This window comes from Eriocheir sinensis, unplaced genomic scaffold (assembly GCF_024679095.1).
Source record: "Eriocheir sinensis breed Jianghai 21 unplaced genomic scaffold, ASM2467909v1 Scaffold697, whole genome shotgun sequence".
Lineage (NCBI taxonomy): Eukaryota > Metazoa > Arthropoda > Malacostraca > Decapoda > Varunidae > Eriocheir > Eriocheir sinensis.
The window spans coordinates 155,001-212,500 of record NW_026112050.1 but is presented as its reverse complement, the minus strand read 5'-3'; the positions used below and the strand labels follow the sequence as shown (position 1 = coordinate 212,500).

Sequence of the window (57,500 nt, the reverse complement as noted above, 5' to 3'; positions counted from 1 at the left end):
GTGCCGCACCCTGATCTGTGCTGCCGTACTAACACCCAGCCCGGATAAACTCTCCCGTCTTTGTCTGTCAACACCTATCTTTCCTTTCTTTTGGCCGACATACAACCTGTGCCTATGGGGGGTGGCCGCTCTAACCCTTCAAACTATCGCCCTATGTGTGTACTCTGTAAGTTTTTAACAATCCACAGCAGGAAAATTAATCTTGTCCCTGAACATCGGAACAGATTCCGTAAGCAGCGTTCTACTGATGATTTTCTTAACTTTTTTTAATCACAGCGAGGCGCCGTCACCGCGGTGCCAAGGAAGTGCCGCGGCCAGGGCAAGGCATCCTTTACTTACGTCACAGCTTTTCAATACAACACATTAACAATATTTATACTTCTCCCCGACATAATGTATTCCCAGTCACCTGCCGCAAAGGAAACTTTACATTGGGAAAATCTGAACGATATTTCTTCCTCTCATCTTGGTCTTGGGCGACGCAACCAATATAAAACTTTACATTTATATGGGGTCCCAGCGCCGGGCAGCCATGTGGATGTAAGTTGAGGTCAGGAGTGCGGAGGAGGGAAGGTGGAGGAAGGGGGGGGATGAGCGAAAGTGGAGTGGAGAAGTGGAGAATAGTTTTAGCCTTACGGGTGATGGCGAAGAGCTGGATGGGCGAGGTGGCGGCGGCGAGGTGTGGCGGCCTGAAAGATCAAAGAGAGTCACAGTTAGTAGGAGCAGAAGAGGAGGGGAGGGGCAGCGGTGGGGGTGTGGGCGGCTAAGGAGAGGGGAGAAGGGGTAGCGGAGAAGGGGGAGGGGAGATGAAGGGAGGGGTAGCGGAAAGGGGGAGGGGAGGTGAAGGGAGGGGTAGCGGAGAGGGGGAGGGGGCGCGGCCGGTTCAATATCAACGTGGTTATATTTTTTCATCGGTTGTTTTGGAGTCGAGGTTTTGGTGCGAGTTGAGATGCATTAAAATACTGACTGGCGAGGCGGCGGCGGGAGGGATGGACAGACAGACGGACGGACGAGCCAACCAAGACTGACAGACGGACGGACGAGCCAACCAAGACTGACAGACGGACGGACGAGCCAACCAAGACTGACAGACGGACGGACGAGCCAACCAAGACTAACAGACGGACGGACGAGCCAACCAAGACTGACAGACGGACGGACGAGCCAACCAAGACTGACAGAAGGACGGACGAGCCAACCAAGACTGACAGACGGACGGACGAGCCAACCAAGACTGACAGACGGACGGACGAGCCAACCAAGACTGACAGACGGACGGACGAGCCAACCAAGACTGACAGACGGACGGACGAGCCAACCAAGACTGACAGACGGACGGTTGGACAGCAAGACAGACAGAAAGTTATACGGCATGAACACACACACACACACACACACACACACTAAATGAACCTTGTGGGGCCAAGAAAAATATATAATCACTCAGTGATAAGAAACAAGATGGCGAGCGAGTCTGCTAATTTGCCTAATGAGTGACGAGGGAGAGGAGAGCATCTGTCTGCCCGTCTGTCTGTCTGTCTGTCTGTCTGTCCTGTTTACTGTATGTCCACCTGTTTGGCTGCTGAGCTGTAATCTGTTTACATCTGTCCATTTTTTTGTTTGACTGTGTATCTACCGCATTTACATATTCACTAGTTTATCTACCTGATCTGCCGCCTGACTGATGGTCCCCATGTCTGCCTAATATCCACTTATCTCTGTTTTTCTATCTATTCGTTATAAATATATTATATATATATATATATATATATATATATATATATATATATATATATATATATATATATATATATATATCTTCATACATACATAACTGGCGCCACTATAAAAAAAAAAATGGCCTGCGCCACGACGGGCCTGGGCCGACCATCTGGCCCCTGAAGACAGCCTACCGGCGTGATGGGCGGGGATGTAAATAAAAAGTGTGTGTGTGTGTGTGTGTGTGTGTGTGTGTGTGTGTGTGTGTGTGTGTGTGTGTGTGTGTGTGTGTGTGTGTGTGTGTGTGTGTGTGTGTGTGTGTGTGTATATATATCTATATATATATATATATATATATATATATATATATATATATATATATATATATATATATATATATATATATATACGGTGAGGGGGGGGTGAGTGGTCATCGTGCGGGCGTGTTGTCCTGGAGGGTCAGGGCTCAGGTTCCGTCCGCCGCCACACCGCTGACAGCAGCCAGCCACCACCGAGCGGCCGAACACACCATACACAGCCCACCTGCTACGCTCTTGACTACCTAACAGCCCGGACTCTAGCGATGCTCTCACAAGAGGACCAAGTGGAGCTCCAGGGTCAGTATGAGCCAAGCAAGAAGGTCGCCTTTGTAAATTACCTACCGGCGCCACTAATTGGCTGGGGTCGACATATATACATCGCCCCCCAAAACAGTTCCCCTATGTCCTGCTTCCTTAGGGTATCTGGTCAGCGCGGAGCCGAAAGAAAAGTTCAAGGAATTATCAGTGCATACCTCAGCGGGGTGTGGCACGCAGCCACCTCTCCTGCCACATTTACCCCAAGACCGGACCAGGCGCCGCTCGGCCTGTCACCGAGGCGAGACAAGCCTGGACACCACCTTGACGATACCCGAGTTGCTCAGCGTGCCCGCCTTGCCACCCGCAGCAGTGACACTCGTGTCCTCCATGGGGCAAGACCTGCTGCTCGAGCGTCGGCCACACACTGGGTCCCAAACAGGAGATAATTTCATCTCAGTGGACTCATCAAATCATCCTATGCTTCCATGGAGCCCACTCGTCACCGGCCTACGAGGGGCGGCTATGGGCAGTGAGTGCACTCTTAAATCAACATTATATTCCCATTGGGCAACTCCTTTCTGGCGCAGTGGTTAACAATTCTGGCCACAAACCCGGGGGCTAAGGTTCGCACCCCGGCCAGGGTGGGTGGCACACAGGCCGCTTAGATACTCCTCCTCCCTCTCGGTAAAGGGATACGCTTGGCGAAGCCTTGGAGAGGTAATCTGCGGGAGTCAGGACGCCACGGCGGCCACGCGTCCGGCGGCGAGGATCAAGAGCCAGCGCGGCTTAGGAGGCCAGGCAGCGGCGGGGATGAGGCGCCGCGGCCGTGCCAGGCAATTAGTGCCGCACCAGGCCTGGCTTTGGCGGTGGGAATGAACAGCTGAGAAACACACGATCACGCCTCACTGAGTGTACGACTGTGATTATAAAAAAAAGGATAATGTTCATTAAGCCTGGAACAGTAATCGTGATCAGGAAGCAAGAACTCATTATTTCTATCTCAAACCGATGAACATATGTGTGTAAGTATGTGTGTATGAATGTATGTATGTATGAGCATTTATAAGTATGTATGTATACATGTATGTATGTGAACATGTACACATGTATGTATATGTGTGTGTATGTAGGCTTCAATGACAAAGATACATACACATGAGATTGACTGGCGCGAAAAAGTCCTTCCCAGCGCGGCGCGGCCTGTGGCTGGCCAGTCACGGCGCCGAGAGCTGAGGGAAGGGCAAGGCCGACGCCCACGGCCAATGACGTGCGGCGCTCCGGGGCGGAGGCGCAATCAGCGGAGAGGAAGGCTGCCTATATAAGGGGCGGCGGGGGGCGAGAAGGCCATAGTGAACCCATCCCTGCAAGAGAACAGACATCATGGCAAACTGGCTGGCTGTCACCCTGGTCGTCTCCTGCCTGCTGGTGGGCAGCGTGACCCCTCAGATCACCTTCTCCAGGTCATGGGTGCCGCAGGGCAAGAGGTCGTCAGACCCCGCCGAGCCCGCTGACCCCTGCAGGGACGCCAAGATGGCCACCCTGACCACCCTGGCCGGCCAGCTTGTGGTAAGCTTGTTAAGTTGTTATCATTTTTCTTACTATTAACAGAATTATCATCATTCATACCTTTATTGTCATTGTGATTTTTTCTCCTTTTCCTCCTTTTACAACCCTCCTCTTCCTTCTCCTCCTCCTCCATATCTTCCCTCTACTTCTTCTTTCACCCACCCTCCTCCTTCCTCTACTCCTCTTCCACCTCCTCCTCCTCCTACGACTACTACTACTACTAATAATAATAATAATAATAATAATACTTCTACTTCTTCTACTACTACTACTACTACTACTACTACTACTACTACTACTACTACTACTACTACTACTACTACTACTACTACTCTTCTTTTTCTCGTGGCCAGGACCTGATCAACGAGGTGGGCGAAGCCGACCACACCGCTCTGCCTGAGGACGCCACCGCGGCCCTCAGACTGAGACACACCCTTCTGCAGAGGTAACGATGCCAACACTACTACCACCACCATCACCACCACTCCTACCACTACTAAAGATACCCTTCTTCAGAGGTACCACTACCACCCTTGACGGGGTTCTTCCTAAAACCGCCTCCTCCGCCTCTGCCTACCAACAACTCTTTCCTTGCTGATGGAAGTGCTCTCAAGCACATACAGCCTGGGCCTATGAATCGTGACCGCTCTAACCCTTCACATTACTATTTTGTTGGTACAACTCTCCACCTCACTTCTGATCACCAGTGCGGGTTCCATATGGGGCGTTCTGCTGGCGATCTTCCTGTCTTCCTAACCGACTCCTGGTCATCCTCTCTTGGCCGTTTCGGTGAAATCTTTGCAACTGCCTAAGACATCTCGAAAGCTTCTAACAGAGTCTGGCACAAATAATTGCTTCGAATCTTTAAGTCGCTTGTGCTCCCGGTCTTACTGTATGGCTGTGAGAAATGGACATTGAATAGTGACTTGGAAGGGGGTGTCGATGCCTTTGGTACCAAGTGCCTTCGCATGATCACGGGGTATCGCTGGAATGACATCGTGTCAAACCAGCGATTACTCCGTGAAACTAAATCGAGGCCTGTTACCAGCATAGTCCATGAACGCCAACTCCGGCTATACGGGCACGTGGCGCGCCTCCCGGACGTCGTTCCTGCTCACAGGATTGTTTCTGTGCGAGACAGCCCTGAGTGGAGGAGGCCAAGGGGACACCCACGTAACTCATGGCTGGGCAAGTCAGCCGATCCGGTCGGGAGGGACTTGGGATGGCCAGGGCAGCTGCGTGGGAGCTTGCTCAGAAGGACCGCCGGGAGTATGAGCGGTGAGTGAGTGGAGCAGGGCGCCCCTGGGCATATGCTCTACATTAGTTAGTTGGGGAGTTGCTGTGTTCTCGGGTCGATGTTGGAAAGCGCTTAGCGTCTCGCCTTTCTATTGTTTCAGGCCTCGGCGGAAGGATCTTAGGGGCCGCTTTCACAATCGTTTTGTTTGTTTTGATCGTTACCAATGGCGGCGATCGCCGCTATAGAATTTCCACTTAAAACTGGCCGACGGGGTAGTGGCGGCTGCGGGGTTAGCCTAGCCCCGCACCTTACCACACACTCTCAACACCTCTCGCTTCCTCTGCAGCCGCCACTACCCCATCGGCCAGTTTCACGTGGAAAACTATAGCGTCGATCGGCGCCATTAGTAACAATCCAAACAAACAAAACGACTGTGAAAGCGGCCCTTAGGTCCCAGTCAACACTGATTACTACCCCCCGTCAGTTCTCAGCCCGAAACAATGAGAGGAAGCTGAATGTTTAATCTCTCACTGAATCAGCTTCCTCGAGGCTAGACGCACTGCACCATCTCCAGCAGGTCTCCTCACCCGCACGGGACCGATGAGCAGGATGGAATCACAGGACTTTGGTGTTATCGATTCCTTCCCCATGACCATATAATTGTCTTCAGTCCCTTAATCTTTCTACTACTGTTCCTATAACAATAGCAACAACAACAACAAAACTACTATTACTGCTACTACTAGTCTACTACTCCTACTCCCACCACTAATTCTACCACTACTCCTTCTCGTGAATATGACCCCCACCTTGAGAAGACACCGAGGCGACTTCCCTTAGACCCGAGAGAGTAACAAGACCCTCGAATGATCGTCATCATCAGCTGCCGCGACTACCATTACTAATGTTTCTACAGAGATAAAATAACTGTCCATTACATCATGACCTCTCCCTCACAGACGCCGCCGCATGGCCTGAACACGAACTCAGGACGCCGCCAAACCTCACCGAGAAGCTCGAGGGTTTGGAAACAAGACAACACGCACCAAAACACGAGTCTACGAGGTACTGCTCGGCGACGGCGGCGGACAACAGTGAGCGGCTCAACGCGGGGTGAGGAGAGGGCGCCAGTGTCCTCCTGAGCCTCGGGTCCGGGCCCCGGGTGGGTGTACTATATGTAGTGCGGAACTTTTATTTTTGTAAACAATGACGTTTGTTTAGCCTCCTTCAATTCACCTTAATGGAAACCTTCTCTTGGATCTGTGTTGAGTCAGAAATAAAATTAACTTTAGCGAGCCAATTGTTATCATTGTTTATTTTATGATTATCATTATCAATATCATTATAATTATTATACAAAAACATGTTAAAAGTACACACACACACACACACACACACACACACACACACACACACACAGATCAGTTCATGCTACTTTTTGTTACTTATTTAAGTATTAAAACAACACCCCAAAAAGAAAGCAGCGTCGGGCGAGCAATTGAAAATAAATTTGTAAACTCATTTGTTATTGTTTCCTTGACACGTGCGTGTGTGTGTGTGTGTGTGTGTGTGTGTGTGTGTGTGTGTAATTCACCACGGCCTGATCACGAGTTGGGCTCGTAATCGCCAGCAGGTACCCTCCCGACATGGGGCAAGTGCTCTTCTAGTCGATCTATGGGTACTGTGTGTGTGTGTGTGTGTTTGTGTGTAATTCAGCACGGCCTGATCACGAACTGTACTCGTCATCGCCAGCAAGTACCCTCCCGACCCGAGCAAGGCTCATTAAAGTGTATCTCTGGGTACTGCCGGGACCTCCATACTTCCCACCCCCTTGCTGAAGGGGGGACAGCAACCACTCCTCTATCAGTGGAAAAACCCTGGGTCTGAGCAGGGCTCGAAGCTCCGCCTGCCAGACAATGAAGCCTGGCAGCGCAGAACTCTACCACTGAGCAATCGGAGCGGTGTGTGTGTGTGTGTGTGTGTGTGTGTGTGTGTGTGTAATTCACCTCTTGGTCTGCTGCGGGTCTCTCTCGAGACAGCCAGCCGTTCCCCTACGGAAGAGCACAGAGCTCGTAGTACCGATCTTTGGGTAGGACTGAGACCACTCACACACAACACACCGCGACAACGAGGTCACAACTCCTTGCCTGACATCGCATACCTACTCACTGCTAGGTGAACAGGGGCTACACGTGAAAGAAGATAACTCCAACTTATCTTCGCCTGGCCGGGAAATTGAACCCCGGTCCTTCTGGTTGAGAGGCAGACGCTCTACCCCTGAGCTACCGGGCCGTGTGTGTGTGTGTGTGTGTGTGTGTGTGTGTGTGTGTGTGTTAAAATCAGAGAAAGCAGCACGGCGAGTAAAGGAATCAACGTGGCCATCTCCCTCCCAACCCACACAAGCAACTCATTCCTTTGCCATAACTTAGTCACCAACGCAAAAATGTGCCACAAGCAGGCAACAGAAAATAAATCCCGTGTCTTGACGCTGCCAAAGGTCGGGTAGGGTGTTAGCCACGTGGTTTATGACAAAAGTATCAATGTTGGCAGTGTACGACCTTCTGGAGGCCGTGTCCATCCCTGCAGGCAAGGTTCACGCCAGGAAGGGACATGTAAGTAACAGAAAGACTTCCTCAGGCACTGCCAGAATGTTTCAACGCACGCTGCTCTGGTGAGTCCCGCCACCAAGGCGCCAACACTCAAAATTAAGAGGAGCCGCACGCTTGCTTAATGTCTGTCAGTACCTTCAGAAAACTCACATCTCCTTCAGGTCGTAAGTAGCCCGCCCCGCCACAGGCTATATGGATTACCTAAAGCCTAAACTCCGACAGTGACCAAACGTTAACTAACGGGGAGCATACGCCAGGGAGCGAGTCGCTTCACTCACTTGCCGCCTCTACCCTCAACGGTTGCTCCGGGGCTAGCCTCCATGCATCTACCCTTTCCATCCCAAGCAGGATCCATCAACTTGCCCCATCCATGAGTTGCGTGGGTGTCCCCTTGGTCTCTTCCACTCAGGGATCTCATGTAGACACAACGACGCTAGTATTCTCCAAGGTGAACTCAACAGATTATACGACTGGGCGGATAAATGGCAGATGGAGTTCAATGTAGGGAAGTGCAGTATTCTGAGTGTAGGTAGGAACAACCCCTCACATAACTATTGCTTAAATGACACTCTCATAAGTAGGTCTGGGTGCGAGAGGGATTTAGGGGTCTTAGTGAGCTCTGATCTCCGTCCAAGGGCACAATGCATTCAAGCTAGAAATCGAGCTAATAGGGTACTGGGATTTATTTCAAGGAGCGTAAGCAACAGAAGCCCCGAAGTCTTCCTCAAACTATATTTAGCATTAGTTAGACCTCATCTTGACTATGCGGTTCAGTTCTGGTCACCCTACTATAGAATGGATATCAAAATGTTAGAATCGGTGCAGAGGAGGATGACTAAGATGATTCAGGGGCTGAGAAACTTGCCATACGAGGAAAGACTCAAACAGTTAAACTTGCATTCTCTAGAAAGGCGAAGGGTGCGTGGAGACATGATCGAGGTTTATAAATGGATGAAGGGCTTTAATAAGGGAGACATTCATAAGGTTTTGTTGGTAAGAGAACCGGGTAGGACACGAAGTAACGGGTTTAAACTGGATAAATTCAGATTCAACAGGGACATAGGCAAAAATTGGTTTACTAACAGGGTGGTGGATGAGTGGAATAGGCTTAGCAGTCATGTGGTGAGTGCCAATACAATTGTCACATTCAAAAATAGACTAGATAAATTCATGGACAGCGATATTAGGTGGGGTTAGATACACGGGAGCTTAGGGTCAAAGGAGCTGCCTCGTACAGGCCTACCGGCCTCTTGCAGACTCCTGCGTTCTTATGTTCTTATGTTAACCGTGTGAGCAGGATCGACGTTCGGGAAGCGTGACACGTACCCATATAGTCGGGGTTGGCGTTCAAGGACCGAGCTGCTAATAGGCCTCCACTCCGTCTCATGAAGTTGTCGCTGGCTCGGCACAGTCATTCCAGCGATACCCCGTGATCCTGTGGAGGCACTTTTTCTTGTTTTACAGCAAGGGAGGAAACTCATGGGAAAAAGTAGAAAAAAAAAAAAAAAACGACGGGGACTAAAGGACTTGATACACACCTCTCCAAGTCACTGTTCTGTGTCCATGTCTCACAGCCTTGTCCGCTCACTTATGTATCGACAACGCCATATACTCGTGTTAAGCGAATCCATAGCACCGTGGGTCAGGCTAATCCGTCGAGTGTCTTCCAGGCGATACACACCATTGTTATGCACTATGCTACAAAGGTATGTGAAACTTTAGGTGACCTCAGCGTCCTCACCACATGCATGACCATGCATGACTGTGTCATCCAGCAAGACTCCAAATGACTGGACTTTAGTTTTGACCCAAGAGGCCTTCAGTCCCAGAAGCTTTGCGTTCTCATGCAGCACTTCGAGAGCCATCATAAGGACCTTCAGCGATTCCGTGAGACGTACAGCATCATCAGCAAAAACAAGATCACTGACCTTGATGTCGCCAACAGATGCTCCGCAACGACTTTGATCAGAAGCTTTACCTGAAACCCAGTCCATGCCAGTGTTGAAAAGTGACGGAGCAAGAACGCACCGCTGCCTCACTCCTGAATTAACAGGGAAGAAGCCGGAAACGCCTCCCCCACACTTCACAGCACTCTCAGTCCCAGAGGAAGGGCCAGTCATCAGGTCAGTAATCCTTACAGGAATCCCACAGATCAGTAGAATGTCCCAGAGTGACTCATGATGCGCTGAGTCAAAAGCCTTCTTGAGATCAACATTGGCTGCGAGCAGCCCATATCGTAACTCACGTCGGCGTTCCACAAGGATGCGATCAGGTCGGTTGCCGAGTTGCTGATCGTTAATGTTGGGTTCACACATTCACGATTTGTGGTCCACGATGGCCCCCCGGAGAGCAGGTAGTAAAATCGTGACCTCTGGCCACGATCTGACTGCCGGATTACCCATGTGGCGGCTGTACAACGGTGTACAAGGGTAGTACGCCGGAGCGAGAACGACGTTCCCGAACTAATCCCGATCCCACCCCGGAGCCCTCCCGATCCACTTACGGCGGCCACGGAAAATGACAATACATCATCACGGTTACAGCCGGTAACCCACGACCCACCCACGACGACCACGATGAAGTTACGGAGTTGCCTAGGTGCCTTCCCGGTGTTTCACGGACATCGGCGCCTAACCGTTGTAGCATCTTGGTATTTCTGCCGATGTATAAAAAGGGGGCGTTGCCTGGAATTGGCACCAGTGTGTGTGCGTGTGTGTATGTGTGTGTGTGTGTGTGTGTGTGTGTGTGTGTGTGTGTGTGTGTGTGTGTGTGTGTGTGTGTGTGTGTGTGTGTAGAGGAACGATTTACTACAAGTTTATTGTGCAGGTAGAATATGGGTTGAATTTGCGGTTGCGGGGTGGGTGTGCGGGGCGGTTATGGATATACTTTTTGTAGGCGTGTTACAGGGCGGGGCTGGCAGGATCTTTGGACCTTAGGTCAGGTAGGGTCAGGTAGGCTACGTGTGAAATGAACTTTGAGGGGATGAAGATTAAGGAAAGGGGATTATATGACCTGATGCTTCGGTATTAATTGAGGGGCAAGGCTACTTAGGTCATTAGTGGCAGCAAACTGATAAAGTCTGTAATTAGCCAGGTGTGTGTGTGTGTGTGTGTGTGTGTGTGTGTGTGTGTGTGTGTGTGTGTGTGTGTGTGTGTGTGTGTGTGTCCATCTCCACCGCCTCATCGAGGAGAGTGGTGGCGGCCTTCTTCCGTCCATATTCCTGGGGCTGAGTAGCTACCTCTTGTGTCTGGGTAGCGGTACCTTCCTCCTGCAGGGGCCTGGGGCTGCTCCGTCGCCATCTCGGCTGCTGCAGGGGCTAATAACTCGAGCTCGTCGACCCGCAACACGTGCACGGAGGCATCAGAGCGCTGGGTCATGGTGATGTGCGCGCTGGAAGGTCACTGGCCCATGCAGCCCGGCAGCGTCCCGACAGTTTTATGAGCTCGGTAGGCGTCCGCAGCACACGTGATCAGACCGTGGCTGAGCGGCGGAACTCCAGGTGCTAGCCCGGACCCTTCCCGATGCCATCCCGGATAGTCACGGCATTTGACAGTTGTCGGGGTGACCCACGATCATTTTGCTCGCACCAAAATGATCGTGAGGCACTGCCGACGTCCAAGGTTTTCCACGGCGGGGTTACGATGCCGCGCCGGAAATCCAAGGTATGTCAAGGTTAGTCACGGATACAATGCCGATTCACCATTTTTGCGCGTCGGGAGGGCACCGTGACCACAAACCGTGAATGTGTGAACCCAGCATAACCCAGATTGCTCAGGTCTCTGAAACTTTAAGAGGTGGGGTCAAAATCATATCAGCAACCTCCACCTCCCTTATGAGATGAGACTAAGACTAACTTGTCGGCTCCCTTGGTGGGCTCGGTATCTACCTGTTTGAAGAAATTATCTCGAAAAATTTAAGAAAATTATCGGATTACAGGTCAACAACTACTCCTTCCCAATCTGTATTCCCGTTGTTGAAATCCTACGCGTTCAGACACTTATTACTCCGGCTTGACCCACCAGTCTCCGGTAGTAACATGCTGTGTCCTGCCTGATTGGGTTAGGTGGTCCATACAGAACTCCTAAGTTAGGTTTTACTTCCCTTCACAGACGTCCACCCAAACTGATTTCGAGTTGACGTCAATTTGAACTGAACTGTTGATGGAAATTTTTTCTCTTCATTTAGCAAAATGTGCAAACCTCCTCCCCTTCCTCCCTTCTGGCCTTATAAAACAGTTGGCAACCAGCTATTTCAAGTTCCGGCAAGAAGCTTTACCTGAATCGTCTATCCTTGTTTTTTTACGTTGTTGCCTATTGCGCCGGTAGGCATCCTCCCGGTGGGGCCTGATGGTCGGCCCAAGGCTTCTTCCAGGTGGGGCCTGATGGTCGGCCCAGCCCGTTCTGGCGCAGGCGAGTGTTTATAGTGGCGCCATCTTGCATTGCCTCATGCTGCCCCCCGGAACTCGTTCTTGATTCGCTTGGACGGCTTCCTCTAGAGTCCGGGTTGATGGGTGGTCTTCAGGACAGCATGTGGGTAGTTTTAAGCCACTCGGCGGTGACTGAAAAATCCGAGTGGTAGCGTGAGGATTCGAACCCGCGTCGTCCATCACGCGGCGAATGTGGGTCCAGTACGCTATCACTTCGGCCACCGCCTACCTGTAATGTCGAATATTTCTACGCATGCCCTTCTCCTCAGTATATCTATCTTATTCCATTAATCCACCCTTTGGTAGCTACACCCTAGTACTGTAACGCAGCTGCCTAGGTGCGGTGTATCGCCACCCACCTCGGCCCTGCCCCCATCTCCTATCGTGAATAGCTCCTTCACGGTAGGAAGTGGCCGCCTAGAAATGTTCATTTTGTGTGTGCATAATTCAACATGGTCTGATCGCGCGGTGGACTCGTGTTCGCCAGTAAGTCCCCTTCCCGAGTGGGCTTTGGAGCTCTAGTAACAGATCTTTGGGGACGCTTGGACACACACACACACACACACACACACACACACACACACACACACACACACACACAGGTGCAATTCACCATGGTCTAATCACGCCAGCCAGCACCTTCCCTAAATGAGCTTTGGAGCTCTGGTGACGGATCTTTGGGAACGGCGGGAACCTTACGCCGTGAAAGTACAGAAGTCTCCTTCCCGCGGCCTGACGCTGGCCGTCACGGCGCCGAGAGCTGAGGGAAGGGCAAGGCCGACGCCCACGGCCAATGACGTGCGGCGCTCCGGGGCGGAGGGGAAGGCTGCCTATATAAGGGGCGGCGGGGGGCGAGAAGGCCATAGTGAACCCATCCCTGCAAGAGAACAGACATCATGGCAAACTGGCTGGCTGTCACCCTGGTCGTCTCCTGCCTGCTGGTGGGCAGCGTGACCCCTCAGATCACCTTCTCCAGGTCATGGGTGCCGCAGGGCAAGAGGTCGTCAGACCCCGCCGAGCCCGCTGACCCCTGCAGGGACGCCATGATGGCCACCTTGACCACCCTGGCCGGCCAGCTTGTGGTAAGCTTGTTGTTCTTGTTACTTTAACATCATTATTGTCATCGTTATTATTGTTATTATTATGGTTATTGTGATTTTTTCTCCTCCTCTTCCAAAACTCCTCCTCCTCCTGTCACTGCTGCTGCCGCCGCTACTCCTCCCCTTGTTCTCGTGGCCAGGACCTGATCAACGAGGTGGCCGCCGCCGACCACACCGCTCTGCCCGAGGACGCCGCCGCGGCCCTCAGGCTGAGGCACACCCTTCTGCAGAGGTAACGCTGCCACCAACATTACACTTTTCTACGTTCGGACTATAGCTCCGGTAGGCTATCTCAGTGGGGCTTGGTGGTCGGCCCCAGCCAGTAATGGCGCTGGCAAATGTTTTATAGTGGCGCCATCTTGCTTGCCTCATGCTGTCCCATTGAGCTCGTTCTTGATTATCTTTAGTTAATCTACAATCCGGGTTGATACGCGGTCTTCATGACAGTATGTGGGTAGTCTTAGGCCACTCGGCGATAACTGAAAATTGCCAGCTTGTAACCAGCGGGCGGGACTCGAACCCATGTCCGCAGGACGCCGCGGTGGCACTGACCACTCAGCCACCGCCTTCTCAGCCTTCTTCTACTGTTGTCACCGTGAGAGCATGACCCCTATAGGTAAGCAGACCCTCAGATAATCCTCATCATTACCAGCTGGGGCGACTTTCCTTACTACTGTTATTACCGAGATAAAAGAACTGTCCACTTCATGTGGTCTCTCCCTCACAGACGCCGCCGCATGGCCTGAACACCAACTCAGGACGCCGCCAAATCTCACCGGAAAGATCGAGAGTTGAAGCCAAAACAGCAACAACAAGGACAAAACACGAGTCTGAGGAACGCAGCGACGGAGGCGACTGAACACTGAACGGCTCAACGGGGCCGAGGGTGTCAGAGGCCTCCCGAACAGCGTGGGTGTGGTACATGTACAGAACGCGACTTTATTTTTGTAAACAAGGAATTTGGTTTGGCCTCCTTCAGTTTACCTCAGTGAATACCCGCTCGTGGGTCTGTGGCGCGTCGGAATAAAATGAACTTTGGAAAGCCATTATTTTTTTTACCTATCTTACGATTATCATTATTTGCATCATTCTCATCACACACACACACACACACACACACACACGCATATGTTGGTACTTTTTGGGGCATCACAACAATCCCAAAGGAGAAGGGCAAAGGTCATAGGAGCGACTAAAAATATATTTATATACATATGTTATTGTGTCTGACACTCGACTGTGTATATATGCTTGTCTGTGTGTGTGGTTTGACCACGCGCTAGACTCGCGATTGCCAGCCACTCCCCTCCCCGAAGGAGCCTTGAGCCCTGGTGGCGGATCTCTGGGCACGACTGAAAGTGAAACTTTACATCACACCCACACACCCGGGAGGCGGGACACAACCCCTGATTGACACCCGGTGCCCAATCACTGCTGGGTGGATGGGTGAATGAATAAAAAATGGAGTCTGCCCATCCGAGAATCAAACCCGGACCTTTTGGTTGAGTTGAGCGCGCTAACCTATACATTGTTTGTGTGGGGGAGGAATGGTGACGAAATTGTAGCCAAACTACTTACTCTGCCACTAACGGGTTGGGGCCGACCATCCGGCACCATCAAGAAAGCTATTGCCAAGCTTATAACAATAGCAGCATAAAAATGTAAGGGCGGGATGGTGACTGGTTGGTTTTGACACTCGTGTAGCCTCCCAAAGCTCACTGACCGCTGACTCTCAGCTGGTTGTCACGTGTCGTTGTCTGACAAGGGTGCATAATTTGTGGTCGACCAGCCTGACCTTATTCTAAGGGACGCAACAAGTAAAGGGGAAAGATGCTGTCAAAATAAATAATTATAATAGGGGGGGTTGATGGAAGGCAGGCCTCTGCCTCTTGATACGTGTTTGGTTTGAAGCAGAGTGGATGCAGGGAGTCAAACAGAATCCATACTGCCATCACGCACTTTACTGAACAGCCAACGGAATGGCTTTGAGGCCACGTCCACCTACTCCACCCAAAAGGCGGAAGTTACTGTCGCTACTCAGTAACCTGACTATAGTAATGGCTGACTGAATGGCACTCATGGGGAAGTCACTACAGGCCACTCCTCTATGCAAGCAGTGTTACATCTCCATCTGTGGTCAGCATACTATGCACTTACAATCTTTTTTTGCTTGACATCCTCACTTACCCCTATGGGGTTGGACAGGTCAGGTCAGTGCTGACCTCATCGTTGTATGGAGCAGGACGTTTATCTGCCTCGGATGCCTTTCCTGCAGGCAACCTCAGGTTTCGGCTGAGAACCAAGGTGGATTGCCTTCTACGGTACAGGCCTCACCCGCCCGGGTTGGATTAAAGTGGCAGGGGGTTGGTGGTCACGCCCACAACACCTCTGGGGCTCCAAAATCCTCAAGAGATTTACCAAGGGTGCCACAAGGAACCACAGGAGGCTGTGTACCAGCAGGAAGGACTTACACACTCAGCTTTCTTAGCAATCCAGCAGCTGCACCTCATAGCAAGAGCAATGCAAGACAAGAATACAGAATAAAAGATAAATCAACTGTCTCATTCCAAACTTTAACTTTTTGGATTCTCGTTAACTGCTTAACACGCCTCTCCAAGTCACAATTCAGTGTCCATGTCTCACAGCCATACAGTAATCTTTGTCCCCCTTAAGTATGTAGTGACATTTAAAGTCAACATATTTCATTGAAACATAAGTATTAGAAGTCTGGTGATGAAACAAGCAAATGCAGGGAGTTGGATAGCATACCTTATTTTGGCTGCAAGTAGTGCACAGCACCCACTACTTAAGTGATAGACATCTCCTAGCATTATGCTATTGCAAAATACACCAAGAAAATGTAGACATAACCTTGTTTTTTTTATTACTAAGAATGAAATGAAAATGTAAGTCATAGTGACATGCAAATCAGACCAGACATCAATGTATCTTCAGTAGTAGCAGTCAGTTGATTAAATGAATGGTTATGGTCAGCATGATACACAGTGAGCATCTGTTGTGGAATGGCTGGGCCTTGCTCGCACACTTACAGGTGTACACCGGAAATTTTGTCATTTATTTTACTGGGAGACATCCATGTCGTTATGAAAGTCAGGTGTTGTGGACTACCTTACCTGGCAGAGCCATCTTCTGAACCTGTTTGCTTGTCTCATCACCTGACTCCCGACAAGTACATAAGAACATAGTAAGGGTAGCCCTGGCAAAACCTAAACTCCAGCCCTCTAACCCATCTAACCCCCCCCACCTAATATTAATATCGAATTCCATTAGTCTATTTTGAATTATTTTGATTGTGTGACAACTCTCACCACATGTTAACTAAGCCTATTCCATCCACCACCCTGTTGTTAGTAAACCAATTTTTGCCTATGTCAATTGAAATTTAATTTATCAGTTTTAAACCCCGTTACTTCGTGTCCCATTTCTCTCTTACCCAACAAACCTATGAATGTCTCCCTTATTAAAGCCCTTCATCCATTTATAAACCTCGATCATGTCCTCTCCACCCTTCGCCTTTCTAGAGAATGCAAGTTTAACTGTTTGAGTCTTTCCTCGTATAGCAAGTTTCTCAACCCCTGAATCATCTTAGTCATCCTCCTCTGCACCGATTCTAACATTTTGATATCCATTCTATAGTAGGGTGACCAGAACTGAACCGCATAGTCAAGATGAGGTCTAACTAATGCTAAATATAGTTTGAGGAACACTTCGGGGCTTCTGTTGCTTACGCTCCTTGAAATAAATCCCAGTACCCTATTAGCTCGATTTCTAGCTATTTGTTTGAAAAACCTAATGCAATTATAGTTTTCAGTAAAGCCTGCTGACTTTGACATCACTGTATACCATGCAATGTTCACAGGAATGCAAGAAATCAGTTTGGAGGGAGGTTGCCTAGTCTAATTTTGATTCTTCCCACCACACCTCTGCTTAGAACAACCCAGTACCGAGTCGCGCACCCCTCAGCCCACAGCTACAAGGACCCAAGGGTGTGCCCACGTACTTTACCTTCCATCACTATTAAATGACATGCTCAGTCCCAGTGAAGCAAAACACACACGCCCCTTCATCAAATTTATTATCAAATCACATTACTGAGTGTGGTGGCAGCAGCAGATGACTGGAAGGCAGACCAGGGCTGGGGAAGAAAGAAAACAATATAAGTATTCTAACACAATAGCTAACTCTCTCAATCAGTATTCACAGGATGCCACATATACTAATATCCAACATCTTCATACTTCACTGCCATCATGACCCATTTTCAGGACTGGAATGAATATATAATGGTGCACCAATAACTGACATGAAAACACTATCCACCAGACTGATTAAGATGAGGAAAAAAAGAGAGAAGGCAAGTAGTGCACCAGAGGGTTGATTCAGATCCCTTCTAAGGACCAAAGGCACACAGTGGCTTTTAACAATCTTGTGGCAATCAGTAGTCTACCTTCTACTCATCCTGCTTCATCCTTTCTCCTTTTCCTGACATTATTATGCCTCACCAATGAGTTAAACTGAAGGGCTTCGTCTGTACATATGCTAATGCTACCCACCTCCATGTGTGTGCCCTATCAAAATCATAGTGTGAGAATAAGTGCTGCAGCAGACGCTAAAATAACCATCAATACTAAGAAAATCCACACCAAAATATGTCTACTGATCAGTTAGATGGTGGACCGTACAATCTAAAACTATCAGTGACAAGGTTAATGTTGAGGATAGTTATGTAGTGGTGGTTGGGTGACCCTTTTATCCACTTCCTATTATTCTTGTCATCCTGGGGACTATGGGCATAATGCCTCGCTGTTGTGAACTGCTGGCCAAAAGAGTCTATTACCAGCACAACTGGGTGATGGTTGTAACCAGAGCCTCTATCATTACTCTTAACTTTTGGTTGTAGGTCCCACTCTAACCAACCAAAGCCAGGGATTAGACAGACTCGTAGCCAACCAATGCCAGGGATTAGACAGACTCGTAGCCGTGAGCTGGGACACAGAACCCCAAAGAGGATAGAATCCTCTAGGTATAATTCCTTTTGACTGGAAAATAGGATTGGTCATCTTTATTTCAAAACCTGTCATTGACTCTCAAGATCTACAACCTCGGGTAGATGAGGATTAATTCATACACCCTTCACTATACCCAGTGAACAGAAGGTCCTTATAACTTTGCATGCACGCCCATCTCAGAACAGTTTTGACCGAAATACACTTTCATCAAGCAATCATGATCATTAAAATATACATGCTAACATAAATGAGGTACAAATATGGGCAACAAACATTTAGGTTACAATTACATTCTTCACTGTGTCTGGATCTTCAGCAAGAATAAAGTAAATTTGGTAATTCAAAAAGTTGATTCATCTTGGTCCCTACTTTGGCGTCAAAGTTTCTCAGGACTATTGCCAAGTGTTGTTACTTCAACATTCCTATAAAACTTTTCTACTTTGTCATGCTGATGCAGACGAATTAATTCAGTGTGTACCCTTTATTCAGCCTGATAATGATCCTGCTACTCTCAATGCTGATGAATTCAACTACATTCCCAGCTAGATTCATGTTACTTAAGAGGGAACTTGTGGTGGAGTTCATATTTTCAAAAGCTGTCCAGTAATTCAAAGCCATTCAAAATCATATATTTAGTATACATGAAGAAAAAGGCAAGAAATCCTAACAAGCTGTGAATAGCAACAACAGAGGTGAGGGGGGCTGTGGGGTTTTGAAGGTGGAAGGAGGAATTAGAAAGAGAATGGATGGAACGGAGGTAGGTGGTGTCTTGGACAGGGGAAGGGAGGGAAGAATGAACCTGAAGAGCTGAAACCTAACCATGGTATAACCAGACTTCCAGCTATGTAAGGACAACAGTCACACCCACCTGTGGTCAGCCTCACACAGTCCGAAGGGGTGTTGGGGAGGATGGGGCACACAGCCTACTTCGACCTTGCCCTCATCTTCCTGCGCTTACGCTTAAGCCTTCGCATACGCTTCTTTCTCCACTGCAAGGTAAAAATATTGTCAGAAAAAACAATATTTACATACATATGTATATCAACCAGTCTAATAAATCAAGGGTGAATATAAATATTCCACATTTTTTTAATTATCCCTTGGGTGGAGGAGGTAGTCAAGATAGCAACCAGCCCTATACTTCCTCTACCTATGGAAAAAAAGGGTTAGAAATTCAACACTTCACTATTTGACAAACTTGCAACCCTGTCAAGAAGCGGGAGTTGCCTGCATCTCCTTCCATTATTTACATGCCTTGTTATTATACTTGGCTAGCTGAGAAGTAAACCTGTAACAGCTTCTGCTGGCCAACTATGGCAGCCTAGGGAAAACACTGCACCATGCCCAGGCTGGGATGGGTTGAATGGGTGAATTTGAGGCAGCTTGTTTCAGGCTAAGTGTTTCATCTGCACAAACAGTTCAGCCAGCCAAGACTGATGTGACTGCACCGTGATCCTCCTCCCTGGCCCATGCTGCCATTCTGTGCTACAAGATGAACTATCCATCAAAGTGTACCAGCCAGCCGTGACGAGAAGCTGCCAGACACATCCCAGAAGCATTGGACACAACGGATACCATTTTCTCATTTTATTTTTCCTAGGGTTGAGGTGATGAGGAACCTTACTCCCCTACTTTTAAGTCATCCTGTAGTAGGTTCCTAGTCATGACATTGCTATGTTTGACAAAAGTGCTCCATTCTATCCCTATTATTCTTTGTCTACTAAGAGATGGGTTCCCAATCATTATTTGTTGTCCAGCCAACTGATTATTAGACATTACCTTTACTTTCCACAATTCATCTTCTGGCCTACTTTTCCTGTTACCTTCCTAATTTCCCCTGAAAGTTTTCTCGAGACTCACTTTGGACGATGCAAGGCGGTTAGAACCAAACTGAGCAGTGCCAAAAAAGATATTTTATATATATATATATATATATATATATATATATATATATATATATATATATATATATATATATATCAGTAACAACTACCATAGTAATTTTCAATTATTTTTTCTAACATGTATCACATGTGAAGAATACAAAATTGCCATTCACGGCAGACTAAAGGATGAAGTAACACAAGACAACTAGAGAAAAGTGGTGTGTGATATCCCAGAAGTGTCACAGTGTCCTACAAAAGCTTTGACTTCTTCCCACCCTGTAACACATGCATAGGCTAGGCCTAAGGGCCGTATTACAAGTCAAACCCAAGAAGTTTCAGGTTCAATGATCAGCAGGTGTTGGTATTACAAGTAGCATATTTCGGTGGGGGTCAGGCAGCATTACTGGAACGCTCGGGAAAGATTCTTAGGGTGCTCCCCCCAGCCCGAAGGCTGCTTCCCAATAATTGAAAACGGTTAACTTTTTCATCCATTTCTTCAGTGACACGCACTAGTGATGTTATTTCCTGAAATTGCTATTAAACTGTCGAGAAAACCCATTACAAATTTACTTGATCGAAGAGAAGCTACGGTAAAGACTATATGTTACCCTCGTGAATTTTAGGGGATCACATGACACTCACAAGACGAAGCAGATCAGGCTTATAACCGCTGTGTATGGTATTATTATCAGTCACGATGCTTTCAAGGCTACTGCCATGCTAAGATGGTGTATCATGGGCTTACTAGCAGAGACTTCGAGACCAATCAAGTACATTTGTGCAGTGGGCCTCTTATTCTATTACAGAAAACAGAGCCTCATTTGAACTGCATGAAAGCATAAACAGGGAGGACTCAGAAAAACACAATGAGTATCATCGCATTCCATCCTGAATTGATCATTTGTATGATGTATGTCTCATGTCATTATCCTTTTCTAATAAAATAATAACATTTTCTAAAGGCACTGCATGCTTTAATGAATGGTAGACTGTGAGCTTCTAGGATTGTGTATATCTGGCTGCTCCAAGGAATGCCAACTTCTGGGCTCCTGACATCTTTTTTTCCCTTCATTAGTAACTACAAAAACAGCAGTCAGTGTAAATGTCATTAAAAGATTTAGTTAATATAATTAATTACATGTTTTGGCTGTGAAAAAGGATTTTGCTGATTTCGATAATGTTATTCATCCATTCATTGCATTGGTTGGTACCCTGGACGGCCCCGAGCCGCTGGCCTGTAATATGAGTGACTTGTAACACAGACATTCGGAACCCGAAATGTCCTCCTGAGACCGAACTGTGGGGACCCAATACTTTCCGGTTTTGACTTGTAATACAGCCCTGAATCTCACAGCATTTTTCTTACATTTTTTCAGTCTAGTCACTCTACCACAAACACCAGAAGGCCCAGACACTATATCAGGGTTAGAGGAAGAGTCAGACATTGTATAACCACCCAGATAATAAAGTCGGGTAATATGTCCCAAGTATTTAAAAGGGAAGGTATAAAATAAAGTGACACTGCATACTTGACTTGAAAATATAAGTATTTAGATATATGGCTGTCATTTGGCTACACAAAACGAGTTAACTCCTGCTTGGATAGCTCTATGCAGTGGTAGAAAAGCAGTGACTCAGGGTGAAGTGGGTCAAGGAATAAAGTTCAATAGGCTAGGATAAACATCCTAATTCTTGCCCTAATGCCGACATGCTTGAACAACGGTATATGAAAGCAGGCAGCATACCTTAGTTCAAGGTTTTGCTAGTGTTGAGGGTTGTCAGTAAAGCCACAGGAGGCTTGTTTTGATGGAAATATGTTTGAGGCTAGAGCCAAGGTTGGCTCCAACCTATGAGCTTAGCCTGGTGACACAGGACCAAGGACAGACGAGTAGTCACTTCAACCAAAACAGATTTCCAACACTATTACGTGTGTTGTACAACGGTATATAAAACAATTTCAGCCATTTTCGTGCTTAGATCGGTTTGGTTCTAAGCGCCTCGCGAGATATGTGATTCTATAGTAGTCAACCTTAGGTTGGGTAGTCTTGAACCATGTGCACCTTCATATTATAATAGAAGGGCATGTATTTTCTCCCTTTAAACAGAATTTAAAGACTTGTACAGTATTCTGAGGTGGCAAACCAAACTACACATTTATTGGTTAAATTTGCTTAGGTTAGTTTCTAACCACGACAATATGAGTGATCTATATGGCATACAAACAGAACCCCTGGAAGTGAAAAAGACATTCTTCAATATCCACACACAGTGCTATGCCCCTTCTTGTAACAACTGATTGTCCAGCATGGGTAAAGATTCGTTTTAGTACCATGCCAGTATTTCATTACCTACCCTATGAAACATCACTAGCTCTTCATATATCTTTTCGACAAATGTTCAACAATCATGGAAACGCTTTCAAAATCCAATTCAAGGACTATTTATTGATGAAAATAGGGGATAATATTCACGAGAGCGTAGCCTCCTCTGGCAGCGGCTGCCACAAAATAGCTGAGGGTTTAGGGTGGGGGAGCATATTTAAACTACTCCAACCGAACTTTACAACATACAAACGCGGGGGGGAGGGGGGCTTGCCCCTCCTGGACCCCCCCCACATGTATATGTGATTTATTTCTGTGAGGAGGTATTTCTCGCAACACCAGCTGCACCGCTGCCGGCAGAGGAGGCTACGCTTTCATGAACATTATCCCCTATTTTCAATAAGTCCTTGAATTGGATTTTGAAAGCGTTTCCATGATTGTTGAACGTTTGTAGAAGATATATAAAGAGCTAGTGACGTTTCATAAAGTAGGTAATGAAATACTGGCACGGTACTAAAACGAATCTTCACCCCAGCATGTACAGGTAGACCTCCAGGCAGTTGTAGCACTGCCTGCCCTACACTCCAGGGAAGGACTCCATAACAGCACTGTGTGCTTCCCACATGGCTGCATTCCAGCCTGGAATCTGCCTCCATCTCTACACTTAACAAATACAGTCTCAAAAGCATGCCAAGGCATCCCATCAATGCCCTCATGGACAGGGTGCATGGGTATTACCCACCACTTGGGTGTGAATCTAGATAAATATCTGCCGCCACCACCACCGTACAATGACCCTTGAAAGGACCTCGTGGCAGCGGCGGGCAGGCCTCCCCTGCCACCACGGGGCACGCCAACACCCCCAAACCGTTGACCTGCCCCCTGCCTCCCCTCATGGCTGAGTGCACCAAGTGAGGGTGTGGGTGTGCTGGCCTCCCCTGCCCCCGCCAGCCACCCTTGAAGAGCTTCGCGGCCTCGTGGCGCGAGCACCCCGCCACCACACACAGGTAATCAGCCAGTCAGTACAGGTGAGCCAGGCAGGAATAAGGTGAACCACCAGGCCTGACCAATGCCGCGGGGACAAGAAACGTGGCAGAACACAAGTAAAGGATTCCAGGTGATGACATAATTCTACGGACGGCGGAGAAAATGGCAACGGTTCGGGGAGCAGGAACACCACGGCAAATAAGGAGACATGGCCGAGGCAAGACAATACATAAAACGAACAGGACCCAAAAAATCCAAGAGACGAGGAAATGGCCGATTAAATAAAGAAATATCCTCAAATCACACTAATAAAATAAAACATAAATTAACTATATAAAAAACCCCCCAAAAAAGAGAGAGACGAGGAAATGGCCGATAAAATAAAGAAAAATCCCCATGAATAATCCCTCAAGTGTTCGTTAAGTCTCCGCCATTACAATTAAAACACTAATAATCCAACATAAACTAACTTCGTATATAAAAAGACCCCAAAATTCAGAGACGAGGAAATGGCCGATAAAATAAAATATAAGAAAAATCCCCATGAATAATCCCTCATGTGCCCGTTAACTCCCCGCCATAATAACCAAAACCCCGACACTAATAAGCCAACATAAATTAACTTAATAAAAAAATATCCACCCGCCATGCATGCCCACCCCAGGCCTTCCAAGTACCTAAGTTTTCCCCTTATAACAGGACTCAGGGCTTACCTTAGCACGCATCCTGCCGCAGAGGTGACCTGAAGGAACAGAGGAAGGATATTAGTGGTGTGTGAAGGGCGGCGGGGGAAGGATGTGCAGGATATTGTAGGATAAACTCGGAGCAGAGAGCGGGGCGGCCTTACCTCAAGAGCTGGAGCGTGGGAAGGAATGGGAAGGGCGACGGTGGGGGAGGGATGGATGGACCTCTACAGCGTTGCCACATTGTCGTATTCCTTACATTGTATTTTACGGTTTCTGGCCCATATCTACCGTAAAGAACACCAATAATTATCGATTTTAACAATGACTATAAATTAATCTAGCTACTGGGGTAGAGGAGATGGCTTTTGGGTCGGAAATATGGAAATATAAGAGGCTGATTACGACAATTTGGCACCGCTAGAGCGAGAGGGACTTCACAGTGGTGCCAAATCGTCGAACTCATTGTATTGTGTTTTTTCGGTTCCTGGCCCTTAATGACTGCCAAAAGTGCCACTAATTTGCGTTTTTAACAGTAGTTTCAGTTAAATATCATTATTTGTGTGGTTAAGAAAGTTCGAGGCCTGCAAATGATAAATGCAATGTTCTAAGTACGACAATCTGGCACAGTTGGACTTCAGAAGGTGAGAGCGACATACATCGTTACTAAATTGTTGTACTGAGAACATTCCATTACTCGGTTACTGCATAAAAACTATCCCCACCCACACAAATGACAGTAATAAATAAAACTTTTTATCTTAAACTTAATTATCATATCAGTTCATTAGGCCATTGAGGCTGTTTTTTACCCATATTCAGTTAGCTGTTATCGCACATCTAACAGCATTAGACTTCACTGAGATACCTGGCGGCAGACGGATAATAATTATTATTATATCCATCGCTTTATTTGTTATATCAATACACATCATGAACAAAACAATCAAGTGGTTTATTTTTTTGCAGAACATGAAGTCCCCTAGGGCATAAAAAAGCCAGCGTTGGTGTAATAGTTTTGCCCAAAATATTTTATAATTCACTCCCTCCCGCCGGAAAGTCATTGTTCACTGGTATTTCTTGAAGATTTTATGATAACTTAACATAAAACAGCATAAAATATAATAAACGATGAAAACATATCTGATTAAGCGTAAATCAAACCTATATTACAGCAAAAAAACAAGGAAAAAGTCAATGTTCTGTAGTATTTCCTAAAGATATCTCTAAACTGTATAATAAAAAACAGCATAAAATCTAGCAAATGGAGGAAATAAAACTAATTAAGCTTGAATTAAACCTGTATTAGGGCACAAAGCTTTATTTTAGGCTGCCCTCCCTTCTCCACGCCGCCTTGAAGAAAACTGTACCATTGAAGGGCAGACTTAGCGGCACACAGTTATTATTTTTCTTGGCTTTTATTTTCTTTCTACCTCGTCAACAGACCGTTGCGACCCTAAGTAAAAGGCGAGATGTTTAATTAAAGCTGCTTATGACCATGACCGCTATTATAAGACACTTTTGCTTCTCATATCAGCTATTTCTGAAGGTCAAGAGTACAGAAGGGTCAAACTACCACCAGGGTCATAAAGCTACTCCTGGAAATGCCCAAAACTTACACGGAAGCCTTGTCAAAGATGTGAAATTGTGGGACGAAGTGTTTTAAAATACGACCACACATATCAGAGTGTACGCGGTGATTGATTGATTGATTGATAGTTTATTGTTAATTGCAGGTATACAACAAAGGAGAAGGAAGTAACATGCCATCCCAACCCCCAGGCAGTACATAGTGTGATTGTACAACTTGTGGTGAATGCATGACATGATAGGGAAACAAGCAATTAGTGTGTGACAGTTTCAAATTCCAAGCCCTGCAGTTTTCACGTCTCGATCGGGGAGGCAATTCAGTCGGTAGCTATCATCAGGCTCTTTGGCTTCTCACACCAGCAATTTCTAAAGGTCAAAGAGGGGGCCAGTCGAGTTCTAATGAGTGTTTCTTCAGGTTCACCGTATAAAGGAGGGGTCAAACTACCACCAGGGCCATAAAACTACTTCTGGAAATGCCCACAACTCCTACGAAAGCCTTGTCAAATTTGGGTTCTTGGGCGGCGAAATGTCTAATGATACGACCCTTTAGTGTCTCGAGAGGCCAAGCGGCGATGAAATAATGCTGCGAGAGCCAATAAAGGTGCTTGTATTAATAAGATATCTTCTGTTAATAGCCCATGGAGTACGTAGGCGTCATGAACTGCTGAGTTTTCGAGCAACACTTGGCGTTTATGCGGACACTCCCAGTCTTGATGGAGGATGAATTCCATCTTACACCCACCAAGTATTCCTCCTTAGTGCAGTTCAACATGCCAGTGATGAATTCGCTCGAATAATGGCAGTACTGATTTGTGAAGTTCAGCTCGGGAAGGACCGGGGAGCACACCAGCTTGTGCCACGCAGGAGTATCTGAGGGAGGCAACACAAGACGTGGATTAGTAGGCGACATGGCAAGCGGAAACTATTAGTAGCATCCTGAACACTTTAATCTAAGTCCATATACCAAGTCAAGTCACTCTGCTTCAAAACTGCGACCGGTATGCTCAGGAGGTGGTTTTGGGGCGGAGCAGCGGGATGACGTCACTTGAAGCTAAAAAAAAAAAATACCCGCTAGTTCAGGGGTGACTAAAGTTGGGGCCGTATGTGCACTCTGGATGTGCATTCTCGCCTCCTTTCACAGCGCGTTCAGGCAAGCCACTGACGAAAAAATATGTCTTTTTATTGTGCTATTGCGTGCCTGTAATCCCATTGCCTACAAACGGCGGTGTGGGGTGTGAGGGAGGGTATGATGAAGCGATTGATATAAATTAGTCCGCCTTTCTTCGCTTTCTCTAAATCCCTGTTTCTACATTCTCTAGTTTGGCTCCAAGCAGTGTCACGCATAAACCACGCCTCGGCCGTGTCTCCTCCCACAAACCTGCGTATGACTTGACTTGGTGTATATAGACTTAGACTTTAATGGCATCACTCGTTCTCACTGACTCACTCACCGGCATCCTCAGCTTTCTTATACTCGAGGCCCACCACAACACTGCCGTTGGGACACGCCTCAACTTGCAGAGAACTTGAGAAAAAGGAAGTGGAGGTGGTGTTGGCGGTGAGGGGGGTGAATTGCTGTAGGGTTTTGGTCATCCCCACCCTCGAACCACTCAAAAACAATGAACTCAACCTGCAGTAACTAAAGGGGATGCAGGTCATGGACTCCTCTAACGGTTGAATTTTCAAGAATTCATTATATTCATCCTGCACGTCAGTAGTGATGGTGCTGAGAGCAGCGGATGTGGGTGTAGGGGTTGTGGTGGATGTTGGAGGTGGTGTAGTGAAGAGGTCGCTCACTGTCTCTGAAAAGACAAGAATTTTAAGAGTGGCGTCAAAAACCTTACGTACACGGACATACCCCTCAACATCTCGGAGGCCAAGCACACCTATTTGTCTAGGCTATCACAGGAGTTTCGGGCATCTCCTCTTGGTGGTCTGACCCTTCTTCTGTACCATGAATAAAAAAATAAAAAAAACTCATTTGAACGCGACTGATCTCCATTTCGGCCTTTGGAGCAACGTTGCCAGATTGTCGTACTCTGCCTCTTATGTTTGCCGATTTTCTACCAAAAAACTGCTTACATCACCCAAAAAACTGCATTCATATATGGTTATCGTTTAAATGGTTGATTATTGGTGCTTCTTGGCAACAGTTATGGGCCAGAAACCGGTAAACACGTGGCTCTGAGTACGAGAATCTGGCAACTGTGCTTTGGAGAGTTGATGTGGGAGGCGAAAGCGTCTGAAAATACCGACCTTACTATCTCCTAAGTCTATATATACCAAGTCAAGTCACTCTGCTGCAAAACTGCGACCGTTATGCGCAGGAGGCGGTTTTGGGGCGGAGCAGCAGGATGACGTCACTTGGAGCCCCCCCCAAAATACCCGCCGGTTCAGGGGTGACTAAAGTTGGGGTCTTGTGTGCACTCTGGATGTGCATTCTCGCCTTCTTTCACAGCGCAGCGCGTTCAGGCAAGCCACTGACGAAAAAATATGTCTTTTTATTGTGCTATTGCGTGACTGTAATTCCAATGACAACAAACGACGGTGTGGGGTGTGAGGGAGGGCATGATGAAGTGATTGATTTAAATTAGTACGCCTTTCCTCGTTTTCTCTAAATCCCTGTTTCTACATTCTCTAGTTTGGCTCCAAGCAGTGTCACCCATAAACCACGCCTCGGCCGTGTCTCCTCCCACAAACCTGCGTATGACGACTTGGTGTATATAGACTTAGACTATTTCATCGTCTTCTCTTATTATCTTCTCGCCTTCAAAGTTTGGTGCAGTGTTGCTTCCCTTACTGACCTTCATAGTAGTGGTCATGCTAAAAATACAACACAAGATGCAACACCTAATCCAGTTCCCCCCTTCTCTTCAACTTCCTCGTGCAATAATCAACCACAGACAAGAATCTTTCATAATCTTCCTTTCTTTCCTTTTCCTTCATTCTATTATTTCTGTCGATCTTCTTTCCTACCTCTCTTTCTCTCTTTTCTTTTTCCTTCCATTCTTCATATCTTCCTTTCATCCTCCCTTTATCATTCCTCTTCCTTCATTCCTTCCTCCCTGCAGTATTCCTTCCTTCTTTCCTTCCATCACTCGTCTCTTCGTTCTTTCTTCCCTAATTCTAGAGTCCCTTGATAGAGTTCCGACAACCTAAGATTTGGACGCCATTATTGGCCCTGTTTTCGCCGCGCTTTTCAAACGCTAGCACACGCTCTCTTTTGTATTTCTGTTTCACAGCCATACAGGTCGTCCAATGAAACAGAGCACACTTGTGTCAGACCTGCACACCTTCCCCTAACAGCCAGCAGGGAGCCAGCAGCCAGCGAGCTCTGGGAAAGTAAATAAAAGACAGTTTGTGTCTACATCAACAGGTATCGCCAACCCACCATTATGACCTTATACTTTACCATAGTTTGGTCACCAGCCGTTGGAATGTGCCGCAAGAAGGTGACAGGAGATTATTATTAGCCTTCCGATCAGCCACTGTCTCAGTACAGGCACTCAGTAACCCACGTAGCCTGTGATCTAGGCGTGCATTTTAAAATCTCATAAACGAGTAATAATAATGGAAACGGTTACCAGAGTGATGATTAGCAAATACAATCTAAACAAATAATGTGTTAACTTTTAGAGTGAGTTGGGTGTGATTCTAGAGTTTTACCAAGACAGGTATGGCTCACCAACAGCTAGCTTCTGTTCACTAAACTCTTGTAACACGTCCAGTCTATTAGACTGTGGCCTTGATGAGTGTGAAATATCCATTGTGGGTCTGTAATAACAGCTAGAGCCCTGTGGGAGAGATCACATCCAATAATTTTTAGCCATAAGGGCCACAGCTTCCCTCATCAGCTTCGATGTCTGGACCTGAGGTGAACGATTGTTTCAGTCCTTGTAGCTGTGCCTCTCTCACAATGAGTTCCATAGACAGTACAAAGGGAGGGCGGTTATGACAGCAAGACACACACAATGGCAGTGTGTGTGTCTTGCTGTCATAACCGATGGTTTCCTCCCAAGACGACTGACTGTCAGGACGCCTCTGTCTTCTCAGCGACCTTGCAGTTAAATTATACACTTTGTATCCCCTCTGTGGCATGTTGCTACAGCCGAAGGCTAGGCAGCAGGCATTGTTACATTAAAAAGCAGCCGAATCCGCTTCCAAAATTGGTAAAATTATGTTTTTATTACCTCAGTTCAAGGTCGGCGCGGTGCTCGAAGGGCCAAAAATGGCGCCCAGCAGCCTTATACACAGGGCCGCCTATGTCGGGACTCTCTATAAAGGGACCCTACCTCATTCCTCTCAGTCTTCTTCTCATTTTCTTTTCTGCCTCCTTTCCTCTCTTTTCTTCATTTCATCCTTCCATTATTCCTCTCTTCCTCTCCATTACATCCTTCCTTCCTTCTTTCTTTACTTACTTGTCACGTAGCACTTGTAGTAGACGTCCTCGGCTATGGCTGCAGTGGTGGGACTTGCTTGCAGGGAACCGAGAGTCACGAGTTCGCACGCCCGTCCCTTGCCGCCGTCCCCCGTCGCTTCGTGCCCCACGCTGAACGCATCGCACGAATCCCCTGCGACAAGAAAAGACCTTAATTCAGACCGTCGGTGAGGTAAAGTGGCGAAGTAAAAGTTTCTGATAAAGAGTAAATGAATCTCCCCACACACCCACACACTCACACATACCGTTAGAGGAGCACATGGCCGCACACATGATGATGGAATGTGTGGGTCGGGTGAGGTAGGGCTCCCCGCAGCGGCCAGGGGCTAGCGCTGTGAACTGCCCCGCGTTGGTCAGCTCGGCTCCTCCCAGCCACCCCCACAGGACACACAGCAGGCATATTAGGCAGAGAACGTTGCGCATGGTTCCCGCTGTGGTCTTTGTCTTTTTATTTGTCCTTGTTCTTCTTTTTCTACTTCTGCCTCTTTTTCGTTTTTGTTATTCTTTCTCTTCTATTTCTACTTGTTCTTGTTCTTGCTCTTGTTCTTGTTCTGCTTCTTCTATTTCCTCTTCTTGTTCTTTTCTCTACTTCTTTTTCTCTTCTTCTTTCGCTTTCTGTCGCTTCGTTGGTCCTTCTTTTCTTGATCCTCTCTTCCGTTTCTTCTCACTCTTCGTGGAGTGCAGCGGCGAAGTGAAGCTCCCTCGATGTGTGCTGTCATATTTCTAGTGTGCTGGAGTCTGTCAGTCGATTTTCTGAGGTCCAACAAATAGCTCCGCCTTTGGGGTGCGTGTCCCCCATCTCCCTGTATTGTGCTGAGTGAAGCACCGAAGCGGCCGTGGGTGTGCCCAGTTCATCCAAAACCGACGACTTCACACACCTCACTCCCACCCTGTTTCCTGACCCCAACATTCATTTTTAAGAAATACTGAGACCACCATCATCTTCCTGAGAAAATTCTGCATCACGTTGACATAAAATTGTAACAATAATGTAAAAATACACATACGAAAATCAGAATTAAATGAAGTAGGGAGTACTCATTTACTCGCACTTATTTCCCTTCAACTCCTTAGTACCCAGCTGCTTTTCGTCGCATCATTTTTATAAGCACAGATCCTAAATCTGCATGCTTTTCTGATTCTGATGGTGAGGGGTACGTCCCGAGGTAAAAATATACATAGGGTCAAAATCGCCTCCGAACATAAGTCGCGCCGTGACGGCGTGCATTCGCCTCGGCCAATATAGTAATTATATTGACACTGGCCTCGGCATTTGTTTACTCAAACTCGCCGCTGTAGGGAGGGATTCCAGTTTACCAGTAATAAACTCCCGTTAACTAGTAATGGCCAGAAATGTGCTTGTAGTCGCGCCTACGATATGTTGTATATATGATGGTGTAGTCGCGCCTACGATGTGTTGTATATAAGATGGTGACTAATGACTGTGATGGTGAGTCGCGCCTACGATGTGTTGTATGGTAACTAATGACAGATAAGATAGTAACTGTAATGGTAGGAAATATATGTGAGGAGTTAGGAAGAAGTGTGGTGGGGCGGGGATGGGCGCCTCAGCTGAGTCCCTGAGTCAGCGCGTAGACGCCGAACTCACCATAATCGTCAGATAATCAAGAACAGTGAATGATGTCATGCCTGACCCAAGGGTCAGATACGGTGCCATAGCAAGGTGCTTCAGGCGAGGACAGACGCTAGGCGAGAAGACGAGAGGCAGGAGCGTGAGGGTCCTACCTGTGGCGAGGAGACGAGAGTCAGGAACGAGCGCAAGGCTCTTACGACGGATTACGAAGCTATTATTAGACCCCTCAATAATTGTGAGTATTATAAGTTTGATGTTGTGTCATAGGATGAGGTGACTTGGTGTATTTGATGTGGCTGCAGTAATTGTATTGTGTTGATTGACACGTGCTGATGAGTTGTATTCTTTTACCTCACTCAGGTTTACACGCATATTAAAAGCGAGTAAAACAAGACGGGTCTTCTGATTTATCCTGCTCAAGCCGCCATAACGCGGCTACAGTGCTACAGTTGTAATGGTATTTTTCCCCATGTAAATAGAGTTAACGGGATGTTTGCGTAGCCATATATATGTACATGGGTTTCTCATGCCATGTGAAGGAAAGAAGGAAAGGAGAGAGAGAGAGAGAGAGAGAGAGAGAGAGAGAGAGAGAGATGGGTATCAAAACAAAGAGGCCCGTTGTTCTCCATGTATACCCTAAAACAGTGATTCCCAAACTTTTATACATTATGCCCTCTCTTGATTTCAAGGAAATCGTCACTCCCTCCATCCCTTGTTCACACACACACACACACACACAAACACACGCAGTCTATAGTATGTCTGTGCTTTAAACTCGTATGACTGACATTGTACAACTGTAGTCACGTGATACCAGCGGACCAATGGCGTGCAGGGGTGGGCGGGGCCAGGGGAGGACGGGCGCTGCTGATTGGCTGGAGGAGGAGGCAGAACATTCAAACGCGTGTAACACCTCGCTTATGTTGGAGGTGCGGGACGCGGTCCATGAGACTTTCTGGTGTTTATCAACGTAGTGCTTGTGCGAGGGACGCGAATGTGTGTTGTGAAGGACCGAGGATAGTGGAGGGTCGTGTGGTGGCCGCGGGGGCACCGAGTAGCGGGGACCCGGGAAAAAAGGAGTGAGGGAGAGGCGGCGGTTGACCACTGACATCACGCAGCAAGAAAGGTGAGCCGCGGCTGCTTATGTGCCCCTGTTGCTGGCCAGGCCCCGCGCCGACCTGTTGATGGATAGAAATAATGATAGACGTGTGGTGTTAACATTGCCTCATGACTAGTTGTTTACATGCTTTGTTTTGCCTCCATATATGTGCTGGTTTAATACAGTTGTGTTCGAATTTTCGGTATATTCCAGTGTTTGCCCATACTCACCCCCTAACTCAAAAGCTGTGATTGCGACGTATTTCGTGTTCCACACCGAAAACCCCGCATTCCCACAGGCCCCCTAGCCTGTGTTGGGTGAGGGGGAGTATGGGCAAACACTAGAATATTATACCCAATCTCTTATTGCTATAGAGAACTTATATACCGAACTACTCTACCATGATAGTACTACTAGGCTAAACTATATGATCAATTGATCGACAACTTTGATGCCGAATTACTATGGAGAAACTATATAGCTCTATATAGCCTAAACTATATTATTGACAGACAACTATCATGCCGAACTACTCTATCGTCAAACTACCACTAGCAGGGCCGTAATTTCTGGGGTGCTTTAGCCCCCCAATGTTTTCTATATCGGCCTCCAAATGCCCCATAAAAGTGCTTATTTAAAAATATATATCCCACATGCGCATGCTTTCTTTGCTTCCACCCCTTCATGAACCCATGATGCCCTCCAGACCCCCCCAAAAAATCTGCCAAAATTACGGGCCTGACTAGGCTAAACTGTATGTTCAGTTACCAGAAAACTTTTTTTTGCCGAATTACTATTATGGAACTACTGCTAGGCTAAAGTATATCATTGCTAGGCTAAAGGTAATCTTCAAACACATATGATGGAGGAGGAGTAGGCCTGGTTTATTTGTTTCTGGCTTAATTTGTCATGTAGTGAGTGCCAATAGGATAGACACTAAAAAAAAAAAGATAAATTCATAGACAGTGATGTTAAGTGGAGCTAACTACCGGTCTCTTGCAGACTCCTTACGTTCTTATGTATGTTTTATTGCATATATTGAGGTAGATTATTATTAGGCTACTTCGCGGGGTAGTAATTGTGAGACAATTGAACAAGGGATTTTCCAATCTCTCTCTCTCTCTCTCTCTCTCTCTCTCTCTCTCTCTCTCTCTCTCTCTCTCTCTCTCTCTTATCAGAAAGAGTTAACGATTGAACATGGTATTTACTATTCTCTCTCTCTCTCTCTCTCTCTCTCTCTCTCTCTCTCTCTCTCTCTCTCTCTCTCTCTACGTCTTTTTGAATCGCTTGTCTGTCATATTGTTTTTCCTGTTTTTCATTAACTACACTAAAAATATATAAAAAAAATAAAAATATTACCCTGTGGTGCCATGCTAATCTAAGTTCTAATCTTGTGTGTGTATATTTATCTACCTATCTGTCTGTTCATATTTTTTTCATCTACTTCCCTGTCTGTTTTCCTTTGTACATAGCCTAATCTATCCCATTAATTAGTTCTCTTGTTCCCTTGTTTATCCTTATCCCATTTCTCAATTGTTACAGTTTCCATATTATTTTTCTCCTTTTCCTTACTCCTTACGACCATAGTAATGTCCATCCTCACTCCTTTTTATTCCATAGTTACCCTCAACTTCTTTCTTCACCCTCCTCTCCTGTAATAGTTGTCTTATTCAGCGTGTCTTCCCATCTCACTTAAAACTTTTCTATCGCCCATCTTAACCTCCACCATTTGCCTAAGTCTTCCTCTCAATACCTTCTATCTCAGCTTCTTTCCTTCTCTCAGTTTCTCACTCTTCCTTCATCATCTCGTTAACGTGGAGCAGTGGTTAGCGTGCCTAGCTCCGAATTCGCGTGCCTGGATTCGATTCCCGGCCCGGACAGTCGGCATGCTCATTCAGCTGTTTATGGTTCCTTCTTCCTTCTTCATAGCATATACACCCAGCTTAGTTAGTCAGTCAGTCAGTCAGTGATTGTCTCAGTCAGTCAGTCAGTCAGCCATCCAGTCAGTTAGTCATGTTTTGAGCTAGTCAGTCAGTCAGTCAGTCACTCGATCAGTTACCAATCAGTATGCCATCCTTTAGGCGAATCAGTTCAGTCAGGCAGCCAGGCATCATTCAGGCAAGCCAAACCATCAGTGTGTGTGTGTGTGTGTGTGTGTGTGTGTGTGTTTACATTTCACAGGACTGAATCATGGTCGTCAATTCTCACATTTCACGCACAACCCGAGAAATTCTTAAAACTTGTGAAAGGAAAGTTTTTGCACATATGATTTTGCTCATGTTTTATTTACTATTCCATTAGATATATTCATCTGTTATGTTTATTGTTCCATCTTTATTTCTGTTATTTAACGTTATTTACTTGTTTTTCATTGTTTTACTTTTCTGAGTTTCACGGCCCGAGATTTTAACACATGGGCCTGTCTCCGCCATTTCCTGTTCGCACACAATTCACCGCGGCGACCATTCCTTCACACACACACACACACACACACACACACACACACACACACCACTCAAGCTTTCACTTCGCACAAACTCAACAAATCGTCACATTCATCAGCCTCACCAAGTCTGGAGAAGGTGACGCACGTATTGGCTGCATTCAATATCCCCCGTTCACCTTTTCCGGCATCCGTGAACACACTTTACCAGTTCGTCTCGGGTCATTTGTCCGTCTATTCGTGTGTCGCAGTGAGGTGAAGCGGAAGTCAAACTGAATAGCCAAATGCCGCCGCGGGAGGGGAGGGTAGCAATGACGACCAGACCAGACGCTTTCGGCTACCACAACAAACATTTTCAAAGGCCCCAAAGCAGATTAGTCAGGTTCTCATGAGTCTTTTTTTCACGATCACGGTGCAGAAGCCTCGTCAAACTATCCCAGGCTCATAGACCTACGCATGCAAACACCCACAACTTGTACGAAAACCTTACCGAATGTGAGTGTTAAGCCCCGGAATGTTGGAGAATATTTTTTTGATCTCACAGCAACTATATCCAAAGATCATATAGGAAACTAGCCGGCTTCTCATGCGCATTTTTTCACGTTCACGGTGCAGAAGCCATATTAAACTATCCTGCACTCATTAAACTACCTCTGAAAATGCCCACAACTTGTGCGAAAACCTTACCGAATGTGGGTGTGGAAGCCCCGAAATGATTGAGAATATGTCTCTTGGTGAGTGGAATAAAGCGCGTAATAATAATAATAATAATAATAATAATAATAATAATAATAATAATAATAATAATAATAATAACAATGCCCATATCCTCAAACATTTCGGGACATACACGCCCACATTCAGTAATGCTTTCGTAGAAGTTGTGGGCATATATATATATATATATATATATATATCTATATATATATATATATATATATATATATATATATATATATATATATATATATATATATATATATATATATATATATATATATATATATATATATATATATATATATATATATATATATATATATATATATATATATATATATATATATATATATATATAACGATATATATATATATATATATATATATATATATATATATATATATATCTATATATATATATATATATTGAGAGAGAGAGAGAGAGAGAGAGAGAGAGAGAGAGAGAGAATTAAATATAATTACATAGATAAACAGACCACACAGGCCCTAAGCCCCAAACTAGGTGGTCTGTCCTAAACCTAAGTGACAGTTGTTATGCGACTACCGTGGCGTTGAAACTGACCTACTATCCGTTTGAGGCGCCATGTCACTCTGTTTTTCGAACATAACATTGTAACAAAGCGTCGGACAAGGATGATATTTTGGAAGACGATGATTGAGACCCCGACCTAATTGGCAAAAATAGGCTTAGGTGCCTAATATGGATAATTACGACACTTGTAAGAGTAACTTTAAGGTAAACTTCACTTAAATATACAGGCACGGGTAGCGAGGCTACGTGCCGTCATGATGTATGCACCGCCTCTCATTCGTGACGTCCATGTCACGTGTAACTATGACGTAGTAGTCATCATCTCAACCGGCAGCTCTCTCTCTCTCTCTCTCTCTCTCTCTCTCTCTCTCTCTCTCACACACACACATGCACACACACACACACACACACACTAGTTCAGCCCTATACATAGGGATGATGCTCATTTGAAATTATTATATATTTGCGAAAAAGTTTTACTCGCAGGAAATTACTTATCCTTTGCATGGAAAATACGGTCTTTGGTACAACATTCTGTAAGTATATAACATAGTACAGTGGCTGAACTATTGTTACTGTGTGTGTGTGTGTGTGTGTGTGTGTGTGTGTGAGAGAGAGAGAGAGAGAGAGAGAGAGAGAGAGAGAGAACTGCCGGTTGAGATGATGACTAATACGTCATAGTCACATGGACGTCACGAATGAGATGCGGTGAGTACATGAAGACGGCACATAGCCTCGCTACCCGTGCCTGTATATTTTAGTGAAGTTTACCTTAAAGTTACTCCTACAAGTGTCGTAATCATCCATATTAGGCACTTAAGCCTATTTTTGCCAATTAGGTCGGGGTCTCAATCATCGTCTTCCAAAATATCATCCTTGTCCGACGATTTGTTAAAATGTTATGCTCGAGAAACAGTGTGACATGGCTCTTGAAACGCATAGTAGCGAACATTTAGATGGAGGAGATAGCGGTCAAGATTATTCTTAAACGATGCAATCGAGTTACACTGCACCACTGATGGTTGTAATCTGTTCCAATCTCGAACGACAGCATTAGTGAAGAAGAATTTTGTGCAATCTGAATGAACTTGTCTACATTTGAGTTTAGCGCCATTATTTCTCGTTCGCGTCGAATCATCCATCACAAACAGCTTGGTCGGATCAACGTTGGTGAAACCGTTTAGTATTTTAAAGCACTCAATCAGTTTTCCTCTTAGGCGGCGTTTTTCAAGAGAAAACAGGTTTAGATGTGACAGCCTTTCCTCGCAGGGTTTGTTTCGTAATGAAGGAATCATCTTGGTTGCTCTACGCTGAACACCTTCTAATTTAGCAATGTCTTTCGCATGGTAGGAAGACCAAAACTGCACGGCATACTACAAATGAGGTCTGACGAAACTATTATACAAAGGTAGTATAACATCTTTATTCTTGAACGAAAAATTTATCTTAATCAAACCCATCATCCTGTTTGCTTTTTTAACGGACTCGTTGCACTGCTGGGAAAACTTGAGGTTAGACGCGACTGTGACGCCAAGATCTTTGACCGAGTGGACGCTTTTAATTTTAACGCCGTACATTTCATAGTCCTTCTTTATATTTCTAGATCGAACCAGCAGAATCTGGCACTTGTTTATATTAAAAGGCATTTCCCATTTTACTGACCATTCTGATATTTTACGCAAATCTTCTTGTAGGCTCCGCCTGTCGCATTCCGTAAGTACCGCATTGCCGATTTTCGTGTCGTCCGCAAATTTACTAATGAAATTATTGAGACCAAGGTCAATCTCGTTGATGTAAATGACGAAGAGAACGGATCCCAAGACAGAGCCTTGGGGGACACCACTAGTGACTGGCATCCACTCAGAGGTCACTCCATTTATTACAACTCTTTGCTTTCTATTGCTTTGCCAGTGCTTGATCCATTCGTGAAGCTTACCCCCGATACCTATTTCCTTGATCTTATGAAGCAACTTGTAGTGTGGAACTTTATCAAAAGCCCTCTGAAAGTCCAAATGAATAATATCAAGTGATTTAGAAACATCATAGACTGCAAAAAGCTCGTTATAGAACGTTAATAGATTCGACAAACAAGATCTGTTGTTACGGAAGCCATGTTGTGAGTCCAGGATTAGCGAATTACACTCTAGGTAGTTAACTACCTTATCTCGAATAATTGTCTCAAATAATTTACCAATAATTGAAGTTAAGCTGATTGGCCTGTAATTGTCCGGTAATTTTCGGTTGCCTTTTTTGAAAATGGGTGTTACGTTAGCCATTTTCCAATCACTAGGAACGATACCATGGTGAAAAGACTTGTTAAACAGCATTGTTAAAGGTCTGAGTATTTCCCTTGATATTTCTTTAAGTAATTTTGGATATAATTTATCGGGTCCTGGACTTTTGTTAGTTTTAAGTGACTGCAGCGCTTTGAGAACCTCATCTGTATACTGATTTCAAAGTCAGGGAGGGAATGACTGGGATTTTCAATAGTGTTAGGAACAGCAGCAGTTTCGGTAGAATTACTATTAAAAACCGAGGCGAAATAAGAATTTAACGTATTCGCTATGCGTTGGCTGCCTGTCACGATATTGCCCGAATTATCAGTTAATGGGCCAATCCCATTTCGAATCTCTTTTTTGTTGTTTACATATCTAAAAAAAAATTTAGGCAGGGGGGCAGGGGGCACACTGCGGGACACGACGCCTCCCTGGAGCGGCGCCCGTGGCACCGCATGCTGGTGTAGGCGCCCCCGGGGTCCCTGCCGTCGCAGTACACGGAGAAATACAGGAAGTCTAGGTTGTCGATAAACGTGCCCAGAGTCATGGTGCTCCTGAGCAGGGCCTTCTTGTCAGAGCTGCAGTGCAGCAGGACGGTCCTGCTGCCGTCTTTCTTCTTGAGCGTGGCCAAGGGCACGCTAAGGCCGCCCTCGGCCTCGCAGACCTCTGCCCCCTCAGTGCATTTCCAGCCGGTGCGGGGGAAAGTAAAGGAGGCGATCTCACGCCGCCTCCTGCGGCAGCCCCCGCCCCTGTAGGACACCTTCAGGGCGTCCAGCCTGCAGATGCCTTCCTGCAGGCTTACCACTACGTTCGCTTTCTGGTGCGATACTTTGTTTCCCATTGTTACTTTCTTTGTGAATGGAACGTATTGGCTATACAGGCAGCGCCATGCGTGGCCACTCGGTGAACTGTCAAGGCAGTACTTTTCATATAATTCAAGTTATGCACTAGAGTGCGTCTGAGGCTGCCTCCAGGGTGCAGGGTCTTGGTGCCGCCACCGCTCCGAGCCTACGACTGCACACACTTTACTCCTACCCGATTTCCTGACACTATTATTTGACATGGAGAAAAACTGAAATCGGGTAGGAGTGGTGTGTGCAGTCATCGGCTTGGAGCGATGGCGGCACCATGCCTCAAACGCACTCTAGTCTATAACTTGAACTCTATGGAAGGGACAGCTTGGAGTTGAGTGGCCACATGTGGCGCTGCCTGTACAGCCAATACGCTCTATTTAAAATTATCATAGCAGAAGGGGGGAAGGTGAGAAAAGAGAAAACAGAGATGAAAAAAGGGTACGGTGTATAAATGGGAGGGTTGAGGAAAGGGAAGTAGACCGCTGGGGGAAGAGGGGAGGGGAGCAGAGATGAGAGTGCACTGTAGAGAGTACAATAACATATAGGAGAGAGGGAGGGAAGGAGAGACAAGAAGGAGGAAGAATGCCTTTTGCTGTGCGAGTTTCTTGACTGCATGAGGAGAATGTAGATTGGAGGGAGGGAAGGAGGGAGAGACATGCTTGGGAGGCAGAGTGAAGGAAGGAAAGAAAAGAGGGAAAGGAGGGGGGAAGAAATGCTTGGGAGAGAGAGAGAGAGAGAGAGAGAGAGAGAGAGAGAGTCGTGTGTGTGCGTGTGAAGGGGTATACAGACCGCACATCATTCGCCAAACACTTGTTGCACACCATTATCTATTCACACCTGCACGATTTCTCTCTCTCTCTCTCTCTCTCTCTCTCTGCTATGATTTCACTGTTTCACTTCATTTGCGTTGTTCTTTTTTTTGTATCCTTTCATCTCCTTGCTCTCTCTCTCTCTCTCTCTCTCTCTCTCTCTCTCTCTCTCTCTCTCTCTCTCTCTCTCTCTCTCTCTGCTATTATTTCACTGTTTCACTTCATTTGCGTTGTTCTTTTTTTTGTATCCTTTCATCTCCTTTCTCTCTCTCTCTCTCTCTCTCTCTCTCTCTCTCTCTCTCTCTCTCTGCTGTTATTTCACTGTTTCACTTCATTTGCGATGTTCTTTTTCTTGTATTCTTTCATATCCTTGTTCTGTAGTATTTATTATCATTAGCTACATATTTTTAAAGGTTATATTCTCGTGCTCACCTGATGTAGACATTATTTATTATTGATTTTCCTTCATTTCCTTGTTTGCCTCCCTCTCTGTTCCTCCACTTCCATAAACTTCTATTCTTTCGTCCTCCTTCTCCCAAAGCCTTCACTTCCGTTTTCTCTTTCTCATCGTCTCAGGTGTTTGAGGGCTACTGAACAGGCTGATTATAGTGTTCGCATTCCTCCCTCTACCTGATTCGCCTCTTACTACTACTACTACTACTAATACTACTAATACTACTAACTACAACTTCAACTACTACTACTGCTACTACTACTAATAGTAATAATAATAATTTTGCTTTCCTTACAGAAGTGACTTGCCACATCCGCCGCTAGAGGGGGTGAGTGTGAATTGACTTTGGGGTAATGTAGTTTATCTCCCTTCTTATTCGTTTATTTTTACTTATTTTCGATCTCTTCAATAATTAGTTTACCTCATTTATCTATCTACCTATTTCCTACCTTCTTATTAGTTTACTTCTCTTAGTTTTCAATCCTCTCAACGGTAATTGTATAGTTTGCGTTCCTTTTGATTTATATATTTCCTTATTTTCGATTTTTTCATTAGTTTTCTTACTCTATATATGTTTATCGACTCATGTTCCATCTCTATATTAATTTACTTTCCTTTGTGTCAATCATCTGAATGGTAATACTACAGTTTGTCTTCCGTCTTATATATTTACTTAGTTTCGATCTTTTCTTCAGTTCACTTTCCTTATATATTTATCTACTTATTTCCTATTTCCCTGATAGTTTATTTACTTACTTTCAATCATCTCAACAGTTTTTTCGACTTTGCTGTTCGTAGGCACCTGAATCTACTTATTCAGGTGCCTGGGGAAGGGAGGCATAGTGTGTGTGTACCTGGGGAAACCTGGGAAGCGTGTGTGTACCTGGGGAAACCTGGGGAAGGGAGGTATGGCGTGTGTGTACCTGGGGAAACCTGGGGAAGGGAGGCATAGCGTGTGTGTACCTGGGGAAACCTGGGGAAGGGAGGTATAGCGTGTGTGTACCTGGGGAAACCTGGGAAGGCATAGCGTGTGTGTACCTGGGGAAACCTGGGGAAGGGAGGTATAACGTGTGTGTACCTGGGGAAACCTGGGGAAGGGAGGTATAACGTGTGTGTACCTGGGGAAACCTGGGGAAGGGAGGTATAGCGTGTGTGTACCTGGGGAAACCTGGGGAAGGGAGGTATGGCGTGTGTGTACCTGGGGAAACCTGGGGAAGGGAGGTATAACGTGTGTGTACCTGGGGAAACCTGGGGAAGGGAGGTATAACGTGTGTGTACCTGGGGAAACCTGGGGGAGGAAGGAAGAGTGGGAAACCTGGGGATAATTTTATTTATGTTAGTACCTGAGTGACCCCTTAACACACACACACACACACACACACACACACACACACACACACATAGGATACAAGAGGAATTGGAGAAATTGGACAAGGAAGACCTAGTGGAACGTGACAGAAGTGTGACATGAGGCAATGGTAAGAAATTGAAAAAGAGCGACTGTAGGAGAGACATCAAAAAATACAGTTTTCCATACAGAAACATAACAACATGGAACGGACTTGACAAGGAGACTGTGTGTGCAAAAACGATTCATGAATTTAAAGCCAAACTGGATAAAGCTGGCGTCACACTGGACACAAATCTGGCGAGCACGAGCTCTTGCTGGCAGCTTTTGTTCGCGAGCAAGTCACTGTTGTCGTCACACTGACGAGGGGCGAGCGACGAGCAACATTGTAAAGAAAGCCTCAACCATGGTGCCCACTACACCTACGCTTCGCATTACGGCTAAATGTGCAGCTGTGACGGCATTACTTGCTGTTATTCAACGAGCTCAGAAGAAGAAAAGACGAGTCTGGGTTCGGTCATGGCTGAAGAGAAGGGAGGGAGACCCATGATGTGTACATCATAACATCATAACATTCTTCAGCGTAGACTTACAGAAATCTGGATGGCTGTGGTCCCATAACTCGGGATGGTCCCTGACTCTTGCTATCAAAGAGTGTACAGTGAAGGAGGACGAGTGAACTTTTGAACGAGGAGAGGTGGCCATGGCGAGTGTTTATATCAGCTGACCTGGGCAGTCTTGGTCTTGGTCTTGGAAATCAAAATAAAATCCAACACTACTCAACATTATAAAATATTACAAACACCGCCAAACATAAAAGGAGTATGTGAATAAGTTTTCTAATATCATGGGTATAGGGATTCAATACACTAGGTAATATATATTATTCACATATCGGTGCACCAAAGAGCTCATTTGACTGCCTGCTTGCGGCTCGCCGAGCTGCTCCCCGTCCAAGCGGCGAGCTAAACGCAGGAGCAAAAGCTCGGGAGCAAGCCATCCCTCCAGCAAAAGCTCGTGCTCGCCAGATTTGGTCCAGTGTGACGCCACCTTAATAAGCGTTATGGAGACGGGACAGCACGAGCCTAGTACGGCTCTTTTCCTGTATATCACAACTAGGTAAATACAACTAGGTAATTACACAAACCTTGAAACACCACGAAGTCCATATGTCTGCACAGCGTTGGCTTCTCTCTCTCTCTCTCCTTTTTTTCATTCTATCTTATCTTTTTTTCCTGTATCTTTCAATTCATCTGTTTCCTTCATATACATTTTTGCATGATTTCATTATTGTATCTACTTATTTATTTTTGTCTTTGTTTATCTATTTTTGTTTTTACACTTAAGAAGACAGTTTAAGAGCAAATCATAATAGAAAAAGAGAACCCGCAAAGCACTGGGCACGCAAGAAGAGGACAGACAGACATTCAAAAGGCATTAGTACATTAGGTCGGGAAGGTGTCTTGATGCCTTGCTCTTGGAAACACTCGAGTCGCTGAAAGGAGGAAGCGCAGACCAAGGGAGGTTGCTCAAGAGTATACCAGTGGAAGGGATGAAAGAATGAAGACGCTGGTTAACTTTTGCATTAGGAAACTGGACATCATAGCGGTGACATGCTGTAAAAATTGTGTGCAGCGGTGCCGGGAATGATGGGAGACGAGACGAAATGGGCGGAGTGGAAAAATTTGGGTGGCTTTTCCAATACCCGACGCCCCTGTCCACCCAGCAGTAAATGGGTACCAGGTATTAATCGAGAGTTGTGTCCCGTCTCCTGGGATCTGTTTCCTTCTCCTATAATTCCTTCCCTTTCTGTCTCTCTCCGGCATATGACCACAGATGTTGCGCCGACTAAACGAAACTTTCCAACTTTCCGAGACGAGACGAGAAGAAGGGGTTAATGTGAGGGGAGACTGCATGACAAGGAAGGAAAGGTGAAGGGAGAGAAGAGGCGTGAGTGTACGAAGATAGATTTGAGAGGAGAGCTACAATATGGGAGGAAGAAAAAAATAAACATAACATGAAATCACGCAAGGCAAAACAAACACAAGGTGACAAGGGAGGTAATGGAGAGGGTGAGGAGGGGCGTGATAGACAGGAGGAAGGAGGGAAGGCAGAACAAGGGAGGTGATGGAAGGGGAGGGGAGGGGCGTGATAGCTAGGAGGAAGGAGGTAGAAAGAACAAGGTCAATCATGAGATCACGCCAGGTCAAACACAACAACAACAACAACAACAGCAAAACAAAAACAGGCGTTGTGAATAAAAGACACTAGACTTCTATATAATAGGACTTTATTTACGGGTACAGACAAGGCTTTAATGACACGTGACAGTAAGAAAATAGACAATTGCTATAACCACTTGCGGACACTACATTGGCCCCGCTCACACTCTGGCCCACGGGGGAAGGGATGGGGGGGGGGATAGGGGAGGGGGGGGGGGACTATAGGAGATTGTAGGGAGGAAAACAGGTGCTGGCGGTTTGGAGGTGGTGGTAAGGGGGACGGGGAGGAGAGGGGAGGGGAAGAAAGTAATGAATGGGGTGGAGGTTTATATTGTGGGGGGGGGAGATGGATAAGCTGGGGTGCTTCTCTTTGGGGTTGTGGATTGGGGTGTTGGGGAAATGCAGGGGAGGAAAGAGGGGAAGTGGATGGGGGGAGACAAACATTGGATCAGATATTGGATAGGGGAGGATGGGGAATGAGAGGGGATTTTTTTCTAGTGTGGGGTGTTGGGGGGGGTAATATTGGGGTGATGGGGGGTGGGTGGCGGGAAATGGGGGAGTGGGAGAGCGTGTGTTGCAGCCTTACTATGACAGTGTTCGCCAATGCCTTCCTCTCTCTCTCTCTCTCTCTCTCCTTTTCTCTTTCTCTTCTCTCTAATAACTAGGATATACTTACTTAATTTTTGATAATGTGTGTGTGAGATGTGTGGTGGTGGTGGTGGTGATGGTGTGGTGGAGGTGTGAGGGAGGGGCGTCAGGAGCGGGCATCAACTCCACACAGGTTAATGAAGGTGTGTGTGTGTGTGTGTGTGTGTGTGTGGCCCGGGGCAGCACCAGAAGGGACTGTGATATCATGTCATGCCGTGGAATGTGTGAACTACTGACTCACTATGACACTGTCTTGCCTCGGCGGGATGACTCATTGACTCACTGACTCACGCACGCACAGCAGTGACTCGCGCCCTTGCTGTGCGTGGACGTGGCTCGGCCTTAGCGCTAAGAGAGTCTGTGGAACACTACCTCGAACAACTGTAAGGTGCGCGGTGTGGCGGGGGGCGGGGTGGGCGGCAGGGTGGTGGGGCGTGGTGGCGGGTGTGGCAGGGTGTGGTTGGTCCTCCCCCTGCCGGGCCAGCCATCAGCCCACAACTCACCCCCTGGCCGCCCCCTCCTACCCCCCGCCCCCGCCTCAAAGTAACGTCTTATTAAAGAACAGACTAATTCGTAAAGCGTCTTCATCGATCAGGGGATGGAAGACACGAACACTCCGGGCAGGCGGCACTCCTCCTCCTCATCCTTGCCTCCCTCTCCCCGCCGGCCACCACCACCACGACCACCATCCTCGACACCGCCGCCAGCAGCAGCCCGCCGCCGCCCGGTGGACCCCGCGCGGCGGCCCGACTGACCGGCTAAAAAAGCGGCAGGGCATCGTAGTGGTGGGCGTGGTGGTGGTGGTGGTGGGGGGGGGCCGCCCCCCGCTGTGCTCCTCACCACTGACTGGTATATGCAACACATTATTATCATTATTATTATTACTATTATTATTATTACTATTATTATCATTATCATTACTGACAAAAGACGAAGAGTAACGGTGTGCCCGACGAGAGGGTGAGTTCAAGATGCCGACGTGATGACAGATGCGTATGTACAGGTGAGGCGCGATGGCGTGAGATGACGTGACGAGACGACGACGACGACGTAACAGCGTTGTGTTGGACAGTGAACAGATCGCGGCCGTCACCGCAACCCAACACAACAGTGTCCTCGACCACTGTCTACAAGAGTTCCTCCGAGGACAGACTTAGCCTACTTACTACTAATACTGTGCAGCGGCGCCCCGGCCGCGCGGGGCGCCGGGCGGGGCCGGCGGTGGCGGCACTGCCCGGCGTGGGTGCCCGGCGGGGGTGCCCGGCGAGGGCGCGGCCCCCCCAGGCGAGCCTCAGCACCCTCGGGAGAGGGCAGTGCGTGTGGTCGCCGCCTGAGGCCGGCAGGAGGACCATCACGTCGGGGGGCCGATGGTTCAGGCGTCCTCGGTGAGGGGGTCCATGGTCATGGTCTTCTTGTAGGGCAGCTCGGGGTTCTCATCCCAGTCCTGGGGCCGCAGGTGGTGGGCCTTCAGGATTGGCCGCGTGGACGCGATCCACTTCTGCAACGCAAACACCACAGACACGTTAATCCCTGCATTGGCTGGGCTGCTGCCACTGCTGTGATCAGTGATCACTTCAACTCAGACACACATTCTCTCTCTCTCTCCCTCTCTCTCTCTCTCTCTCTCTCTCTCTCTCTCTCTCACCCACCTCGCGCATGGTGCCGGGGTACTGGAAGATCTTGTAGATGGTGTAGCCGGGGATCCAGAGCAGCGAGCCGAACACCAGCAGCCAGCCGAGCGCCTGGGCCCACATGGGGTACACGTAGGTGTTGTTGTAGGTGAGCGGCTGGTGGAAGACTAGGGCGAAGATGACCATGGACTGGGGAACACGAGGGAAGGAACACCGTGAGACCAGCGAACGAAACGCATCTTTTTGGATGACAGGAAGATTGGAATGACAGTAAAAAGGTGACAGGTAGAAGAATAAATAGTAGCAGTAGGAGGAGAAGTAGGATGAGGAGAGTAGCAGCAGTAGTAACACCACCATCCTCTGCAGTCATGTGAATCCCACCAACACTTATCAACACACATGGAACACTAGAGTTGGGTACAGTTGGGCAGCGCAACACTTACGAAGGTGAGGAGCGGGGTGATGTAACGCCAACAGTACTTGAAGAAGGGCATGACGGTGTGTCCGAGCATCATGGCAATGTTGTCGTAGAACCTGTCGGCGCCGTAGACCCAGCCGATGACGATGCACTCACAGCAGCAGATCGTGAGCAGGATGATGCCGCTGGCCGAGTAGGAGTCGAAGATTTGGAACACGTACATGCCACCCTGGAACACGCGAAAGGAGAGTTAGATTAGATGTGTTTAGACGTCGTGTTCGTTTTCATCGACATTAATTTGACTGGTGGGGTGGTTAGTTTATTGTTGATTTTGTTTTTTTTAGATTACTACAACTGAATTTGTAATGTGTTGAGTTAGTGCACATCCAACATTTCTATCCCGGAGAGAGTGGAAAATTTTGGGTGTTTTGTCCGATATCCTACGCCCCTGTCCACCCAGCAGTGAATGGGTACCAGGTATTAATCGGGGGTTTTGTCCCGTCTCCTGGGATCTGTTCTCTTCTATAATTCCTTCCCCTTCTGTCTCTCTTCGGCATACGACCACTGATGTTGCGCCGACTAAACGAAACTTTCAACTTTTTTCAACATTTTTAACTAACTGCCCCACTGCTCTCATCTTCACCCCCCCCCCCACCACCACCACCACCACACCACCACCACTCACCTGCATCACCATGGTACATCCGATGGCCAGGTCCACGAGGCACACCACTCCCACAAGCATCTCCCGCCGGCGGCCCACTCGAAGGGTGTCGGGGAAGAGGTCCACCAAGGCCGTCACCACAGACTCCACCTGGGGCACAGACACCACCATTATCATCACCATCATCACTATCATCACCACAAGTAGGCCTATCACTATTCCTGTCACTACTAGCACCATTGTCATCTTAGAATGGTACCTAAACTTCTGTCATTACTGTTGTCAATATCATCATCACTTCACCATCATCATCATCATCATCATCATCATTCTTGTCACTGTCATCACCTTTATCATCTTAGAACTGCCTCTACTTCTATACCTCTCGTCATTACCTCTGTCAGAATCATCACTATCATTGAAAGATGTCACTATTTCACAATCATCATCATCATCATCATCACCATTATCATCATCATTCCTGTCTACCATCACCACTCACAATGAAAACTCACTACTAACATATCCCTGTCTGCCTTTGTCAATATCATCATCAGTTCACCATCATCATCATCACCACCATTCCTGTCACAGCCATCACCAATATCACCATAAAAACTACCACTACGACTTCACCATCTCTTTATCATCACATCATTTGGGGACCACTCACTCACTCTCATCACCATCTTCATCACCATTCCTGTCACCATCATCACCATTCCTGTCACAACCATCACCAATATCACCATAAAAACTACCACTACGACTTCACCATCTCTTTATCATCACATCATTTGGGGACCACTCACTCACTCTCATCACCATCTTCATCACCATTTCCATCACCATCACCACCATCATCACCATTCCTGTCACAACCATCACCAATATCACCATAAAACTACCACTACAACTACACCACCCCTTTATCATCACATCATTTGGGGACCACTCACTCACTCATCACCATCTTCATCACCATTCCTGTCACCATCATCTCCTTACCTGCACAAACTGGGAGTCCAACCCAACCATCAGGATCATGCAGAAGAAGAGGGCAGACCACAGCGGGGCCATGGGCATTGAGGCCATGGCTTTAGGGTAGGCGATGAAGGCGAGACCGGGACCTGTCGTTGAGGGGGAGGGAAAGGTGTGGGTGAGCTTTGTCTGTCTGTCTGTTTGTCTGTCTGTCATATATTCATTCTTTCTCCCATTCATTCATTTTTTTTGTTTTGTTTTTTCTTGATTTGTCTTACTTGTCTCCATTTCTTTCTTTCATTCTGTCTACCTCTTTTGTTTTTTTTCTTTCTTTCTCTTCCTTTCTCTTCATTCCTTTCTGACTTTCATTCATTTTTTTTTTCCGTCTTTGTCTCTTGCTATTTTCTTTTCTTTCTTTCTTTCTGTCTTACTTTCATTCATTCTTCCTTCCTTTCTTTCATTCTGTCCTTGTTTCGTTTTTTCTTTCTCTTTCCTTCTCTTTCTTGTGATGCAGTTCTTTTGCCAATCTCTGTGCTGGTGTTTTTCATCTCTCTCTCTCTCTCTCTCTCTCTCTCTCTCTGCATCTTCTTATCTTCGTTTCTATCTTTTTATCTCCTTTCGTTTCTTTTTTCTCCTATTTCGTCTTTTCTTTATTCGTCCCATTGTTTTTCTTTTCTTTTTTCCTACTAGTTTTCCCATCCTCCTTCCCCCCCACACACTCACACACCCACACCCACACCCACCCACACACACACACACACACACACTTACCAGCCTCCGCCACCTCCTCCATGGGCAGCTCCAGTTGGTAGCTCATGTAGCCAAGGATGCTGAAGATGCCGAAGCCAGCGAAGAGCGACGTGGCGGAGTTACACACACACAGGATGGCGCACTGCTTGAAGAAGTTGTTGTTGAACTTGTTGTAGGAACCGAGGGCGATCATACCACCGAGAGCCACCGCGTACGAGTAGAACACCTGCGTCCCAGCATCGTTCCAAACCTGCAGGGCCAAACAAAATCACCGCTGTAGTGTTGCCTGCCGCGGGGACCAGCTACCTGTGGACCGTATGCATCCACCTGGCATATGCCCAGTGTTTCAGTACTGTATGACATATTTCAGTGTCCCATTTTGAGAGAGAGAGCCGACAAAACAAAGATGGGAAGGCAGGCAGGCGGGCAGGCGGCCATGTGCTTGACCGGCCTACGACGCCTCTGTTCCTTCCTTCCTTCCTTTTCTGCCTTGATGGAGCCAGTGGTCTGTTGTGCTTTGTTTTCGACTGCACCTCTAGTCCTTAACTGCAGACCTCTCAGCCCTCAGACCTCCTAGCCCCGAGACCTTCGCTAGACCCTTTCCCCGTCAGTCTCCTCTATCCCCTAGCTCGCTCAGGTCCCCCAAGCCTGTCAGTCCTGTCTCTCTCAGCCCCACGACCTTTGCCACAAGTCCTTTCTCCCCCACACACACCAACACTCACTCACCACCTTCTCTCACCTCCTTTCTTATCTTTTTTTTTTCTTCTTTCATTCCACACCTTTTGTTCCCTCCTCCATACCCTGACTTGGCCTCTCCTCCTTCCCGTCCCCTTTGCCTCCAGCCTCACCTGTCTCCTGACCTCGCCCTCACCCCCGCTCTTCCTCACGTCCTCGTCCTCGTCGCCCCCTACCCCTCCCCGTCCTCCCCTCAGCCTCCTCCTCTTGTGCTGAGCTTCGTGCTGTCGTGTCTAACAAGCAACAACATCAACATGCAGGGCCTCAGTCAGTGCACGTCATCACATCATCATCATCAGCATCATTATCATTACCATCATCATCAACATAGCCATCATCATCATTATCATCATCATCATAACCATCATCATCAGCATCATCATCATCACTGGATACACCATCACCATCCTCCTCGCTGTCGTGTGTTCAGAATATGCAAACTATCATCATCATCATCAACCACAATATCAACAAAATCATCATCATTATCAGGTGGCCCCCCCGTCGTCGTCAGCGGCGCGGCGCCCCTGCTGCCTCAGCTGCCAGGTAAGGACTAGGTGCGAGGACCAGGTAAGGAGCACCGCGTCACTCAGTGGGCGCAGTGCACGCTGGGCCACCCTGCGGTGTTGGCGTGGGCGTGGGCTGACGCTGATTGCTGAAGCCTGAGTGCTGAGTGCTTGAGCCGCCGCCCACGCCAGGGGACGCACGGTGGTGCACGCACACACCTCACACGCCCTCATGCCGCGGTGTGTATGGCCACTCTCCCCGGCGACCACGTGAGTGTCCACGCCAAGACGCTCGCCTGGTGCCGCTGCCGCCGCCCTCGGCTGCCGCCGCCGCCGCCGCCTTGGGCGCCGCCGCCACCCGAGTACCGGGAGGTGGCGCGTCGAGCCTCAGGCGGGCGCCAACAGTGCGGGCGGCAGGGCAGCGCGCGCCGTGGCCGCGGCGAGCAGCGGGCGAGTGGCGGCGTGGACCAATGTGCAACTTTCTGAGATTAGAGTGAGCGAGCGGCCCGGTGGCGGGCGGCAGGCACGGCGGCCCTGGCCTGTTGCTGCGGCGGCCCCTCGCCACGCCGAACACATAATCACATGGCATAAATTTCACATTAGTAGAGAGCATCAAGACCTCTGAGAGACAGGTGTTGGGGAGGAGACTGTACTTGAGCACCATACAGAGAGCGTTACCTGAGACAGACGAACGAGGACATGAAGCACAGCCCGCAGCCGCACCCAGTACTGCATTGGCCCTGAAAACACTGGTTATTACCTGATAGTCGTAGACTTTGGTCCAGTTAGGCTGGAGGTAGAACCGAATACCCTCATCGGCTCCTGGCAGCCGCCCCACGAACCAGGAGAGCCGTGAGCATCACATACGGAAAGTGGCTGTAAAGATGTCTCGTTAGTACAGCATCATCATCAATTCAAATCACTTCTGAAAGTCAATGCTGGTTAATCAAGAGCGCCGGTCACTCGTCTCGGGGTCGTTGTTTGCGGTTAAATGGCAGCTATTTCACATATGCCAAGTATTGCAAACGGGAAGGAAGTGATTGGCTGTTGATGATGGACGCAGAGATCTTCGACAAGGCGGAACCCCGGCCCGTGACGTACCTGTGAAATACATGATCTTGGTAACTTTGACGCCCTTCCAGATGGCGGCAGGTGCACAGCCACGAGAATACGAGGGCGCCGAACAGCGGCCACACCATGTTGCCCATATCGCCCACGCCGTCGGTGATCTGCAGGACGCGTTGCTGCGGAACAAGGGACGAGGTTAGGGCGGGGAGAGGAGGGAAGGTTTAAGGGGGGCTACTGAGGGGAACGGGAAATAAGTAAAAGACTGCTGGAAAAAAGGAAGTTAAGGGAACATAATTATTGCAGGTAATGTCCAGGAAAGCGACGTTGGGCAAAGATAAGAAGCTTGAGGAAAGGGACGTTATTAAAAAGGGATATCAGAAAGGGGCGTCTGCTAAATGGGAAATTACAAAGACGAACTGAGCCAAAATTAATGAAAGAACACAAAAAGAGTATGTGTTGCGTTTTATGGAAGATGTAAGTAAGCCGAGATGAAACACTTGAAACACTACAACACTCACTCCCAGAAATGCAGAAAAAAATGTTGCACGAAGTTGAAGTGAGTCAAAATGATTGAAAAAGAAACACACAAAAAGAGGGAAAGGGTGTTGCGTCTTACAGGAAGGTGGAAGTAAGCTAAGATGAAACACTTGAAACTGCAACACTCACTCCCAGAATTACGGGAAAAAAGTGTTGCGAGAAAGCAAAAGAGAACAAAAAAAGTAAAAAAGAAACAGAGAGGGTGTTGCGTCTTAAAACGAAACACACTTGCAACACTTGGAACACTTGAAACACTGCAATACCCACTCCCAGAATTACGGGAAAAAAGTGTCGTGAGAAAGCAAAAGAGAACAGAAAAGAGTAAAAAAAAATAAAAAAATCGCGAGAGAAAGAGTTTTGCGTCTTACAGGAAGTTTAAGGTAAAAACAAGCTAAGACGAAACACACTTGCAACACTTGGAACACTTGAAACACTGCAATACTCACTCCCAGAATTCCACGACCGAGTCCCTGGGCGTTATGTTGTTGGCCTTGAGCTCCTGGATGAATGAGTGGTTGGTGGAGCCGTCAAAGGACACGCAGGCATCCGTGTTCCACCTGAGACACAGACACAAGAAAGGTGATTAGTACCTGAGCATCACCTGAGCTTGTGTTTGTGTTGTCTTCCTTTTCCTTCCCTTTTTCCTTCTTTTCTTCCATTTTTCCTTGCTTCTTTCTTCTTTTCCTCTACCTTCTTCCCTTCTTCCATATCTTCCTTTCCTTCACTCCTTTCCTCCTTATCTTGCATCCCTATTTCCTTCCTTAGTTAATTTTTTTTCCTGCTTTTCTTCCATCTTTCCTTGCTTTTTCATCTTTCCCTCTTTCTTCCCTTCTTCCATATCTTCCTTCCTTCCTTCACTCCTTTCCTCCTTTCTATCCTTCATTCCTATTTCCTTCCTTTTTTCCTGCTTTCCTTCCATTTATCCTTACTTTTTCTTCTTCCCCTCATTCTTCCCTTCTTCCCTTCCTTCACTCTTTTCTATATACTTCCTTCCCTCTCATCTTCTTGGTCTCTCACCCCTCCCCTCTCTGCTTCAAACCTCATTTTCCTTTCCTAAATTAACAAACGTCTTTCTCAAGTGATGGGTGAGCTGCTAATTATCTCGATGCACGTCATTTTCTACCACACTTGGATGCACGATCATATGCTCACCAATTACCGAACACCTGGTTTACTAATGGAGGAAGCTCACTGTTTTATATACCTGTGTTGCTGAGTGAGGAATATACCCTGAATCGTCCAGAGTTGAATTTTCTGTATGTTCTGCACTTACCCAAGCACCCCAACCCTTTTCCCTCCCCATCACCCACATTTCCACACTCACCCGTTCCCACAGCTCGAAACCGGTAGGAGGAATATACCATGAATCGTCTAGAGGTGAATTTGAAGCGTTTCCTGCACTCACCCACCCCCTCATACCTCTCAACACCCACACTCACCCGTTGCCACAGCTCGAAATTAGTAGGAGGAATATACCATGAATCGTCTAGAGGTGAATTTTAAGCGTTTTCTGCACTCACCCAGCCCCCTCACACCCCCAACACCCACACTCACCAGTTGCCACAGCTCGCCCAGGGTAACTCGGCTTGGAAGGAGAGCACGAAGTAGTAGAGGGCCCAGGCAATGATGACGATGTAGTAGACGTTGAGCCAGTTACACACCACGATGGCCGCGTAACCGATGCCTGCCGGGGAGGGAACGCGAGGGGTCAGGCACGGGGAACAAGTATTAAGGAAGGTGTTGTGATGGTCGTGGTGGTGATATTGAAGATGTTTGGTGATTGTGATTGTGATGATTTTAATGGTGATGTTGATGGTGATACTATTTCTGCTACTCCTCCTCCTCCTCCTCCTCCTCCTCCTCCTCCACATTCTTCTCCTCCTCCACCTTCTTCTTCTCCTCTTTCTCTTCCTCTTCCTAATCCTGCTACTCCTTTTCCTCCTCCTCCTCCTCCTCCTCCTCCTCCTACTACTACTTCTACTACTACTACTACTACTACTACTACTACTACTACTACTACTACTACTACTACTACCCCCCTTCCCCCTGATACTCACCCTGGAAGAGCGGGCACATCTTCCACACCGAAATGCCTCCTTCGCTCATGAACTGGCCGATGCCCACCTCGAGGAAGAACATGGGCATGCCTCCGAAGATGGCACACACACAGTAGGGCACCAGGAACGCGCCTGTGGGGGAGAAGAAAGTTATGTTAGTGTTTATCGAAGAAGAAGAAAGCAATGTCAGTCTTTGCTTGGGATATGTTTGGGGGAGGCAAGAGGAAGAAGGAAGGAGGGAGGGAGGAGAAGGGTGAGAAGGATATAGATGTAGAGGAGGAAGGAAAGATAGGAAGATAGAGGGAAGGAAGGGAGGAGGAAGGAAGGGAGGTAAGATAGGGAGAAAGGAAAGATAGAAAGTTAGGAGGAAGGGAGGCAATGTTGGGAGAGGAGGAAAGGGGAGGAAAAAAAGATTGGAAAGAAGCAAGAGATGGAGGTAAAGTAGGGAGAAGAAGGGTGGAAGAGGAGGGGGAGAGAGGAGTATAGATGTAGAAGGAGGAGGAGGAAGGAAAAATAAGAAGGAAAGAAGGGAGAAAAGAGAGAGCCACAACAACAACAACAACAACAACAACAACAACAATAATAATAATAATAATAATAATAATAATAATAATAATAATAATAATAATAATAATTGCCGATGGGTTCTGAATTCGTAGTGACTGACATTTCTAAGTAAGGGAGAGCTTTTTTTTTTTTTTTTTTTTTTTTTGTCCTCATATAAGTTTTAAGTTCGGAGTTCCCTTATTAGCCCGCTCACCTCCCAACCCCTTACCTGGCCACCGCGCACAGGTAACCCGCTGGGAGAAAACATGCTATCGACCAATTAGTTAATATGTTACGCGTTTTACTACTTCTATTAGTACTTCAGGGAATGGGCTTGCTGTCAATATCTATCATGGCCTCTATCTATCTATGACTATTCATCGGTTTGTATCAGTGTGTATCTATATGTATGTGTGTGTGTATCTATGCATTTTATCAATTTATTTATCTATCATTTTATCTATTTCATCTGTTTGTATTAGTGTATCTATCTATGTATATGTGTATGTGTGTGTATCTATGCGTTTATCTATTTATTTATCTATTAGTTCATACATTTGTCCTATTTGGCAATTCACTTTCTAACTATCTATCTATCTATCTCTTTGCCTGTATGTTTGTCTGTCTGTCTAACTAACTATTCAATCAACTATCTATCTATCTACTTGTCTGTCTGTCTATCTATCACTTTCTTTTTCTATCATTTTCTACATTTGTTTATGTGTATCTTTCTGTATCTTGTATTGTATCATTGGTATATGTGTCTTAATGTATCGTTTTCTGTACATATATTTGTGTGTGTGTGTAATTTGAAACGTGTGTGTGTGAGTGTGAGTGTGTGTGTGAGTGTGTATGTGTTGTATCTATCAATTCACTTCTATCTATCTATCCATCCATCCATCCATCCATCCATCTATTTCCCCACTCTCCGCCATCACACATAATTGACGCCCTTCTCATTATGGCTATTCGTTATTCATAAAGAGATTCATCGGCAATACGTTAGCGGCCTCCCCCACGCTGGACAACAGGTGGGCCGCTCAATAAAGGCAGGTAAAGACGGGTGAAGGTATGGTTATGGCGGTGGTGGTGGTGGTGGTGGTGGTGGTTGTGGTTGCGTGTGTGTGTTTGGGGGTGGGGGGATGAGAGGGAGAATAAGGAGGAAGAAGAATAAGGGAGAATAAGGAAGAGGGAGAATAAGAGAATAAGGAAGAATAAGAAGGGAGAATAAGGAAGATAAAAGAGGAAGGAGAGAGAAAAAGTTAGAGAAATGGAGGGAAGAAAAAGAAGAGGGGGAGAGAGTAGAGGGAGAGAAGGATATGGATATTGAAGGACAGGGAGGAAGGAGAGAAGGATAAAAAAGAATAGGTATGGAGAAAAATGGAGGAGGGGAGGAAGGTGAAGAGGGGGAGGGGGAAGAAGGAAAGGGGGGGAGGGGGGGGACAGGTAAACATCTTCATATATTACAGGTGTTTTGGAGCCTATCGACCCCATGACACTTATTGGAGGAGGAAGAGGAGGAGGAGGAGGAGGAGGAGGGAAGGATATGGGTTAACCTTGCCGTATTTGTGGTATAGAGGAGGAGGAGGAGGAGGAGGAGGAGAAAATAGTATCGTTAAGGAGGAAAGCGAAGAAAAGCAAGACTTGAATGGAGGAGGAGGAGGAGGAGGAGGAGGAGGAGGAAGAGGGGGAGGAGGAGGAGGAGGGGGAGGAGGAGGAGGAAGACCTATTATGTGTTTCACGATAGTACAGGTCATAAGAGAGAGAATGAATAAGAGGAGGAGGAGGAAGAGGAAGAGGAAGAGGAAGAGGAAGAGGAAGAGGAGGAGGAGGAGGAGGAGGAGGAGAACGTAAGGTTTCTTTGAATGTCGCAAAAAAAAAAAAGGAATCATCTTACTCTCTTCCTCCTCCTCCTCCTCCTCCTCTTCCTCCTCCTCTTCCACCTTTGTTCCTCCCCCTCTCTTCTTCCTTTTTTTTTAGGTCTTCTCTCCCTTCTTGTCATTCTTATCTTCCTCTTTCTCTTTTCCTCCTCCTCCTCCTCCTCCTCTCCTCCTCATCCTTCTACTTTTCCTCATTTCCTCTTCCATTTCTTCTTCCACCTCTTCTTCCTTCTACAACTCCTCCTCCTCCTCCTCCTCCTCCTCCTCCTTATCCTCTTAAATTTAATCTCATTTTGTCCTCCACCACCTCCACCGCTATCAATATCTTTTCCTTCCTCCTCCTCCTCCTTCTCCTCCTCTTCCTCCTCCTCCTCCTCCTCTTCCTCCAAAGGGTGTGGCGGAGACGAACACTGATGTCCTATATTGATCCAGGAGAAGGAGGAGGAGGAGGAGGAATAGGTGGATCTCAAGGGAGGTGAAGAGGAAGATACCGAAGGAGGAGGAGGAGGAGGAGGAAAGAAGAGAAGGGGGGGAGGG

The 57,500-nt window shown here is 46.9% G+C and overlaps 3 protein-coding genes, 1 long non-coding RNA gene and 1 pseudogene across 7 annotated transcripts; 1 reads left to right on the top strand and 4 right to left on the bottom strand.

Moving 5' to 3' along the window:
• The first annotated feature begins 3,510 nt into the window (after positions 1 to 3,510).
• LOC126993888 (uncharacterized) lies at positions 3,511 to 14,289 on the top strand. Of its 4 annotated transcripts, none has more exons than XM_050853025.1 (3): positions 3,511 to 3,863; positions 13,376 to 13,467; positions 13,963 to 14,280. In XM_050853025.1, the coding sequence occupies exons 1-3, from the start codon at positions 3,678 to 3,680 to the stop codon at positions 13,979 to 13,981; spliced, it is 297 nt and encodes a 98-aa protein (XP_050708982.1). In that variant the 5' UTR covers positions 3,511 to 3,677; the 3' UTR covers positions 13,982 to 14,280. The 4 variants fall into 4 exon arrangements, with proteins under 4 accessions (XP_050708982.1, XP_050708981.1, XP_050708979.1 ...); XM_050853024.1 differs by lacking the exon at positions 13,376 to 13,467 and adding an exon at positions 4,217 to 4,308 and having other exon boundaries at positions 3,517 to 3,863; positions 13,963 to 14,278; XM_050853022.1 differs by lacking the exons at positions 13,376 to 13,467; positions 13,963 to 14,280 and adding exons at positions 4,217 to 4,308; positions 6,060 to 6,623 and having other exon boundaries at positions 3,525 to 3,863.
• Positions 14,290 to 17,314: 3,025 nt separating this feature from the next.
• On the bottom strand, positions 17,315 to 24,428 carry LOC126993887 (uncharacterized). The gene is made up of 4 exons (XR_007748425.1): positions 24,307 to 24,428; positions 24,173 to 24,201; positions 19,134 to 19,254; positions 17,315 to 17,391 (listed from the first exon to the last, which is right to left on the bottom strand). It is a non-coding gene; the product is annotated as an uncharacterized LOC126993887 (long non-coding RNA).
• A 1,337-nt stretch (positions 24,429 to 25,765) lies between these two features.
• LOC126993893 (uncharacterized) lies at positions 25,766 to 27,377 on the bottom strand. Its single transcript, XM_050853028.1, has 2 exons — positions 27,184 to 27,377; positions 25,766 to 26,602 (listed from the first exon to the last, which is right to left on the bottom strand). Exons 1-2 carry the CDS (start codon positions 27,323 to 27,325, stop codon positions 26,361 to 26,363), a joined length of 384 nt encoding a protein of 127 aa, XP_050708985.1. The 5' UTR covers positions 27,326 to 27,377; the 3' UTR covers positions 25,766 to 26,360.
• Positions 27,378 to 27,387: 10 nt separating this feature from the next.
• LOC126993886 (uncharacterized) lies at positions 27,388 to 30,981 on the bottom strand. The gene is made up of 4 exons (XM_050853021.1): positions 30,416 to 30,981; positions 30,151 to 30,303; positions 27,443 to 27,534; positions 27,388 to 27,399 (listed from the first exon to the last, which is right to left on the bottom strand). The coding sequence occupies exons 1-4, from the start codon at positions 30,591 to 30,593 to the stop codon at positions 27,388 to 27,390; spliced, it is 435 nt and encodes a 144-aa protein (XP_050708978.1). The 5' UTR covers positions 30,594 to 30,981.
• Positions 30,982 to 44,593: 13,612 nt separating this feature from the next.
• Positions 44,594 to 57,500, bottom strand: part of LOC126993891 (sodium- and chloride-dependent GABA transporter 2-like) — a 26,831-nt pseudogene continuing 13,924 nt past the window's right edge.

Bases quoted from the DNA above. Each gene is read 5' to 3' on its own strand.
- LOC126993888 (XM_050853023.1), top strand. From the start codon at position 13,032: ATGGCAAACTGGCTGGCTGTCACCCTGGTCGTCTCCTGCCTGCTGGTG. The intron at 13,218-13,375 runs GTAAGCTTGTTG...TCTCGTGGCCAG, and splicing joins CCCTGGCCGGCCAGCTTGTG to GACCTGATCAACGAGGTGGC.
- LOC126993893 (XM_050853028.1), bottom strand. From the start codon at position 27,325: ATGACCAAAACCCTACAGCAATTCACCCCCCTCACCGCCAACACCACC. The intron at 26,603-27,183 runs GTGAGTGAGTCA...TGCCTCCCTCAG, and splicing joins TAAGAAAGCTGAGGATGCCG to ATACTCCTGCGTGGCACAAG.
- LOC126993886 (XM_050853021.1), bottom strand. From the start codon at position 30,593: ATGCGCAACGTTCTCTGCCTAATATGCCTGCTGTGTGTCCTGTGGGGG. The intron at 30,304-30,415 runs GTATGTGTGAGT...TTCTTGTCGCAG, and splicing joins GGCCATGTGCTCCTCTAACG to GGGATTCGTGCGATGCGTTC. The intron at 27,535-30,150 runs GTAAGTAAAGAA...TTGTCTTTTCAG, and splicing joins CTACAAGTGCTACGTGACAA to AGACAGTGAGCGACCTCTTC.